The 72,089-nt window shown below is 47.0% G+C and overlaps 1 protein-coding gene across 3 annotated transcripts; it reads left to right on the forward strand.

The window, feature by feature from the left end:
- The first annotated feature begins 25,833 nt into the window (after positions 1-25,833).
- Positions 25,834-53,744, forward strand: LOC138503074 (gap junction beta-4 protein-like). 3 transcript variants are annotated; one of them, XM_069622562.1, is made up of 2 exons: positions 25,834-26,258; positions 52,372-53,744. In XM_069622562.1, the coding sequence occupies exon 2, from the start codon at positions 52,385-52,387 to the stop codon at positions 53,210-53,212; it is 828 nt and encodes a 275-aa protein (XP_069478663.1). In that variant the 5' UTR covers positions 25,834-26,258; positions 52,372-52,384; the 3' UTR covers positions 53,213-53,744. The 3 variants fall into 3 exon arrangements, with proteins under 3 accessions (XP_069478663.1, XP_069478660.1, XP_069478661.1); XM_069622559.1 differs by having other exon boundaries at positions 25,837-26,258; positions 52,367-53,744; XM_069622560.1 differs by lacking the exon at positions 25,834-26,258 and adding an exon at positions 30,265-30,489 and having other exon boundaries at positions 52,367-53,744.
- The last annotated feature ends 18,345 nt before the right edge of the window (positions 53,745-72,089 follow it).

The raw sequence follows: 72,089 nt of genomic DNA on the forward strand, positions 1-72,089 counted from the left end.
TTTGGAGGCAGTCACCAGGATGGGTTTGAACCAGGGGATTTTCTTGCTGTTGGTTCTGGGATGAGATGGTGGGCGGCGGTAGCTCAGTCTTGTAAGAGGATTCAATTCAGCACTACAGCTAAGTCAACGCTGATCAGTTACCTCCTGAGCTGTGTCCCTATTGGCCTGCTCCTTTCTTGCCAGAGCATCCTCCACCCTCCTGGTGTGTTCTAACAAGTTCTGGTGTTCTTTTTGGAGGTCACCCAGCCCCTGGAGGGCCAAGTGATTTTCTTCTGTTTTTCTTTTTAAATGGCAGACTTCCTGGCCTAAAGCGTCTCTTTCCTGACTAAGAGCCTGCATTTGTGCCGCCAGGTCGCCCCTCTGCCTTTGAAAGGCACCAGCTTTCTGGCGTTCTTCATCAAACTCTGCCTGGGTGTCCAGGTCTTTCAAAATCAGCTTGTTGCTCTCTGCCTTCACTCTATCTAGATTACTTTGCAGGGTGGCTACCTGCTCCGTGCATGCCCTGTTAAAGTCTAATTGTTGCTCCAGCTTTTTCTGGCTCTGCAGTAAGGAGTCCAAACTGTCTTGGTGCTCCTTCTGCAGGGCCAGAAATCTAGTATCCTGGTCAGCCTTTTCCTGTTGCAGTATATCCATGTCCTCTTTTATTTTAATGATATACTGCCTACTATCATTTTCTGACTCCTGGCTCCTCTGCCGCCTCTGCTCAGAAGAGTCCAGATCAGATTGGGCCTTCTGTAATGCCAGCAGTTGCCTATTCGCCAAATCTTGGCCTTCAGCACATTTGTCCTGCATGGCTCCCATATGTAAATATAAATATGCCGCTACCCTGGCAATCTTGTTGTGCTCATCCTTGGCCTTAAAGGACATATATAGTTCACTCAGGGCCACATGTAAGGGACCCTGATCTCTCCATATATCTGACCCTGTTTCCGTGACCTGTTGTGTGATGGCCTGCAACCAGACTGTTTGGTCCTGGTGAGTCCACTCACCTCTCACAAATAACTTATGTAAGAAGTGCTCTCTGGCTATTTTCATGTCTACTAAGGTCGTCATTCTAGAGATTGGTCTCTGTCCTGACTTACAGAAGTTTGTATTTTATTCTTGCAAAACAGGCCGTTTCCTTGGAGCGTTCCTTTGAGGAGTGCTTTACAGCGTAACACAGCGTGGTGATCCGACCGGATATGTGTATCTGGTCAGCTGGCACACTGTATTAATCAGCACAAGTGATAGATCTAACCCAAACCTCCGATCCCGGACGAGCCCCCAATTTGTAAGAGGATTCAATTCAACACTACAGCTAAGTCAACGCCTAGTCTAGAATACTGAATGAAAACCCTTATTGATATATCTTTATGTCCAGTTCATGCGTTCTGGATGACTACCCCTATATAACACCCCTCTGTTGGAATCCCCCTGACCCCACTGAGTCAAGAAGTAGTTCTGTTTTGCAAGTTTAAAAGGTTTATTTGATAATTTAAAATATATATATATATATCACACTTTATAATAAATTAATAATTGAATATCACACTTAATCTGAGATGATAAAGATTAACGACGGAGAATCTGGCACTAGCACACTTCTTTATAATCACTAAGGGGTTGACATGAAATGGATAAGATAGCAACAATACTTTTATGGTTTCAAATGGATGCAATGTGGAATGAGATGCAGTACAGAAAATAACTTGATAGGATTTCAGCAAAAGACAATGTAATCACTTTCTTGGACAATTCACCCACCCCTTTTATGCAATGCAAGGAAATGGAAGGAAAAGCACACAGTTCAGGTATACAATCACAATGTAATTCAGTTCACCCCAGCAAGCTTAGACTACAGAAGTTTGAAACACAGGCCCAAAATGCTTCTATATGTGCTGGCAATGAAGTGAAAAATATATGCTAAAATGCTTTTAATTCCCTCTAGAGGATCAGGGTGAGTGGTATCTAGTTAATATTAGTCCAGGCTCACTCTTGCAATGATTCAGAGATGATTAGCAGGTTAAACGAATTTCTGGCAAATGAAAGCACGGAAGCTGCTGTTTTCACACGTGGAGGAATTTGCAAATCCCGGTAAAATTACAAGGGCTAGCAATATCGATTTGGGGTCCTAGGACAGCCTAGGATCTCAGCTTCCAGATGAAAGTTACTGCAAGTCTCTAAGACAGACGGTCGCGGAGATATGAGCAATTTTGTGAAGGTTGTTTTTCGGATTTGCAACTTTAAAAGTTACTCAATTTGACAAGTGAAGCTTTGAAAATGACATGTGTCAGTTGTGCAGCTGCAGAATTAACAAATGACAGGGTGCAGCTTGCAAAAGACAGTTCTACTTAGATTAAAATAGCTTGGATTAGATTATTTTAACTAAGAGATTGGTTCTGAACAGTTCTGCTAGGTACTCACAATCTATTTAGAAATATGCCTCGCCACGGATCTGGTCAGGTTTTGGACTGGACTCCGGTTCAGCTCTCTGGTTCTGCTAACAGCGGTCTGGGTCAGCTCTACTCTGCTGGTCTGGTCTGGGTCTCTGAAGGTGGATAGATAGAAGTCTCTATGTTGGCTTTCTGGAGGTTGATGGAGGTAGAGTATGGATTTTTCCGGCAGAGCGTCCCGCAGCAGATGGAAATGAATGTCCCTATCTGTCCTGTCTGTCTGCTTTTATCTGTTTTTAAAATGGGTGTGTGTGCAGCATCACTAGACCCTACCCCTCTCCACTTGCCATTGGCCACTTCCTCCCCTCTCCCATGATTGGGGAAGGAACTGTGAGTCAGAGCGATGTCATTTTATGGCTTGCAGAGAGGACACTCCCCTGTCAAATTGCACACAATCTATATTTGATAAAAAAAGACATATTTGCACAGGTACACATTTGTTTAAAATTACATGCACCCATCACATATCACAGGAGGTATACCCTGTCCAAATCTGCTCTTCCTGGGGGCTTGCATTCAGAAATGGCAATATTTTGGGCTTTTTAGTGGTTTTGCAACATCAGATTTTTCTCCAGATTTGTACACATGTACACGGCCTGTCCATACATACTCCAGTAAATTAACATGTCCCTAGCGTAAACACAGAGTCTGTAGTATACATAAATAGCAGGGTTTTGCCCCAGAACATCACACAAATTGGAGTTTGGGCTTGAATCGAAGGTACATTTTTTAAATGAAGGCTCTCAAAGTTATACATTCCTGTCATTTGATTACAAAGAGTTATCAGTGTTTCTGTAAATATATATTTTGCTTTCAAATCAGTTCTCAGAGTGTTGGAGTCCGCCTCCAAGACTTGGGTGGGTCAGTCACATGTCTTCTGGCTGGCAGGCCTTTGTTGACAGTAAACAGTCAAAATCAACATATTCCTTTCAGAGGAAAGGGGCCATTGTGTGGTCTCTGGGAAGCTGAGATCAGGAGGCCAGGGAGCCACTTTGCATTTAATTAACAGAACCCTGTGATTTCCTGGCTTCTTGTGTTGAGTTCTGAAGTGTCAAGAGTTCTAAGGACAGGCAACCCCTTTGAACTTATAATAAAATAAGACCCCTTTCTTTGCACTAGACAGTTTTGCAAGACAGCTCTCCTGTCAGAGTTTAGACCGCTAGCGCCACCCTCAGGATTTTGTGGTTACTGCATCCATCCTTGGGATTTTTTTTAGATTGATTCATTTCAGCTAGTGATATTACATGGAGTATATTGTCCATGTTCAGGACATGGCATTGGTGTCTTTCTGCAGTAAAGTAATTCTGTGCCCATGATTTTGCCATATTTGACATTCAAGAAAAATGAATTCCCAACAGTTATGGATTTGCTTTTGGCAATCAGCATTGCCTCTCTGTGCTCACAAAATAGGCAAAATCTGATTTTCCTGTGCATTTTCTGGGGAGCTCTGGCCATCATGATGTTTTCAATGCCAGTAATGCACAGTTTTTGTGGTAGGGCTTGGATGCATGGATAAAAACATCCCACAATACAATATAGAGTACTTATTGTATTTCAAACGATATAATGATGTGGGTGCATCCCTGGCACTGGGGGGGAGTGACAATGGCACTCCTTTCACAGTCAATTCACAGTATAATTTAATAATGGTTTATTTGCCAATGGCGTAATGACCACCACCGACACAGTATCTCGAGCTAGTCCTTTGAAGACGTTCCAAAGAAAGGATGTAAGTCGTTGGTCATGCAGTCCGCAAGCAAACTGTCTCCTCACATCATTTTTGCACCGTCTCCAGTTTCAAAGTGTAGACTCGGTGTAGCACAGTCACTTTATTCCCTTCCCCTACAGACACTATCACAATCATCGAGCCGATGGCTCATACAGTATGCGCCAACATTTCACAGATACATTGCTGGATCCTGGGCTATAAAGTTGACTTGACCGAATCCCAAAAAAGAGTATACATCGGGCCTCGTTCTAAGTCTAGCGGTCCACAAATAAAGGTGCTGGTAGTAATGTACTGGCACCCTTTCGGGACCGCCAGACTCTGAGAATGCCTGCAGGGGCACCTGCCGGGAGTACCGACCGCTGCAGGCATGTTTCTCACAGAAGCACTGGCACCTTTAGCAAAGTTACTAGTTGCTTCTGTGCCTCCATTCCCATGGAGTCCTATTGGACTCCACAGTAATGGGGACTTATATTTCCTGCCGCCTGACATCCTGGGCCACCATGACTTGTAATGTTCCGGGGGCACCAGGGTATCAGGTGGTAGGAATGGTGTTACGAGGTTGGCGGCAACGCCCGGTAGCACCGGTGGTTACCGCGGACCCCATAATGAGGCCGATTGTCTTTAATTCTGAATCACTCCTACCACTATAACCATACAGATATTTCCAGTCTTTGTTCATGTTGTTTTGATAGTCTCTGTGACTTATTTTAATCTTTGTAATCCTTTTTAGCTCCTACCAAAATATTTCTGAAAAGATTTTTAATATTTTATTGTTTTTATATTTATTATTAAATTAATTACTTTCGTGCAGTGTCTTAGTGTGGCAATAAGACCCGAGGCGGCGGGCCAATACCGCCCCAAGTAATGCCCGGGGCCGTTGTTATAGGCCTGAGCGTAGCGAGGGCCTTAACGAAGCCCCGGGCATTACCGTGGGCGGTATTGGGCCGCCGCCTAGGGTCTTATTGCCATTAGTACCCCGGCCCGTTAGACCGGGGTACTAATAGCTTCTTTTTTTTTCTGTTCCGAAACGTTTCGAAAAAAAAAAAAAAAAAAAAAGACCAAGAAAATGGTCGCCGCCCTGGAAAGGGACCCTTTCCATGGCAGCCATCGGGAGCGGATGCGCTGGGAACACATGTGTTTCCAGCGCGTCCGCTCCCGAAAAAGGATTGAAAAAAAAGGTTAGTGGGGTTGGGAGGGCGGGAGAGGGGGAAAAAAAAAAACGTACCTGCGTCCCCAGCGGGCGACGAGGGAAGCCCCCAGCCGTGTGGAGGCGCAGAGCGGGGATGGCCCCGCTCCGAGTCTCCACCCGGCTGGAGGCTTCCCTCGTCCCCCTTTGGGGACGCAGGAACAAGAAGGTAAGTGGAGGGGGGCGGTGGGAGGGAGGGGAATAAAAAAAAAGACTTACCCGATTCCCCGGCGGGGGGCGAAGGCAGCCTCTCAGCCGCGGGGAGGCTCGGCGCGGGGATGGCCCCGTTTCGAGCCTCCTCATTGGCTGAGGGGCTGCCACGCCCCTCGCCAGGAACAGAGTAGCCGGCACGCACGGCGTAACTGGGAATACCGTGTGGTATGGCTCGCAAATGAGCCAATCACCACACAGTATTCCCTTTGCGCCGCGCGTGCCGGGTACTAATGTCAATTAATTTCCTTTTTTTTCAGAACCTAGTTTTTCAAATAAGATGCCTTCTTGTATTGTGATGGGAAAACACAACATTTTTTTCAAAAGGCCCGTAGTTGATATGATAATGGCTGCTCAGTTGGTGAGCGGGTGCAAGTGGATCTACGTCACATGACCTAAACCCCAACCACTTGTAAATCACTGATAATCTTTTGATGCTTTCTTGTAAGTCTGCCTTTTTCTTCCCTATTTAAGCATCCTTCTAGCCTCTTTCCTTTTGCAGTTGGTGTGCTGGAGCTAGTGGTTATGGGGCATGTGAACCAAACCCCACCCACCTGTCAATCACTGCTAATCTTTGGGTGCCTTCTTTTTTTCCTGCCCTTTTTTGACCAGCCCTCCAGCCTCTTTTATTTTGCAGTTGGTGAGCCGGTGCAAGTGGATCTAGGTTACGTGACCCAAACCCCACCGCTTGCCTGCCTCATCCTGTCCCTTCTTAGCTGTTAGTTCACAGGGTGTTCCTCACCCTGGCATCCGAAGTAAAGTGCAGTCAAAGAAAAGGGCAACACCTGTTTGGTCCTGTTATGCCCTGGAAAGGGCCAAGGGTCATTTACTCTGCTTGTGCTACACCAGGTGAATATCACTCTGTGTCACCACTCACCACAACCCACTCCCATCCACTACAGGGGTTGCATAGCCAAACGCCCAAAGCAGCCCTGTACAGCTACCCTGGCAAATCACATCAATGTACCCCCTAGGGCCCGAAAACATGCGGCTTCCATTCACGTCCACCCAGTTATGATGGTTAGTGCTCGCTCAGCGGTTGCACACGTTACTGATATCACACACCTCATAACCAACAATGATCTTGATACCCTTTCCATTACTGAAAAGTGGCTTACACCATCCTCCCACTACATTGTTGATGTCCGCCTACCCCATATACTGACCACAAAGGAAATGCTGGAGGTGGGGTGGTGGTTATTCATAAGATCGACTGGCCCTGCATGGTAATCCTAACCGTAGAGCACAGCTTCTTTGAGTCCCTGCCATGCCGGTTCTCCAACTCAAACAATGACTCAGGTACATTCCATCTTCTTTACAGGTCACCTCAAGGGAGTGGCAATTTCATAGATGACCTTTCAAGCTTTCTCTCCTCGCCAAGAGTTTCCTATTCTAATACTCCTTTGTAGATTTCACCATCACCGAGTCCCAAATCGGCAAAACACCTATGCAACTCCTTATGCACTCTAACCAACTGCATGGCCCTTAAGCAGGTCGAACTCTCTCCCATGTATGTCAACGATCACATGTTCGACCTATTCATCACTGCTGACGAGTTAGTCACTGCCGTGAACACAGTAAGTTATTGTTTGTAAACAGTAGGAATATGTTAAGGATAGGGGCTATGTAACCTTTTAGAGTATGTGCGTTAACACAAGACCGATTTTGTTGTTTCAAAGGTCAGATTACTGATGTTGGGTCTGTGTTTCTTTTTCTTTTTCTCACTTAGAGGGCACTTTTTCGGCGCTGAGCAGGATAGGTGGGTGAGAAGAGATTTTGACAAACAGAATGTCGTACCAGTGGACCAGGCGGCATTTCCAAGATTGGATGTTATAACGCTTGTGATAAGTTGACACGGTATGAGACATATGCGGCACTGAGCACATGTGATGTGTGATTTAAACAGTTTTTTCTAGTGAAAGGGGACTATGCTGAAGGTAGTGAGGACTAATATTTAAGGCATATGTAGGTTGTTTGCATTATTGTAGGTTTAAATGAATGGAGAGTGTACTGTAGAAGTGAAAGTTATGTCCAATAGAAGTAATTGTGAATTTAGGCTGTGCATATGGATTTATTGTAAATAAATGTGTGTGAGTGATTGACACAAAACGTTTTTTGTAACACACATGTTTTTTGCGGACTCCCTGACCGTAAGTCATGTGTCCCATTAGGCTGTGGTCTATTTGGGAAGACACCCACACGGTACCGGTTAATGAAGTATTCATTTTAAAAATACCGGTAAGCACTTCCCGGGTTTATTCAAAGACCTATGTGGTAAGGATATGTGTTATAGCAGTATTAATGACGGCTATATATCTGTGTTTTCTCCTATAGGGTCTGGACGTATAAGCTGCAATAGTGGTGGTGGTTTTCGCTACTTCAAAATGGAGCGCTGATTAACCAAATGCTGGTGATCCCCTGAAGAAGCTGTATAATTAAATACAGAACGAAACATGTTGGGCTGAAAGGACGCTGTATTGATTAAGAGTAGATTGAATTTATTATTAAGTGGTGTGAGAACCCTGATGGCATGTAGGGATTCATTTAATTGATCTCTGTTATGGGGAGATAAAGAGACTAGAAACACCTTGTTCACTTTATCTGCCAGACAACATTGGCTGAGGTCTATTGCACTATAGAGGTTATAGCAATTTGTCAAAGTAGTTTTATGCATAATGTGTGTTTTTAGGCAGTTTGTGACATTTTGTAATGTGTTTTAAATGATAATTGTGATATGAATTGATGTTATGTATTTTTACGTGTTTTATTGAATTGTGCACATTGTGTTGAATTAAACTGTAATAAAATGTAATAGAATTTGACATTATATGGATACTGGACAGATCCTTACTTGTTCAATGCACTGTTTGTTTCATGTCTAGCCTGTAAGGAGAACATACAGAGACTAGAGAGTTCTGTAGATTGTCTATGGAGTTCTCTTAGGGGATACACTCTTGGGTCATTAATCTCCCCTAGTGTCTTTGTGTGTTGTTCGACCTAGTCATCATTTCACTCCTTGCACAATCCACTCATGCTCAAACCCACTCACCTGCAACAGGGCCAACCATGCTGCAATCCCCTTCCCATATTACACACAAGGCTGCCCCACAAAGGTCAGGCCAAACGGCCTGTTGTTTAGCATTAGTGGATGCCCAGACAGTTCTAAAGTCTAGTCTCACCAAAGTCAAAGCGCCTTCACCCTGGTACACACCCAAGCTCGCTGAAAACAAGCGCTCTAGAGACGGGAGGCTAGCTCAGGGGGCTGGGAGGATAGCTCATGGGCAACGCTCTCGCCTTGGAAGCAAGACAATGCAGTTCAACGCAGGTTCAATCCCCGGGTCCGCACTTAGAAACCTGTGGATATTAAGCGCATTATAAATAACCAATTATAATGATAAAATACCTTGAAAAGACGTGGTGGAAGCATGGCAGCCTAGAGAATCTTTCTTCCTCAAAACCCGGCAAACCCAACGTAGACACGTCATCTCTGACGGCCAGTCGACTTACTAAACTTTCACCACTGAGGCACCGACTGAGCCAAGCCTTATTTAAAGTAGTCATGCACTGCTCCAAGCCCACAGCTGTCCCACAAGGTTCCTGTTTCACAATAGAAATTCAACTGAATAAATACTGTCTTCATTAACAAAATCGATCAAATCAGAGGTCACATCAATGCTTCAAAACCACACAGAGGCCTACTATCCATACCCCAAGGCACTGCCCTCCTGGACAGACTTCTCCCTCCTCCATCCTAAAATCTCTCAGACACACTCGCTTCATTCAGACCCACGACTTCCTCCCAGCCTCCCTCACTAAACAACTCATTGTCCCAGCACTTAACTCACTTCTGTGAACACCACCCACAGGTATTGTGATGCAATTGTGATGAATCCTGTGGCATCCTCACAGGGACCCAACCAAAGGTCTCCTCCCATGTGACCAGGGGAAAGCAACCCCTACCGGCTCCTAACCCCGGGGGTGGTATTAGCTCTGTGGACCACATGGGAGGAGAAGTCCTTCAAGAGAATGTGAGGACTCCGTATACGCAGCATTCATCCTCTTCTGAGGAGGAGGGTTCCCTAATGCCTGAATATCTGATGGCATGGTGTCATAGAAAGGCTTCCTCTCCCAGACTTACCCAAGATACAAAGTTTAAGATTCCTTTTGGTAAATAGGAAAACAAAATATATAGGGAACAGTGAGATCATGTACATGGAATAAGTGTGGAACCTTTTTCTGTGGTATACAGTGGTGTCTGCTTCGCTATGACTGTTGGTAATATCCTCCGATTCGGGGACCGGTTTGGAATTGTCATATGTTGTAGTATATTTCGAGGGGCAGGTGCCCTCCTAGGTCAGATATTTCCTGGCCTCCAGCCAGATTGGGGCATTTTGATGCTTTCCCAGTTTCCTTTTAAATTGGTGTGGTCCCACTTGGAGTGGTGTCTGCCTTGCTGTGATTGCTGTGATGTGCCTCTGTTTAAAGTTTGGGTTTGAGGTTTATGGGTCTATTTTTATGTGGTGATAGAATCTCTGTCTCAGAGTCTTGTGGGGCCTGTCACTGAGGGTTTAGTAGTTGTGTGGGGTTCGCAGTTGCAAATGCCTCTCTGTGGTGGTTGTATTCATGGGGTTTCTTTTGTTATTGCTCTTCAGCCTCATGTGTTGATTGGTGACTTAGATATGATTTGCTCTCCAGCTGGCTAGGTCTTTCGTTGTGTTGAAGAGTGGCTTAGATTGGGTTTGTTCTCCCCTTGGATTGGTCTTTCCCAATGGGTTCCTGTATGGTTTTTCTTACGCTGGGGCGTAGTTGTGTCTGAGGTGGTTGTGTCTCAGTCGTGTAGTCTTGTTGGGTTTGGGCTCCTTGGTACACTGGGGTTTTAGTGTTGAAGCCTCTCCTCTGGTGGGTATATTTCCATTTCAGAGTTTCTTTCTTATGTGTCTTGATCCCTCTTGTGTTGATGAGTGACTTAGGTTGGTTATATCCTCCCGATGGTTTTGCTCTAACCTTGTGGGGTCTTGTGTAGTTATCTGATTCACAGTGGTGAAGGCCTCTCTGTGGTGGTTGGATTTTGAGGTTGTATCAGGTTCACAGTGGAAAACGCCTCCCTGTGGTGGCCCAGTACTAATGTTGTAAAATGTAAACAGCCTTACGTCCGAGATACGCTGTGGGGGGGAGCATACAATGTGGTATAACTCGGTGCAACAGACATGTGAAAGCCATGCCAGATACCATGGTTATTGTGGAAGGAGAGTGTGCTGTGGGAGGAATACAATGTTATCTAGATTCAATATGCAACCTTTGCTCTATGGTAAAAGTAACTTACCTGTGTGTCGATGCAGACAGCTATCTATATGCTTTGCGGGGATGGACCCATGGCAGGCTTTTGAGTGGTGGATAACCCTGGATGGTATCTGGATTCAGCACAATGTCTAACTTTACAGAGCAGCAAAATGTGGGTGCGTGTCACAGTGTCTAGCTTCCGAGCGAGACTAGGATTAAGGAAACGGCAATCACAGTGCGGTGAGATTTGAAGTGGGGGGTCAGGATATTGGGCACCTGGGTTCTACTTCCTGCCTGACTTTGAAGAGCAGCACGATTTGGAGCGGTGGCAATCGCAATGTCCAAGTTCAGAGCCCTGTGACTAGTTTCAGAGAGTAACAAGATTTAGGGCGTGTATCTATCGTGAGTGGACACCTGGAGTCAACTCAATATAATAGCAAACCTCAGAGCTCATCGGATGTATTCAGTGTCGGAGTTCCTATGTGGAAGGATTCAATACAGTAGCAAGACTGCATGTCGCAGCAGGGATTAAACAATGGGAGGAATTAGACACAAGTATAACTTCCGGGCACAGCAAGGTTTAAATCAGTGCCAGACTTACTATGTGGCAGGGTTCAACACAATAGCAAGATCTTTAGAGCTGAGCAAGAGTTCAAACAGTGGCAAGGATTCAATGCAGAAGCAAAGCCTTGGAGTCGGGCAAGATTAAAACAGGGCCAGGGTTCAAAACAGTAGCAAAACCTCTCAGTGCAGCAAGATGTCAAACGATGGCAGGGTTCAGCACAGTAGCAAAGCCCCAGAGCACAACAAGATTAAGACAGTGGCAGACTTCCTATGTGGCAGGAGTCAACACAATAGCAAGATCTTCAGAGCTCAGCAAGATTTAAAACAGTGTCAGGGATTCAACACAGTAGCAAAATCTCAAATCTCAGCAAGATTTCAACATTGGCAGGCCTCTCATGTGGCAGGAATAAACACAATAGCAGGATATTTATATCACAGCAAGATCTAAAACAGCGGCAGGGGTTCAATAAAGTAGCAAAACCTCAGAGCGCAACAATATTTAAGACTGTGGCAGTGTGAAGCACAGTAGCAGAGCTTCAGAGCGCAGCAAGATTTAAGACAGTGGCAAGCTTCCAATGTAGCATAATTATTCACTCTCCGTGCTCGATCGAAATAAGCGTTGAGAGCGCAGTGTAGCCCATAGAGGTCTGAGCCTCCGCTGAAGTTAAGGCATGTGCTCTTGAGGTGCAATCAGGGCAGTTTCCTTACCAGAGATTATCTGCGCTCCGTGCTCGATCTATATGAGTGGTGAGAGCTTGGTGTAGGGGGTAGAGGCCTTGGAGCATCTGCTGAAATTCCGGTCACATGCTCTTGGGCACGGACCAATCAGGGTATTAATGGGCAGGCTGGGGAGATGGGAATGACAGCCTATTCGGGTGCAGTGCGCACCGATGCTGGATTCTAGATGGTCACTGGCCACCAAACAAAATACAATTAAGGCAGTTCCCTTACTTTGAGTTCAGCTCTCCGTGCTTGATCAAAATGAGCGACAAGAGCTCGGTGTATCCTGTAGAGGGCTTAGAGTATTGGCTCAAATTCCGGTCATGTGCTCTTGGTCATAGACCAATCAAGGTCTTGGTGGATGAGATGGGGAGCGGGGAAGGCCGGCTTATTCAGGTGCAGTGAGCACCGATGCTGGTGTCGAGGTGGTCACGGGCCACCAAATAAAATGCAATTAAGGCAGTGTTTCTACCAGGGGTCATCCACTCTCTGTGCTCAATCGAAAAGATTGTCACTGTCCTAATGTTGCATGAGACTGTCTGGATTACACAGGACCTGTTACTGTTGCTGTTACTGTTGCCCAGCCCATCAAAATTAAACAAGTTTGGCTTTATAGGATTAATGAAGATATAAAACTGGAGTTCATTGTCTCTTTTGCATATGATGTGTTCAAAATCAAGAGAAGTATTAGGACGTTTATAGTTAGCACTGGCCCACCATTATAACATATTCTTTTGTTTCCCATGAAATTGAGGCCTAGGAAAAAGAAGAACAGAAAAACTCAGGCCGCAACTCAAACTAGGGATGCTGGAACTCAAACGATGGTGACTTGGGAAGAACTGTTGTTGCAGATTCCTGAACCTTGACCCAATGTTGTCAACAGGGGAGTTGCTAGGTCTGGAAAAGACCCGGGGCTACGCTGATGTTGGAACTGTCGGGACTGGGGGCTAGCTAGTCTTTTGGCTGTAGCTCCTGAGATTCTATCCGGGGCTACAACCAAAAGATCAGGGGCTATAGCCCCCTTAGACCCCCCTTAGCAACGCCCCTGGTTGTCAAGTTGGATGTTATTGAGCAGTTGAGGGAATTTGAGTTGTACACCACTGAAGAGCTGTTGAAATTAATGAAGAATCATTGCTTCTCCACACTATGTCCTCCTGACCTGCCACTGTCAGAAGAAGATACAACGGCAGTCCGTGTGGATCAAGTCTCGCAATCAACACCACTGAAAAGCTTAGTGCAAGATTCTGAGGTTGCTTTCCCTGTTTCACCAATTGAATTACAGCCACCTAATTTATCCATTTTAGAAAGCACTGATGCAACCTGAGAATTATCTGTGAAAGACAAGGACCCTGACTACAGCATGTCACATGTGGAGGAAATAACCACCAACTTTTAAGCAGCAGAAACTAAATTGCCAGACAAGGTGTCTTTGTGTGAACCAAACTACATAGTATTTGACTGTTGCCTTCTTAACTTTTTTAAGATGCTGAACATCATCACATTGACATGAAATAATAGTTATGACAAACCTTTGATACATTGTAAAAGGCAAATAGTTAGAATGAACATGATCATTCAAGGGAGCTGTGAAAACAAACATGTTTGCCTTTCTTGTTCTCCTCAACCAATCCTTGGGAATGTTCCAGCAAGACAATTACTAAATTCTTGCTCAGTGTTGTTTATTGGCTCCATGTTTCCTAAAATCCTGATTTTTTGTACACTTTTTTGGACTGTAATTCCTTAACAAAACCTCTTAATATGAATAACAGCACAATTACTTATTCCCTGCAATAGGTGATGTGTGGAATAAGCAGCAGGTAGCAACAGGCGATGTCCTCGCTGGCAAAAGGCTAAGGCTGACAGGTGATGGACAGTGTGACAGTCGTGGATTTTCTACACGTATTGCACTCATCACTTTCAGGACATGGACACTAAAAAACAGTAAGCTCTGTGCTGGCCCAGGTGACGGATTCTACTTCCCCAGTTGCCACAGAAAGCATGTTTTTCTCAAACGCCTTGAGCTTCTTCAGTTATAGCCACAAACAGACATGGGGGCATTGCCAAAGTCATGCAAGAAAGGGCCCATAGACCAGACATCAATTTGATGTTTGGCATGCCGGTTTCCAAGAAAATAAGTGATGCATGGGGAAAAAAAGCCAGTGAAGTACTACTGAAACGGCCGCAGTCCATATGTCATCATCTCCAGTGGAGTAGTACAAACTGTGACATTTATGTTGATACAATGATGGAAAATGGGAATCACTAATCCACCAAGCTGCTAAGAAACAGTCACAGGGGACAAACACACATTATCATGCGTACACACATCTACCTCTGAGAGAGAAGGAGAAGCAGAGGAAAAGTATTTGCAGTCCGAATTGCCTGCTCACACAGCCCTTCTAAAAACAGTGTGCAATAAAAGACTTGCCAGAGATATGAAGGGCCTCTCAGAATTGTGCCACACAGAGGATTTGAAGTTTTTTCACCAGACATGTCTCAAGTACAGGACCAAACAGTTGCATTTCAGCATAGACGGTATGGAAGCTTGTACATGGCTAGCTGTGCTTGATAACAGTGGGAACATTGATATCGAACAGGCTGAAACTGCTGGTGTTGCAGTCCAATTGCATCACATACTGGCCTTCACAAAAAGAAAAAAGGAGGGAATGCAAGCCTGTCTTTGAATGAATTAAATGTCCTTCTAAAGGTGTCAAGATTCAGTGTTCTCCAGACCTGCTAGCTCTGAAAGCATTGACTTCAAGAAAAGTTACCCTTGGCTGGAGCATGACTGATATGGTGAAAATGGGGGTAACCACTTCAAAGAGCCTGATAAAAAAAAAACTCTGGGTACAGGCTGACCCAGTTAAAACAAATTGTCGGAAGGCAGGAGTAAGGGCCATTTGTCCCACATGAAGATTCACCATTAATTTAAAAAGACTATTATCATTTAGGACTTTTTGTCAGAAACCAAAAGGCAATTTGATTTAATTTTTATATCATGTTTTATGTCATTTGCAGGTGAAATTGGGCATATAAATTGATCTACCTGTGACTATGGGAAGTTCAACTAGGTTTCTGGAAGATCTGAACATTTTTCAAATGTGAGAGTTGGTGAGCAGGTGGAAAATGAAATTAGGGATATGCTTAATAGCTTACATATTCATTAATGTTGTTCTTTTTATGGAAATGGCAGAAAAGTGCCACACGGCCATGCTACATGGTACGGATTTGGTGGCCGGCTTATCTAATTCTCCATGATGAGCTGAATCAGAAAATATGTTTAGTATGGCAGTTGCTAGTAAAATTATGAAGTTGAGATGCATAACTAGTTTTTGCCAAAAAGTTGAAAGAAGAACAAAGGGTGATTACAAATGAGAATTGCCCTAAACCCCTAAACTAATCCTGACTTGGAGGCTGGGTTTGGGAGGAGAAAGAAGGATAACTGTCCAATCCGAGTGGCAGGAATTATTGCAGGGTACTTCCCGAAGATTGTAAAATTGGTGGTTTCATCGCTGCTATAAAAGGGGGACTGCACTAGGACAGAAACAAACAAGACAGACAGGACCAGACGGATAAGAGACAGGCCATCAGGAAGGCTGCTGAAACTTACAATCTGACAGATCTAAGGAGACACCAAAGGAGATTGCTGAGAGTGCATCTGGGTGGAGCTGTCTATTTCTAGGAAAGCATCAAAACTGACTGGGTCCAATAGTGGAGAGCGGGAGTCCATCTTTGAGAGTGGAATGACCAGACCCCTGCCCTTTCTTTCCGGAATGGTCTGAGATGCAGCTGGCTTTCCTGATCCTTAAACAGAAGCTTGCTAGGTAAGTAGAACTGAGCCCTCAGAAACCAAAATGTGGGGGAGCCTGCTTGCCTTGAATTTGATCCCTTTATAGTGGGTGGGGGGGGGCAAAACTGTGTAGACCCTTAGCTTATGTAACCAAAAATATTGATTTAATAAATTCCCCATTTGGCAGAACACAACGGTTGAATTTTTTTAAAATTCGAAATTAACAAAGCTCACATCCCACTGTGCGCTGAAAACTATAGCCTATACATTAAATGGGTAATCTTGGTTGTCCAGCTGACCCGACTTCTTTAAGGAAGAGGGGTGTCTTGGTTCTCAAACCTTTCCAACCTTTTTATCCAGTTTCACCAACATAGGCCTTTCAATAAGGGGGGTCTGAAATCCAAAATTCACAAAATCATTTAAATGTTTCTGTCTGACTGTCCAACATAGACCAAAGCAAAACGGGAGTGGGGAGGGGGGAGGTCTGAAAAACAAACCAATAAATCACTGTGCATTTATTTTAAACCAAAAGTGTGGGCGAAATCATCATTACCAATTCTGAAATCCTACCGCTAGCCTTTTAAGCCTGCAGGAAAATCAAAATTGCACATTACATGATAAGTGCTTTTGTTATTGATCAGTGTTTGTGTTTGTGTTCTTTTTAACTCACTTTTGTGATTTATTTATGCTGACAGAAGTTGATTGTGTTGTGCCACGGATAATGTGGTGTTTGACATTTTCGTGCTAATTTCTATTATCTTTAATTCAAATAAATACCAATATATTTCCTGTACAACCGGCCTGGTTCTTGGCTCATTGTTAGCTCAGGGACGAGGGATACAAGGGGTATGATATGCGTCTGAAATAGGGCTAAATAAAAGAATCTGTTAAACAGTTTGTTGCATAACCACATCAGTGGGGAGGGAAGGAATTCTCCCGTGTTGAGGGTGGCTTCTCAATAAACAGTTACAAATTCTTCTGGCGTCAATAGTATTTTCCCACAACAGGTGCAGTGTTCGGGCACCTAGGAATGTCAGCTATAAGCACAAGAGATCAGAGAGGCGGGCATTGGTACCCAGAAGTGCCACTTTGCTGACTCAATGCCAATGAACACAGATTATGCCTCCAGAGCTCATTAAGGCAAGGCTCGGTGCAGAAGAGTTCACGTTAACGCCTGTCGCTTCAGCGAGACGGGTTTGCCGATCTGAAGCGTGCCAGGGCATGTGAGTGCTGAAGAATGAGTGGCAAGTGGCAGACACCTGGCAGGACTATTCAACTGTTGATCTAGGGAGGGACTCAAAGTGGGCTGGGGAGATGGCATGGGATCTTGCCCTTTCATATCTAGCACATGGGTATTAGAAAGTCAGGTTTGGTGGGCACCTTGAGTGAATAAAACAGGGGCCTGAGGTTTGCTCAAGAGTGAAACCAGGGCCAGGTCGGTCTGGTGGAGAGTGCAAGGTGATCATGAGGAATTCTATAGGCCAAAGGCTGGCCTCTTGCCCTGGTTTTAGGAGCGCCAGAGACACGAATCCAGGAGGGTGGTGGGCTTAAGGTGGAATACACATGAAAGGGAGGGACTCGTGTAGTTTCAGGCTTTCGGAGAATACACATCCAATCTTGAAAGGGGCACTTCGGGAGGTCTATGTCACACCCTGGTGTCATGGCGTCCATTCCTGGGGATGCTCCTGTGGGTGGGAGGTCTTCAGACTGCACAGAGACCTGGGATGTGCAAGGGCTTTTCCTTGGACCAGGTCCCAACTTTCGCACTAGATGCCAACGTTTTCTTTGACTCCTCTGGGTTGTCTTGAGGCTTACGTGCTGCTAGGTTGTGCGGGCTGAATCAGTCCCGGATGCAACAACGCAAATGCAACTAGTCACGCTGCACACATGGGGCACCCCTACCACTGGTGCCGTGCCTCGGTTGACTGTGGAAACAAATCCCCCACAGCATGCACATGTTTGCACCCTCATATCTGCACATGCGCACCCTCACATCCTAGATTCACTATTGCCCCACGGTCTGCATCAGGTTAATTGGCACCTCAATGTATGAATTGTTCCCCCTGGTCTAATTGCTGGACCTATTTTAAATGGTCTCCCATTGCATTTTGTTTCTAACCACCCAAGATATTGTGCCCACGGTATGAATTGTGTGCCCCAGGCTACTATGCAAATCTATGCAAAAATGGCACTTAAGGGGTTAATGCTCCATTCTTTGCACCCAAACACACTATCCACAGACCAACTATGCCACTCACACTCAGCATCTTAAATTCTTCCCTACAGACATTCAACAACATTACACCTTTTCAACCAACATACATACATAGCCCTGTCCCGGCCAATGCACCCTAGTACCGGGGTGCACTGGGCTCCCATCTGGAAGCAATTGCCCCAACACCTGCAAAAAGTTACTGGTTGCTCCCCAACTGCATACACCAACACAACAGAATGTTTCCTCTGTCCCCACTAGGCGAACACCCTCATCATAATGATTCAGGGCGCTTCATAACCATTCAAATGGCAGACATGTGATATGATATGATATGATAGGTTATTTATAACGCGCTTAATACCCAGAGGTTTCTAAGCGCAGACCCGGGAATCAAACCTGTGTTGCTCCGTGTCGTTTTGCTTCCAAGGCGAGCACGTTGCCGCTGAGCTATCCTCTCGAGACTGTGTCATCTAAATCCCAGTTATTTAACAACATACCTCTTTCCCTACACCTAATGCAGCCAGACCACCTTCCCACCCATTGGCAGTCTATCCTGAGCTTCCTATCCTGCTCTGAAAATATTCCAGCCTCTTTTTCACCTCTTCCCTTTTAAATATTGTATACAGTGCTCTAAAAACCTCTGGGTAGGGCCAGAGAAGGATAATAATAAAAAAATATAATAATTAAATAAACTGCTACCAATACCAAGGCATGTGCATCTCTTCAAAAGCGCCAGCACATGACGCGGCCTACTGGGATGAGGGAAATTGAGGGCAGGGCATGCAGTAAATGTGGGACTACGCACCACGCCATATATTGTGGAGGTATACTGGTGGCTTCTCTGGTCAGGCTTTATTTTGCCCATATAATTAGGGTGACAATTAAGGGTTAGCGAAATGTAAGCCCGCGTAAAATCTGCTTCTGCCCGCTCTGTGAAATCGGCGTTACGGTTCTGCGCCACTGATATTTCACTCGGTTTTGTGCGGTTTCACACGAAGCGTGGTGTTTTTCGTTTACATGCTAGTTTTGTGCAGCGGCACGAGAAACTCTGTGTGGTCTTTTTTTATCTGTGCTAGTTTTGTGGCCTGAGAAACTTTGCGTGGGTCTTTTTCGATCTGTGGTAATGTCGCACAGCGACATGAGAAACGTCATGCATTTTTTTCGATCCGTGGTCATTTCGCCCACTGATACGAAAAACTTTGCGCTGGCTTATTTTCGATTCAGAATCCTTTTCGAATTACGGCAAAAGAAACTTTGCATGGCTTTTTCGAACCGTGCGAGGTTCGCCCTGCACCATGAGAAACGTCATACAGTTTTTGTTCGATTCGTGCTAGGTTTGCGCAGCCGCACAAGAACGTTAAGATTCGCATTGGGTTCACGCAACCACACAAGACACTTTGCCCCAGGCCCCGGGCGGCATGAAATGCGGGCCGATGGAGGGCCTGGGAGTTTGGGCGCGGGGTGGGGGGAAACGGCGCAAAAGCAGTAGGGAGGGGCGTCCGAATGGCGCCACAAGAAACAAAAGCCCAGGAGAGGGCAGGAAACAGCACCTGGGAAAGGTGCAAAATATAACAGCGGGGGCCCGGGGGAAAACCCGGCCCCCAGGAAGGAACAAAAGGTCTGCGGGGTATAAGTAAGCCAGGAAAGGAGAGGCAGTACAAACCAAGTAAAGAGCTCACCTCTCTCGGGTAAGCTCTTAGTGCCTGGACAAGGAGAAGGAAAAACGTTTGCTCTTGCAGGCTCACGACTTTTCCATACTATCTCTTGCAAAAGCGTTTGCTCTTGCGACGCACGGTTCGTTCATACAAACATTGGCTCTTGCGGGCTCATGGTTTTTGCATACTGTCGCTAAGTGCAGCGGCTACGAGTTCGCCTACCCGTGCCAGAGCAGGGCGAAGAGGACCACCAGGAGCACGGAAAGCAAATTAGGAGCGGCGTGGAAGTACCAGCTGGCGTGCAGAGAAGGAGACGTGTCAGTACGCCGCACCGCGAGGACACAACTGAACAGAGCTCCATCGTCGGGTGCAGGCGAGGCAAGAGTCGGGAAAAAGATCGGTAAAAGAAGATCAGGAGAAGCAGAGGGCACATGTTTGTTTGTTTGTTTGTTTGTTTATTATTTGTAGCGCGCGCCAGACCCGAGGGTAACCGGGCGCGTTGTTCAAGGATACTTTAAACTTTAAGGTTACACATGTTTACAAGTAGTGGTTATACATAGTAGAAATTACATAATGCAGGCCATAATATATACATATAACATAATATATACAGGAAATATGCAGTAGGAAGATAGAGAGTATATAATTATGTACATAGTACGTCTGAAGAACAGTGGTTATGTTGGTAACCACATGGCGTGCAGGAGCAGGAAGGCGTGGCTGACAGCTCGCTGGCGGAGAACGAAGAAGCGGTTGGAGGAGCAGCCAGGGTCAACCCTGCAGAAAGAAGGAATTCAGACGAGAAGGATGGCGGAAGGAAGAGCAAAAAGGGCCCAAGAATTCGCCGAATGGGCAAAAAAGGCGGAAAAGGAATATGTGGCACAATGGGTGCTGGAGATAATGCAGAAGGAAGAAAGGGCAAAGGCAATGTCACCCTTGCTGTTCATAGAGCCTAGCAGCAGCGAAGGAGAAGAAGGGGTGCCGCAAGGACAGAAGAGGGGGAGAGAGGAGCCAAGGAGATCGGAGGAACAGACAGAGGCACCTACCAAGAAGAAGAAAAGAAAAGAGAAAAACAAAAGCTACTGTGAATAACGATGTGGGGAATAAAATTGTACACATTTTTAAAAATTGCGTCACGGTTTAGGGTAAGTCGCCCAGAACCATTGGCAAGAAGAGCAGAAGTAATAAGGGACCCAGGGAGGAGCAGCAGTGGAATTCGTCAACTGAGGGAGAAAGCAGTGATGACGAAGAAAGGGATCACTTGAGGGCTTGGGTAAAATGGAGAGGGGTGGTGAGCAGGGAGAAGCAGAGAGGGACGGGGGGTAGGGGCAGAACCCAGGGAAACCCCAGTCCCGGCGCCACAGGGGGCACCAGTAGAGCCAAACACAGGAGGGGCACCGCAAGGGCCCAACCCACAACCAGCGACTCCAATAGGGACACCAGCGGCACCAGTGGCGGGGGACCCGCCGCAGGGGGCGGTACCACCAGTGGCAGCAACGGAGGTAGGGGGACCAATCATGACGAAGTGTGGCAGACCAACCATGGGCAAAGATGCACAGGGCAGGTCAATGAAGGCAATGGCTTGGTATATAAATGACAAAGTAAAGGAGAAAATATGGAGAAAGGAATTAATTGATATTTACACATTGCTAGATTGTCAAAAGAGAGGGATGAATGTGGCACTGGAGGACACAAAGGAGGATGAGAAAAGCATACTAAAAAGGGGGCCAGTAGTAAGGAATTTTGACAACTGGATGGCGGCCTTTAATATAATGTCCACAATTATATTACAGACATTCCCGGAAGACGGGGTAGCATCAGTTGCGTATCAACAGAGGGTGCTGAAGGTACACACAGCATTCGGGGGAGACGCATGGCAGGAGTATGATGACGAGTTCAGAAAGGAGATGGACTGCTTTCCGGATATGGGATGGGATGAGGAGAATTTTAATCTCTACATATTTAATGTGCTGAAGGAGAAATGGGATTCCAAGGAGTGAAGCGCAGGAGGGCAGCAGAGAAGGCAGTATTGGCAGAATGAGTACAAAGCTGATTATAGATACAATAACAGGAGATCTGGACACAGCTATGACAGAAAGAGAGACCAACATTTTCGGAGCAGGAACTATGGGTAACAGAGAGGGTGGCTGAGCAGCCTGCCCCCAACCACGCAGGGGGGAGGCAGTGGGAGCACAGGGGAAACACGGGCAGAACCAGGGCAATGTCGGAATTTTGAGAAGTGAGTACCCTGTAGCTGGGGATGGAAGTGCAAGTTCAGCCACAAGTGCGAGAGATGTAAGGGGGACCACAGCAGCTCCAGGAGCACAAGGGCCCCAGCTCCAAGCGGCAGAAGCGATGAGAAGCAAAACTAAGAGATGGGACAAGAAGGGAGCCACACCAGTAAAAATTGAGAAGATGGAATGGTGGCTCCAGAAATACCCAGACCAAAAAGCAGCAGATTTGATCAGGCAAGGTTTTAGAGAAGGTTTTAACATACCGTTTACCGGGCAAGGAGCGCAGGACATTCCTAAAAACCTGAAGTCTGCCACTGAGAACAGGGATATAGTGACCAATAAAATCCGAAAAGAGGTAGAACTGGGTTGGGTTGAGGGACCTCTTACAGCATTACCATTCGAAGCATTTTTATGCTCTCCACTGGGGTTAGTGCCAAAAAAGGAAGAAGGGGAATACAGGCTAATCCACCACCTATCATACCCCCCCCCGGGGGCCTGGGTGAAGGACGGCATTGCCCAGAGCGATGCAACAGTATCATCCTCAGACTTCCAGGAGGCGGTAGAACTAGTCAGGAAGACAGGAAAAGGGGCATGGATGGCAAAAGCAGACATTAAATCAGCATTCCGGCTGTTGCCAGTCAACAGCAGATCTCAGAGGTGGTTCTGTATGCAGTGGGAGGGGGAATACTTCATCGACAAATGTCACCCTATAGGGTGCGCCATTTTGTGTGCATACTTTGAGAGGGTAAGTTCATTTTTACAATGGGCAGTCACAGAAGAGATGAGGGAGGCCAGGATAGTACATTACCTGGATGACTTTTTATTTGTAGGGCCCAAAGGTTCAAAGCTATGCAAGGCAACCCTGGATAAATTTGTGGAGATAACAAGCAAGTGGGGTTTTCCGCTGGCGGTGGAGAAACAATGGGCCCAACACAGATTATCCAATTCCTAGGGATAGAAATTGACTCAAGCCTGGGGGTGTGCCAGATCCCAGAGGACAAGGTAACAGATCTACTGAAGACAATAAAGGAGCTACAGGGAAGAAACAAAGTGACAGTGAGAGAATTACAAGCGCTGGCAGGAAAGCTGAACTTCGCAGGGAGAGCTATACCACAGGGGAAGGTGTTCCAGAGAAGCATTGATCTGAAAACAAGAGGGGCTACAATGGGGCACCACAGAGTCAGGTTAGGGGGAGGAATCAAGAGAGATCTGGAAGTGTGGGCGGAATTCCTGAGGTATTTCAATGGGTCAGTGATATGGCGCTTACCCATAAACGAGGAAGGGAAAAGGGTGTTGTTCACCGATGCAGCAGGTGGTATTGGTATTGGTTTTGGCGCAATATTGGGGAGACAGCGGTGTGCAGACAAATGGCCAAAAACATGGCAGGTGGTGGAATGGACAAAAAACATAACGCTGCTGGAACTCTTCCCAATCTGGGTCGCGTTGTGCGCATGGGGGGAAGAGCTAAGAAACAAGGAGTTGGCAGTATGGTCGGATAACATGGCGGTGGTGCACGTGTTAAATAAAGGAAGTGCGTCATGCCCAAAAGTGTTGGAATTGATGCAAGCAATCACCCTGGAAAGCCTAAAAATTAATACATGCATAAGGGGCGAGACATATCGCTGAAGAAGCAAACGTGGTGGCTGATGCAATCTCTCGTTTTCAGTGTGAGAGATTCAGGGAGTTGAGACCGACAGGGAAAGAACGCCCATGCCGCAGAAGGCATGGGTCCCGTTGAAAACACTGGAAAGAAAAGAACGGTTGGCTGCAAGGTCGACTCTAAAGAAGTGGGAGAAACATGGAGAACGGAACGGGTCATTGACAAACTGACCAGGAACGCCCTAACGTACAAAACGGGTAAGCAGTACGAAAAGCATGTAAAAGATGTGTTGGTGGAAGCAGGAGTGCAAGATGTGGGAAAAATTTCAACCGAAAAAATGTGTGCATTTCTGGAAGGGGCATTTGCCAAAGGGAGAAAAAAAAGCTGGGCGGCAGCACACCTGGCGGGGGTGGCATATACCACAAAAGTGGCGGGTATACCGGATCCAATCGACAGCGCTAGAATAAAATATGCTATGAGAGGATGGGCTAAATTAGAGGGGAAGAAACCAGACAGCAGAAGGTCATTGAACTTTGGGAAGCTAATAATTCTGTTAAAAGTGCTGCGAGATACATGCAGCAGCACGTACGAAACTGAGCTGTTCAGGGCAGCATTCGCAGCATATGGGGCTTTCAGGGTAGGGGAGCTGGTGGCCAGTAATACGGTGGCAGGAGATGGCCTGGCAAGGAGGGATATTAGTATGGGAAGCAAGGGGATGTCTATAATGTTAAGGAAATTTAAAACAGACCAAACGGGGAGGGGGAGAGCAATAGACCTCAATTGCATCAAAGAGAAGGACCACTGTCCCAGATGCATCACCCAATAATTCCTAGATCTCCGACCAGAGGTCGACGGGCAGCTATTAATACCTAGGGACGGCAGCGCACTCAGCAGGTACCAGTTTCAGGCGGTGTTAAAACAGGCGGAGGCCAAAGCAGGATGGGATCCTGCCGAATTTGGAACACACTCATTCAGGATAGGGGCGGCAACCTCTGCATGGGCGGGGGGCCTGGGAGCAAAAGGAGTGAAAAGGATTGGGGGGTGGATGTCGCAATGTTTTGAAAAATACATAAGGGAGGAACTGATATAAACGCTTATCTCCCCTGTTTCCATAGAGGCTGGACCCTACAAATCGGCATGGATAGTGGGGCACTCCTTCGTGACCCGGGCAGGCAGGTGGCTGGAGGAAGTGAAGCAAGGACTACATTTCAAAAACACAATTACATCCAGGTGGGGCCTCCCGGGAATGCACTGGGAGGAAATTCACGACAGGCTGTCGGACCTGATAGGTTTCAGGGACCCCCCCCCCCCCCCCGAGTACCTGGTTATACACCTCGGGGGGAACGACCTGGTGAGCACAAATAGGGGGAAGTTACAGAGAAACATTTGCGAGTCGCTACATAGCATAGCCCGCAGCTGGTGGAAAACCGAAATCTTCATGTCCGAGATAATACCAAGAAGGGTCTGGGATGGGGCACATAGGAGGCACGCAATCGAGATAGCCAGAAAGAAATTAAATAAATCAGTGGAAAAGTACTGCACGAACACAGGGCTCCACTTCATAAAACATGGCCTACACCAGAACAATCTGGATATGTTTCACCAGGATGGGGTGCACCTATCAAGCAAGGGGATGGGGGGTTTTTCCGACAACATTTTTAGGGCACTCCAGGAGCGGGGTTGTAGGTAGGGTGCTTTTGGGGGGACCTGAACGGGCGTGAATAGCACCCGCTTTGGTGTGGCGGCATGTGCCCAGGAACGAAGGCCCAGGGGTAACAAGGACTCGGGAGGAGCCTTGGGCAACTTCGGGACTGGACACAAGGTGCCCAAAAGCATATGGCAGTGTATTGATTTTTGTTGTTATGTATTTTCTGTAAGAAAATAAAATGCCTACGGCCTACAATTTTTCCATAAACATAATTGGTCTGTGATGTTATTTAGGTAGGGGTCTGGTAATAAGAGCAACGCGAGCCCACACTACTCAGCCTATGCGCCCTTCTGTTTGACCCACAGCGGTGGCCGAGGGGCAGATTGGGGTGAAACCGATCAAAATCTTACAGATTTCGCTTCCGCGGCCGGCGGAACAGAATTCAACAATTGTGCCCAGCCCTAGTCACAACAACGCAAACACCCGGCGCTGTCTGTCTTGTCTGTACAAGGAAACACCTTTGAAACAAGAAGCCAGACATTTTTTTTTTGAATGCAGATCACACACCCAGCCACTCTCCCTGCGTGCGCTCACGATCCTCAGGTTAAGGCGCTGGTGCCTGGCCGGTTCTTCTCGTCCCTGCGTTTGCTCAAGCACTGGGATTGTTTGGGGGCGATGTGGAGCCCGGAGGCGCCGTTCTGACCTCACCCTCCCCGGGGGCAGCGGCAGATCCTGTTTCCAGGTGCGCAGCCCGTGCGAGTCCTGGGATCGGCGGGAGGCCCGTGCACAGCCTTCTGAGAAAGGAAGGGGGGAGAGACACACCCCGTGCCTCCACTCCCTGGTGCGCCTTTCACAGAAGCCGTCCCAGCCGCAGAGGAGAGAGGGGCAGGCGGGCTCTGCCCATCAGTGAAAGGAGCCGGCGCCATGGAGTGGGAACAAGAGAAGGTCCGGTAGAGCCCCCCAGGGACCGTCCCCGCCGCCCTTCCTGCTCTCAGGTAAGGAGTGACTCCCCTCCACCGGCATCGGGTGACGCTGTGGCTGTGACTTCCACATACCAGCACAGGGCACTGGGCATCCGCGGAGCACAGTCAGTAGATGTGGTGGCATCGGGTGGCACTGTGGCTGTGACGTCCACATACCAGCGCTGGGCACTGGGCCTCTGCGGAGCACAGTCAGTAGATGTGGTGGCATCGGGTGGCACTGTGGCTGTGACGTCCACATACCAAAACAGGGCACTGGGCATCCGCAGAGCACAGTCGGTAGATGTGGTGGCATCTGGTGGCATTGTGGCTGTGACTAGCACATACCAGCGCAGGGCACTGGGCCTCTGCGGAGCACAGTCAGTAGATGTGCGGTATCGGGTGGCACTGTGACTATACCACATCCCAGCACAACCACTTTGTTCTGGCATCGGGTGGCACTGTGCCTCTGCCCGTGACTGCCACATCCCAGCAGCGGCAGAGGCTTGGCTGCTGCCATGCCACCGCATTGCTGAGCTGAAAGATGTGGTTGAGTTTGTGGTTTCAGCCGGGCACATCATGGGCACGTTTCCATGCTGCCCGTGGCATTTTAGGTGGCAGTGGCGTCCAAGCATTTAGTAAGAGCTTGTGTTTGCTTTGAACCTATCCCCGTGTTTCTAACTAGTGACCAGAAAGTTCCATGCTCCCGTAGAACCCACTACAACACCCACCTCCCCCCCGCCCTTGCCACCCACCAACCCCCGTCCCCACACCCACGTGTGTGCAGTGATGCCCAGAGGCGTTCCTTCTGCCAGGGATGGAAAACAAACTTCAATCACGTGTCAATATTGGAAAAACATCCCGTGCACGCTGTTTATCCGTGCACGCTATAAATTGTGATTCAATAATTCAACTTGTGACATTACAGTTGTTCTCTCTGCCTGATTGGTTTAAATAAACATGTGATGTTGTTATGATTCATTTGGATTCCCAGTGGAAAGACAATAGTTTTTGACATGATAACTAAGGCGCAGCCCCCCATTTTGAAGACCACTTTCTTAGGGATATTTCAGGTAGACAGATTCGCGGACCTGTGTGCCACCATCGCGGAACCCCCATTGGCTGCTTCTTGCTTCTAGATTGATCCGCATATAAGAACGGCAGCAACACATGACTTGATTTGTTGTTTGAAAGAAAGCAATTCTGATTGGCCAGAAATGAACTGAACATTTTTGAGTCAGGCACCATCTTGGTGCGTGGACTCGGACAGTGGCCTGGGCCAGCCCAGTGTGGGCATGTTGGGTGTCTTTGAGTTGCTAAAGGCCGGGCCCAGTGGGCACTTTGGTTCTCTTTGATGTGACCACAGCGTATGCGTACTGGGCTCTGGAGCGATTGGGGCTTGGAAATCGTTTCCACTGGGCAAACCTGGCAGCAGGATCTGCCCAGTAAACACATGCTGCCGTTATGTTGCCAGGCCTATGGAAATAGTTTTCAAAGTGGCCCCATGTTACACATGTTCAGCAAGCCCAACCCACCTACGAGATGGCGAGTCAGCAGGGAGCTGAAACACTGAATGCCCGCTGAATAGCTATGCATCCTTCCTTGCAAACAAGTAGTTGATGTGTGTGGAGGAACCAGTGTTGAAAGGCAGCTAGGTGATAACACTTCTGTTTTCCCCAATGGAAGTGATGGCCGGACAGGCTACTGCAAACGCAGCTTGTAAGGGGAGCGCAGCAAGGCGCACACTTTAAGCTCCAGAACGTAAGGCATTTATAAAGGAATATGTTGCTGTCTTATTAGGCTGCTGACTGGCAATATGGGGGCAGTTGCTGGAATTGCCGGTGGATACCCTGAGGCCCTTCCTTTGAAAAAGTCAAAAGGCCATGACGCCGTCACTGACATTGGTTCCCATGGTGACTAGAGCTCGGCCACTGCCATGCGCTGTTCGTGACATTGCCGATGGCATGTAAATACCCATATTTCCCACAAGCTATTGGGAAGAAAGACAGCGAAGGAAATACTGTAGTACCCACTTAAAGTAATACCTTGTTTTAGTTCATTTAGGGGGGTTTCATAGTGCTCATGCGGCCTAATGGGTGCTTCGAGGCGCTAGGCCTGTCAGGAGAGAGATGTGGTTTCCAGATGTACTCATGAGTGCCCGCTGACTTTACACTCTGACCCCTTTGTCCGGGCATTGCCCTCTTGCAGGGCCCAGCTCTTTTTGAAATCATTTAAGAAAGGTCCGAATATTTAAGATTACTTTGCAACATCACAATCTATCACTGATTGCTTTTGATCAACTCTGAACTGCCCACCTTACACAAAGAGAAGCAATATTGGATGGCACTCATCAACACACTGTGAGCATTTTAGCTCTTCTATATAGTGTATAGTACTCATTGGGGAAATATTTTCCCACTGTATACTTTTTTGGCTGATTTTGAGCTTGTTAATGTAAGCGGAAGGTCGAATTTCAGCAATTGCTTTTCCTCGACACAAGAAAGCCCTGAGGAAGACCTGCTGTTAAGGGGTCAAAACACGTGTTGGCTACTCATGCTACTTATTACAAAGAACACTAGTACTAACTAGTTATGACTTATTGATGAATTTCCCAATTTCAATTGTATATGAAAGAACCTGTGCATTGCTTATGTAATCGTTATGTTGTAAAAACCTTGAGATAATAGGGGATAGCACTCTGGTCACACAACCTGGTGTGTTTAGTTTCATTATGTGACTTGTGGCCTGGTGCGACCACAGCAGGCTCAGCACCCCTTGCTTAAATTAGATCAGGTATTATAATTGGAACAGATCAACGTTATAGCGTGTCCTTACCTCGAAGAAGAAGCCCACACACGTGTTGGCATTTATAACGCACCTATACACAAGTGTTTCTAGGTGCCACAAGACAAGGGAGGGAAAACATAGGGAGGACAAGACAAACAATCCTACTAGGCCTTGTGTCATTCAAATCGTGCACGTGCGTCAATAGAAGTGCAAGGGGAAGGAGAGGGGGAGTGCAAGTGGGAGGAAAGGGAGAAGTACGATGAGGACAGCATGGCTCGGAGTAAGTACAGCCAGGGCAGCTTGATTCTAGGTAAGTGCTGGAGGCAGGGAGGCTGTAAGGGTTACAGTTACAGCCCCTAAGTGTGCGGTATGCCAGGAGGCAGTGCACGGAAGACTGGTCAGGAAGGAGCCTGGTACCCAGTGAGACTCTGAGAGAACCACGCAACCAGTCAGTGCAGCAGACAGGTAAGTTAGCAAGGGAGTGAGAGAAAGAGGGCAGAAGAGAAAAGGAAGGTCTTGAGCTGCTTCCAGAACTTCAGGTGGTCCGGCTCAAGCCTGAGAGGGCACAGGGGCTGTTCCATAGGGAGGCACATGTAGAAGAGAGAGATCTTCCCACCAATCTCTGCCTGGAGAAGCGTCTGTCCCTCAGAGAGTTGGTGGTAGCTTAGCGAGGGTTCTAGAAGAAAGGTATTTCAATAGAGAGAGTTGGATGTAGTGCAGGCTCTGGCCCCAGAAATACTTGTGGACAATGCAGAGGTCTTTGCAGCCACCGGGAGCATGTGGAGAGATTTGAGGGCTGGGAGATACAGTCCCTGGGATTGAGGCCAAGGATAAGTCTTGCAGTTCTGTTCTGGATTAGTTGCAGGGGGCAAAGAGTAGAGGAAGGCAGAATGAGAAAGAAACAGTTGCAATAGTCCAGCCTGGAGAGAACCAGGGCTCTGGCGACGGTTTGCTTTTGGGGGCAAGTGACGAGAGATAGAATACCCCTGAGTAAGTGCAGCTGGAACTGGGCTTTTTTGGCAAGGTTTGTGATGTGAGCAGAGAAGGAGAGGGTGGAGTCAAAGATGACGCCCAGGTTTTTTGCCTCATAGGAAGATGGGTAGAGGGCCCACGAAGGGCAGCCAGAGCGAGAGAGGTGAAGCGGGAGCAGGGGTCCCAATGAGAAGGATCTCTGTCTGACTGGCATTGAGGCAGAGATCACTGGAGGTGCACCAATCCTGAATCGTGCATAACCGTCAGGAATGGTTGGGAGCAGAGGAGGGTGTGAGAAGCCTGAAAGAGAGCTGAGAGTCATCTGCATAAAACTGAAACTTAGAAGAGAAGGTGGAGATCAAGTGAGCCAAATGGGCCAGATAGACATTTAAGAGCCAGGGTGAGAGCATAGAGCCCTGGGGGACACCATATGGGTAGAGAGGATAAATGGCGGATCTGGCCACCGGCACTCCAACCTGTGTATGCAGGTTTCACACAAGAGCCAGAGGTGAGCGCTTAACTCAATGTGCTATCGCACTGACCGTACGTTACCATATTCATTCATGCAGCAGCGTGAGCTAGTGGCTTTGCTGTGTCTGAGCGGGTACAGACAGGGGAAAGAAGCACAATGCCATGTTATAGAACTGCAAATAGTGGAAAGTGCATCTCGCAAACACGCGCAGCGGTTTCACCACCCGCCACTTGGCACGGGGTCAAGGTTGAAGGGGCAGTGCGTACACGTGGTAGCACTTCCACTCCAGCTTGACTGTGATAAGCCGGAATCCGGTTAGCGGCGGAAGAGTTCCAGACCGTGTTTATATTTGATCTGCACTTAAACGCATATTTGTTTAAAATACAAACTAAAATGATCACTTACCAAGCGATTAAAGCTATGTGGCAAAAAAGGTTTACTCCACAGAATCCGTGGAAAGTGTAAAATAAATACAGCCGAGCACAAAGTCTTATGCGTCTTAGAGACTTGCAACATGATGTTTAAAAGAGTGTAGTTTTGAGTGTCGTCCACAAACGTTCAGCCTGACGCTCTGCGCGTTGAACATTCCTTTTATCTGTGGGGTGGGGAGGGGGCGTGGGGGTGCAGGAAGTTGGTGGGAGCATTATCTAGAACACAGGCAGTCGGAAGGTGCAGGTGCCTTGGGAATTGTTTCTGCCCTTTTGTAACCACCTATTCATATGGATGGGACACGGGCTACCCCTCCCTTCTACACCTGCAGATGTGTGATACACGCCACAATGACAGGTCGCTAAGTTGGTCTGCATTCTCCATATAGCAGATCATCACTTCTTGTTAATACAAAAACACAATTGTATTTGTCATCGTACACTGTAAAAAAGCCTGTTCTCAGGCTCTACATTCTAACACAAACACACTTGTTATGTACATAGACTATCTTTCCCTGAGCACCTTCAAACACCATATTCACATCCATATAGTGCTCTTTGTAAGGTGCTTTTTGACATGCGGTGAAAGAAAGGGCTTAGTAAACAGTGACTCAGTGTGCTGTTCTTATTCCAATACACATTTCAAGTCAACTTTCGTAACCGCCGTCAGATTGGCAAGAAAACAATCAGAACACGGCCATAAGGCAGTGTCATTTAAAACGAGACTGCCACCCACCCACAGCCGTGACTCAGCGATGCTCTACGATCACAGACGAGTTCAGCCTCTTTGACCACATACATCATTTGAGTGCGGGAGTGGGAAAGGCAGAGACCGCCCGGCTGCACAGACCTCTTTATAAGATGGTCTGTAAAAGTCCCACTTACCCAGAGGTTCTGGAGCCGGATCAAACCGGACACAATAATAGAAATAGACAAACTGTAAGGCATAACCCAGCTTTATTACCACCCAAATAAAGCAGGGACAGCATACAAGCATAACATGTCTTGGCTCTCTGGCCGTGCTTATCAAAAACAGTTTAAATATCCAATATTCGTCATGCCTGACATCATACTGTAATCGTAGTTACCAAAAGCTACGGGGTACAGGGATTTGCTAATAGTGGGTACTACATATACATTCTATTGGGGTTACGTTTGTGATTGGATAACGCTTATCCGATGGCTCCTTCTGAGACGACCTCCAAATTGATAACAATCATCTCTGCAATAAACTATTGGTTAACTTAATACATGACTGACAGCCTAACATCAGGGGTTCTGATTGGTTAGCTTCTACTGACCAACCTTGGACAGCTGACAGGTCTTCGAGACATGAGCCAGACAGGAGTAGGGGGAGACAAGTCCGTGGTCTGCTTTCCTTTCAATTAAAGAAGATACCATCACTCATTCCTAGGCCATGAGCCAGGGTGATCCCTTTGTATATGGCCTTATGTGGTGTCTCGTGTCTGGGGATATCTGTAAGGAGTATAGCAGGTATCCTATCTGTGTCCCCTACTACTGAACACTGTTCGTAAAGTATGGCTCACGTGTGATGGGACCGTGTTTGGAATGACTTCACCCTGCATTCATTAGGATTTTAGCTAATACTGGTGTGAATGTTATGGTCATTTTTTCCACTGGGGAAATTCTCGAGCTATTCCGCAAGGAGTCTGTGGGCTTATAATTGTCTTGCACCTGGCTTACAAAGATTGGTTGTTCGCTTATAAAAATGGTAATTAACTGGGAGTATCCTTCTTGTGTCCTGCGAATTGCTATCTCGTGCATTCACTGCACTGTTCAGACCCACCCTTAATTCGCGGTAACCTTGTCTGTAGTTATCAACTCCTGACTGAGCTCTGCACGGATCTGTATTTTATAATTTCAGAATTTTGAGTCCTCGTGAAGCCTTGAGGCCTTTCATTTAATCAGAAGTGTGTTGCGGCTTCCATTTTGGAAAAGATGGCTGCTCATTGCTGTTGGTCCATCTCTTGATCTACCTGCCTTGTAAAAGGGCAGTACGGTTGTCTTAGTGAGTAACATTTCTCACCTGTGCAATATTGACCTTGGGGAGATATTGATGACTTATTCATTTGCCTCTTAACACTTCACTGCTCTTTCTGAATGCAATGTCAGAGCATCAAGGACCAAAGTCTTACCACCAGTGCATGAAAGAGCCCACCCTGTTATTGACAACTACACAACAAAACCTGCAGACTACAAAACAGAACTCATATGACCTCCTAACCAGCAGCAGCTATCATAAGCCAAGGTGTGGAGTCGTATGGCCACACCCCGCTGGAGGTACATGTCACTGTGTGGCCTCATTGATCTTTTACTGCCATGTAGCAAGGCCAGGCCTCCTGCTGAACAGCAACCAGCAGCATAGGCCCAGGTGTCTCCTCACATAACATATACCCCCATATACCCTGGTAAAACTTCATGACCGGTGTGTCCATAGTGGAGTAACCAATGTTAAAAGGCAATGAGGCGATAACACTTCTGTATACCCTGAGAGAAGTGTCGACTGGAAGGGCTCCAGCAAACTCAGCTTGTAAGGCAGGCACTCCAAATGGCGTATTTAAAGCCCCAGAATGAAAGTAATATATAAAGGAATACATTGCCGTGATATAAGACTGCTGACTGGCAACATGAAGGCAGTTTCTGGGGTTCTCCTGAGGCTCGGGCCCCTTTCAACTTAAATGGTTGAAAGGCCCTGGTGCCGTCCCTGCAAGAAGGGCATGCTCAGGACTGCCAATTCCTTGATGTGGGCAGTGTGGTCAATCCTGCAATCCTAGGGCCAAAATATCTTTATAGGCCAGTGATGCCCTGAGAGCAATCCATGCGTGGGGGTCACAAGTAGAGACCCACTGCCAATTGATGCCTATACTGAGCAACCTCTCTAACAAGACTAGTGGCTGCAAGAACAGGGCATAGGGCACAGCTTAGGCCTATGCACTCCTTGCAATGTGTTGGTCACCAGACCCCATGGTCTCTCCAGGTGACTTACCCACATAGTTGAGTTTTCTAGTTGCGTGTTATATTGAGCACAGAGTACACAGCTCAATATCAAATAGAGCACAGACCTCAAGTGCTCTACATAGAAGCAACAACAAAAGACTGCTGTATGGAAGAACCTTAGCCACTAAAAATAGAACCGATGTCCTTGACCTGTCTTTGAGCTTGGCTACTCATTATGTGGCTATCCAGATGACTCCCATGATCCTTCACCCCTGACTGTTCTGGCTAGAGAGATGGGATTGAAGTGCGCAACCTCCGGAGGGCATAGCATGTATACCCATGCTCCAGACAACCCCTGACCAGTTCCTGTCCATTGGTTTGCTCCCTAGTTGCACTTGGACCCCATTGCAAATACAAAAGTAACAAGCATTGGCAAAACCAATAGTTTTGGAGTTTACTGCTGTTCTTTGCATTTTGCATTTATAGGCACCAGGGTGCAAGGAGGAGAGTGCAAAGTTTCGAAGGAGGATGCAATAAGGGTTGTGGGTGTGAAAGAGAAGGAGAATAGAGCCAGCGAGGAAGCGTTTGGAGAAGGTGCCTTCGATGATGAGCAAGAGGAAATATGAGCGAGAAAGGCTGACAGCGAGAGGGTAAGAAATAAACAGATAATGTGAGAGAAAGGATGAGAGGGGGTAGAGAGTGGGGTTAGGGTGGGTTGGTATGTAGAGAGAGTAGGGTCGGTGGGGATAGAGAGATTTGGGGTAGGGTAGGTGGGTTGAGGTTGAGAGAGTGGGATTAGCCTTGGTGGGCTTAAAAGAGTGGGGGTAGGGAGAGCAGGGGATGTGGAGAGAGTGGGGCTAGGGATGGTGGGCTGTGGTAGAGAGAGTGTGGTAGGGTTGGTGGAATTAGAGAAGGAGTGAGGTTAGGGTATTGTGGATGGGGCTAGAGAGAGAGTAGGGTAGGTGGCTGACGGTATGGTGGGGGTAGAGAGAGTGGGTGTAGGGTGGATGGGTGAGGGTAGAGAGAGTGGGGGTAGGGTGGGTTGGTGGGGGTAGAGAGAGTGGGGGTAGGGTAGGTGGGTGGGGGTAGAGAGAGTGGGGGTAGGGTGGGTGGGTGTAGAGCGAGTGGGGGTAGGGTGGGTGGGTGGGTGTAGAGCGAGTGGGGGTAGGGTGGGTGGGTGGGTGTAGAGTGAGTGGGGGTAGGGTGGGTGGGTGGGAGTAGAGCAATTGGGGCTAGGGTGGTGGGGGTAGAGAGAGTGGGGCTAGGGTGGGTGGCTCGGATAGAGAGAGTGGGGGTAGGGAGGGTGAATGGGGTAGAAAGAGTGGGGGTAGAGAGAGTGGGGGTAGGATGGGTGGGGGTAGAGAGAGTGGCGGTTGAGAGTGGGGGTAGGGTGGGTGGGGGTAGAGAGAGTGGTGGTTGAGAGTGGGGGTAAGGTGGGTGGGGGTACAGAGAGTGGGGTAGCGTGGGTGGGATACTGCAGAATATGCGTGCTAAAGAATTGCAAGACCATATGGAATCCTATTTCCAGCACAGCCCCTGCCCCTACCAACATCAGGAGTGAGGCCACTACATGCAACGCCTACAAAGCTAATATGAGAGGACAAGTGATCTCCACAATTGAGAAGGAAAGGCGGCTGAGTTGACATATCGAGGGCAGACTGCACTATGAGTGGACAGACTGTGGGTCCAGGAAAAGAAAAAGTGTTTCCTGTATCGTAAACCGAGCTCTATAACATGTAAATGCAAAGTTTCTGTTAATTACAAGGCTAGATTGCCGCATTCTGTATAGCGCAGTCTAGTGCTTTGGCCTAGCAGTTACCTGGGGAGCTTGCACCTGCCAGGTTGATCAGGGACTTCACTTGTACACAACCGTCACTTATCAGGGCAAACAGGTGCTTAATTCCACCTTTCGAGTACAAGCATTAATACACATATCCAGCATACTGACCAGTGCAGGTTGCGCTGCCGTGCTGCGCTAGTCTGCTGTGTGAGCTCGTCCAGCGGTTCTGCTCGTTATTGTTGGGGGCTTATCCGGGGCATAGGGCAGCCCCATACTCGGGTCGGGTGGCACCCGACAAAAGACACACTGATGCAGCACCCATGCCGCAGACTCACGGGTGGGGCTTCAGCCCTCCCGCTCCGGATCACCGGAGCTCCGCACACATGGCCGGGGGCACCTGACTCACCGCTGCCCCGGCTCTGGGGGCACCCAGGCCGGGGTCGCCTCCCCAACCCGCCTCACATGGTTGGGGGAACCATAGGGACGGCGTTGCCCGGCAGGGGCACCGTCCGGACGGCGTTGCCTGGCAGGGCACCGTCCTCAATCGGGGCCCCGTCCCTGGGCCCAGCATGGTGCATGAAGGGCAACACTGGAGCCGGATGGTGGTCGGACTGCCGAGCCAGGAAACGGCTCGTTCTCTTTATTAACTTGGTCACGTGGTTCCCCACGTGACCAAGACAACACACTGGGAGATACCATGCCTCCCAACAGGGGAGACATGCAACACTCCTCCTTTTTCATAACAATAAAACAAAACCCCCAAAGTCCCAACATAACCACCACTACTACTACTTGAGCCACTCTACTACTTTACACACCATTTGTTAACCTGGGTGAGTGGCTCTCATGTCCCTGAAAGGCACCACTGAGAGCTACTTGCACAACATAAAGCCCTCCAAGTCTACAGGTGTGCACCACACTACATTGCCCACCAACTGGGCTATTTTAATCAAATCCGTGTCTGCAGGCTCACAGTCTTCAGGGGAATGTCAATTATGATGTCCATCTTCCGCACTCGTGGAGTCGCCGGAAACCAGCTTGCATCCTCACCAGAGTTCGTTTAGGACAGTCACAGCACAGTCACACAAACCGGCAAAGCCGCACCTGGGGAGGCCCAGGCGCCACATCGGCCAGGACCACAATCTGGAGGGCCCGCCTCGTGGCAGGATGGTAGCGGTGGCCAGATGATTCCACTATCCGAGTCCGGGACGACCGCCCCTGGGGCCAGGGGCCGCTGCTGCCTCCTTTGAGGCTGGTGCATCGCTCATCACTGCTCGGTGCTGGTGGCGGGACTGCAAGCCACTCAAATCACCTCATCTTCCACTCCAGGGCTGCTGACCGGTAGACATTGGTGGCCGGTGTCTAGGGCCACCCATTCTCATGTTGCTGTGGGGGCCAGCACACTTCATTGCTTTGGGTGGGGGTCAGCATCAGTTCACGCGGTCGATACCACTTACCTATTTGTGCTTCTTTTGGCCCCGGTCTCCTGGGCCACGCCCCTTCCCTTTGTTTGTGTTGGGACCACTTCGGGCCTCCGTTACTTTACACTTGTACATTTTTAAAACTTTTTTTTTTTTCTGCCGCGGCATGCCCGTATTTTTGATGAGCTGCCGCGGGCTTCAGTGGCCTTCCATTTCTTTTCTTGCAGCTAACCTCGCTGCACTTCCCCGGGGTGGGGGAGGGGTCACAAGCTCACCTCTTTACTGCGGCCGCAGCCGCCACATCCCTTCTCGGGGGGGGGCACGTGGTTCCCCACGTGACCAAGACAACACACTGGGAGATACCATGCCTCCCAACAGGGGAGACATGCAACAGTTATCCCCGCTCCTTGTTGTGCAATGCGCGGTTTAATAACATATATTTTGCCATGTCCCTCTGCCAATCACAAACTGCCTTTAGAAGGCCGAGCACCGCTTTCATAATATCCACATGGGCTAGCCTTGAGCTGAACAAAAGGCCAACGCACCTTGGCAACCAAAGATGTTGCAAATCCTCGTAGGACTCCTGTAACAGGAGCGGTGCCGGGCTCTTCTGCGTCTGTGTACACATCATTGTGTTTGTGTTGAAGTTTGCGACCTAAGTCACGAATGACAGACAAAATCAAGGAACCTTCTGTAAGAAGTACAAACAGATCGTTTTGCAACAGAGAGCCTGAAGTCGCTCAGTGGGAGGTTAAGTCCCAGACTCCTCCCTCATCTACACTCTGCCTCATCCGAGTAACTTCAGAGCACCCATTTTGTAATGGCGACACTCTTACGTCTTGGTGAAGGAAACCCGTAAAAAACAAATTCAATACAGCAACTGTTTACAGCTTTCAGTGGGCGGGAAATGTTTTACGAATTTCTCCCGAGCCAGGCACTCGGGTGTTTGGCACTCGCCATGCCGAGCTGGGATGGAGTCACTTGAATGGAGTGGAGGAGTTTTTCCTATTACAATACTGATTTTGCAGGATAGGTTGGAGTAATACAGAGGCGGAAATCTGTAAAGGGCTTCCAGCCTGCTTAAAGAAACCAGATTCATAGAAAAACCAGCCACGTCGATGCCTGGAAGATTGGCTGATTTAGTGTAACAAAATGGCTGCTGTTTGGTAAAAAAGCAGACACTATCCAACCACTCCCATCATAGTGACATCACACTGCATATCCAATCAGGTACTGCTTCACCAGAAAACGCTACACACACATCCACAAGTACATGGACATGTTTACAGACATTTTTCAAAAAACGGATTTGTAATAGTAACTTGATTTAAAAAAAATACAAAATACATTACAATATGTAACATAAATGAAACGCTGCAGTAAATATTTTTAAAAGCATCAATTAAGTCAAATCACGTTTTAATAACGTTAAAACATGGTCGCTGCCATTTTGGATGGAAATCCACCACACAGTAGAAATTCAGCCAAAGATTTCAAAAAGAGGCGTGTCGCGGGAGGAGATAAGTGGGAATGGGAGGAAAAGCCCATTGATTTCACTTAGCAATGGGCGTTAAATGGGTGGGACACATAGTCAAACCATGTATCCATCCTCATATGCCAACATGCATTGAAAAGCATTACAACAAACCTGCATCCAACACCCTGTTTCAAGTTCTCATGTTATTGCTCTTATTTTAATGACAATAGTTTTGGCTTTATAGGTAGTGCGTTCAGCGCCACCTAATATTGTTATTGTTATTTGGCATTTATATAGCACCCTATATATCATTGGTATGATCTCAAAGCGCTTATGGGTTGAACTCCCTTGCATACTGCAGTCCAGGTCAGTCAAGAGAGTAGGGTAGTATAGGGTGTTTGGGTGCACTCAGGTGCACTCAGTATGTGTGATTGCCTGATGGTAACTGCATCCTAACGTTAGGTGGGGTGATAGTGAGAGATCAGTCGATTGTGTGCAGTCAGGCTTTTGATCTCCGAGGCTGCATTCTTGCGACATTAGGCCTGTGTAAAACGTTTATGTGTGCAGCCAACCTGATTCTTTCGTGAGGTATAGCTGCAGGTTAGCAGGATGTTGAGGGCTCATGGAGTATTCTTTGCATGCGTGCAGCTAGGCCAAAATTGATCCAGGGGTGTAGCTGCGCTCTATAGTGTGTTGTTGTAAAGTAAAGAGTGAGCATAGCGGTAGGAGAGGCGAGTGTCTGGAGTGGATGATTTATTCTTAAAAGCGTACTGTTCCTGGATTACGTTCTGGATCTGGACGAGCTGGGAGTGATAGCCCTTCGGTTTCACGGTAGCGTCACTCTGAGGAAGATTCACAGGTAAGACTGTGGTAAGTTATGTTTCGCTCGGTCAGATGGTCATTATTCATAGGTGTCACTCTGAGGTAGATTCAAGGGTAGGACCGTGGTAAGTTATGTTTTGCTCAGTCAGAGTGTCATTATTCATAGGCTCGGCACTATGAGTCTTTGGAGCCCATTTTTGGGTCTCTGGTTGTGGTTTATGGTGGGTTGCAAGCCAAAACTAGAAAGGTCTGGCTTTCCCACAGCGGGTCAAAGTATTTTGAGCTAGAGCAGGATCCACGGTTCTGCCACCGGATGTCAGCGCACCAGAGCAGATGTATTTAGGCATTCTAGCGAGCCACACAATGGCATGTTTAGGCTAGTGAACGACTGGACATGCTGAAGGCACAGCCTTTGGCCAGACTGTTTCCCTTTGATCCTCTGCCCCTCTCCGTATCCCACCCGCTGTATATCTGTTCTGTTGTTACCTCTGAAAAGCGCTCCGTTATACATCTGTGATGTTGTTCACCCCTGTAAAGAGCTCTGTTATGCATCTGTATCGGTGTATACCTCTGTAAAGCGCTCTGTTGCTTCTCGAAGCCAGATCTGCGCTCCATAAGTACCATCATAATAATAATAATAATAATAATAATAACCACCAGTTTCTTGATCAACACAAAATCATGTGTCCTCTGGCAACACACCATTTCTTTAAGAAAACCTGGAGCCGGGTCTTTTTTTGAATGGTCTTTTGGCACAGAACACACTGTATTAACCGGCAATAAACTGAGAGTGCGGTGGCATACTCTTGGCTCCCTGTGTTTTTGTGATATAAAGTTGTACCCAACTAGATCCAATGCTGTTGAGTTCATTTGGACCAGCTCTTGTGTTGGCCCCTCGTTCTCCCAAGGATATGCCACTTATTTTGCGCTGTAGGATTTTTGACTGTGGTCACGACAGCTCCAACCTCCCGAGTCTCAGAGTGCCTCAGAGTGCGCTTACGGTGACCAGCAGAGTCCCACTACCCCTTTATTTCCCATCCCCCGGCATCCTTCTTACCTCTTTATTTGGAACTGCTAGTTTCTTTGTTTGCATTCTCCTAAGCTATTTAACTTTTACACTTCTGTAATAGTCTTAAAATGCCCCAGAAGACACCCGGCTGAGCCATAGTTTCTGGCATTAAATTGAAAAAGCATGCTCTTTACAGCCAATTTTCTGTGAAAAAAGCTTTAGTTGTGTGTGTGAAATAAAACAAGAGAATAACCACAGAGAAGTAAAGCTTGGAATTTTATAAAGGATCGGCACGGGTTCCCTTGTAAGTACTTCATGGAAAGAGCATGATTGGCCTGTGTAATTGTGTGCTTGCAACAGAAAGAGCGCACTGGCTTATCCCAGTCCTGGGCTTTCAAACATTGCCCCTATTCAGGGCCCTGGTCCAGAAAAGCTTCCAATGGCAGCTCTCGCTCTGCAGCTCGTGTACTGAGCACTTGCAAACAAAAGGCCTCCAATCCCCAGTGGGTGACCTCGAGGCAGTGGGCTTTCAGACAGAGTTGAAAAGATTTAAAAAGAAAAGAACCCAAATAGTCACGACGCGTCAAATGAAGAAGCGAGCAGTGCCCACAGAATGAGGCCAACAAGTACGAGAAAGAGACTTTTAAGACCGGTTTATGGGGGCTTGGTCAGTGGTTAATATTCTCCTATTGGTTGAGTGCTTTGAAATTCAATAGAGAGGTTATCTATAATTAGGGTGACCAGATAAAAAAAAAAGAAAAACGGGACAGGCCATAGACATAGTAGTAGGACTAACGTAAATACAAATAAAACGGTAGTCCTACTTCTATGTCTCTGGCCTGTTGCTGGGGCGGGGAGGGGGTGTGCTCACAGGCACACTCCTCTCATTGGAGGAGAGCGCTGGGGAGGGGAAGTGGGAGTAAATGGGGGTGTGAAAAGCATTTCAGGTCCCCATTCACGCAGGAGGAGTCGCGATTTCGGGATTTCAAAATCAGGTCCCGGCAAAAACCAGGACCGTAGGCACCCAACCATGCAAACCCCGGACGGGGTTTCTAAAATGAAAAAACTCCCGGGACCCCGGTGGAGAGGGTGATTTCCCCGGACTGTCCCGGGAAAACCGGGACGTCTGGTCACCCTATCCATAATGCAAATGGCAAGCAAAGCGTACAAGCACCTGGGCTCTGCAACTGCAGATCTGTCTCCACGTTTCAAGCCCCACTTGAGGTCTACTGCCTCGACTCCCCCAGACAAATCCCTTTTGCCTCAAAACGGAGTTTCCAAATGGGTATGCAGTGATTCTGTGGAATCACAAAATAACGAATCCAATTACAACAAATCCAAAATAACTAATTTGGGAAAAAACAAAAAATGGGGTCGGCAGTGGGAATAGTGGGTTTGAGGGTGGGGGAAAACTATCAAGAACAAAACAAAAGGGGTGCTTTTGGGGGGAACCCCGCCAAAAACAACGAAAAAGAAATGTGTTGTAATTGGATACGTTATTTTGTGATTCCGCGTAATCACATTTAACCTTCTGCATGACGAGGGCCATCACTAGACGACGATGACCTCCTACTTCTGACGGCATCACCTGACAACTCAAAACACAGCTTTCCCGAGCCTTCCATGGGAAAAGGGTCACCCATAGTAGACTGGGGGTGGATGAGGGGCTCCACTTCTGAAAGAGGCTTTGGGTGGGGGGGCATTTCTACCCGTCTCCATCTTTAGCGGCGGATGGATCTTCTGCACCTGCATTATTTCTCCTGACTGGCGCGTGCTTCCAGGCTGTTCTTCACTGCTAGATAAGAAGGCCTCTTCCTTGGTAATTTTGAAAAAACGTAGCTTTTAGGAATCATTTAAAAACAGCTTTCAAAAAGAACATGTGAAAGAAGAGCGCTAGGATGCTATATGTCTAGGAAAAGGCCAACAGAACATTGAAGATCATGGTGTCCGGTCATTTGGTCGACTACAAACTGGTCGACTGCAATTTGGTCGACGCCATTTGGTCAAAAACCAAATGGTCGAAATTTGTTTATTTTATTTATATATGTGTTTTGTGGGTTTTCGTTTGAAAAAAAAAATAAAAAGAAATAAAAGGGGTAAAAATAAAAAATTAAAAAATGTGACCATATGGTTTTCGACCAAATTGATTCGACCAGTTGTCCAGTCGACCAATTGTTTTCGACCAAATTACCTGCAACCGAAGATCATTTGTCCTTTCGTGGTAGCGGTGGGAATGTTGTACTAAAGAGTTTAAATGTAAATGAAAGTTCTTATTTCCGTTCCTTTTCTTGTGCATGTTAACATAGTCGCATTTTAGTTTTGGCTTGCACGTGGTCTTGTAGCACCACCTGTAAGTGAAAACGACTGCATGAGAGTATAGATAGGAGAGAGCGGGAGGAGGAAGGCGTGCTTGTGGATGTTGTTTGGTGCTTCACCCACCTAACAACTACTCATGGCCATGTAACTCCCTCTGGACATTGCCGCTAACTACCCCTTCCCCCCCTCCACACCCAAAACACATCCTCCTGGGATCTATTTGTGCTAGCTTTCTCACACAGTAACATTAACCTGCGTTCTCAACGTACCTGTAAGTGTTTCTCAAAGTCTTCTGAGAGTTAGTGACTTAATTGCACCCATACATTTGCTACTGGTGTAATACAAAGATCCTAAACAAGTGTGCCTTCAGCCACTTGATATAAAAGCAATGTGTGTGTCCTCACATCTGTTACATGCACTGAATTACTATGAAAAGAAACCATTAGCAAAACCAGCTGTTTTGACTTGTGTATAGGTATTAGATAGGTATTTGTCATGGACTGATATCGTATGTCCAGGTACTTACATCATTTTACTGCTGTTGCAATTTTACGGGCAGATAGTACCATTGTGGCAGTGCCTTGCAAATGCCTATCCTATGTCTTATTTATTTACTTATTTATATATACAGGGAAGAGCAATGCCCTTTTGATCTCAAAAGTGAACTTCTTTCAATGGGGGGAGTTAGAGTGACGCTCTGCCCAGGTTGTGGTGGGAAGTAAATGGAACAGTCACCAAGGACAATAAATGGGTGGATTTACATCGATTAAGCACAATCAACATTAGACATTTTGAAGCGAAGATAGGCAGTACGGCCAGCTGTGTTAGGGATGTGACCAGGATGGATGAAGTGTTAGAGTGGACGCAGAGAAAGTGAGCGCCAGAGGCATTTTAGAGGTGAGGGAAACATGTTAGCTTAAAGGCAGATGACAGGTAGGTCAAGAGGATTACTTGGAGGCGAAGGGGTAGATTTTTAGTTTGGTTTTGAATTTATCAGCGTGGGCTGTTTATCAGATATCCAGTGGGAAGAGAATTCCATCCAAGTGGAACTACAAGAGAGAAAGAGCGGAAGCAAAAGGAAGCACGGGGAGGGGTGAGGAGCCTCTGGGGTAGTCGAGGAGGCAGAGCAGAGATTAGGAGAAGGCTTGAAGAGTTGTATAGCAGAGGATACACACAGTAGATAGATTTATGAACCAGGCAAAGACATTTAAATCCGGCCCTGTTTTGCATTGTCAGCTATCCAGCCTGGTGACGGTTCGAGTAGGTGGGAAGTGAGGGAGATAAAAAAAGAGTCCTGGTAGTGAAGTTAATCCTCTTGTCGAGAGGATAGAAAACATACTTGGGAGAACAAAGAGGATGCTGGCCCAGTATTCCAGTTTAGAGAAGACAGGAGTGGTTAAGAGATGCTTGCGGATGTTGAAATGAAGGAGGTGCCTGATTTTCCTAATATTGAGGAGGTTGGGGTGAGCCGCCATTGCAGTTTTGGAGATGAAAGTAGAGAAGGTGTGAGAAAGGGCATAGTTGAAACCGAAGTTTCTTTCTGATATGATATGAATGTGTTTCAAAGCACTTCAAGGCAAGGGAGGAAACAAGGGAAAATACAATCACATTCTTACAGGCTATGAACAGCAAGGATGTGAAATTAACTATCATACTCGGCCTGACGACATTTCAGATAGTGCAAGAGCTAAGACATAGATAAGGAAGGGAGGGGGAGAGTGGGAAGGAAATGGAAACAGACAGGTGAGTGTCAAGTGGAAACTGGATAGGAAGGGAAAGAGATGGCAGAAAGTATTTGGCAGGGAAGAAGAGCACCTCTGTTTTGGTAGAGTTTAACATTAGATAGTGGAAAGCCATACGATATTTAATGGCAGAGAGACAGTTTGAAATGTTGATAAAGTGATCAGGGGTGAAATTAGGACAAGAGAGGAAGATTTCAGTGTGCCGGCAACGGTATGTTAATCCCCATTCCATGGGGGGATTGCTGGTATTTGAACAAGATAAGTTCCTGATGGAGGAACTCCCGTCCCCTGCACACTTTCACAAGCTCATAGATAAGCTAAACATTTAAGATGATTTTTAGGAGTGAATTTCAAATTCATACATTCAAATATGTTTGTTGACATGCAAGCATATTGTATCTTCAAATAATTAATCTCATAGATGAGGATATTTCTTCAGAAGATGTTTTTATTGTTCAAAAGTTCATAGGTGGCCCAACGCGTTTCGAAATAAATATCTCTTCTTCAGGGGTATATTCAACATTGTGTAACACATCTATAGGAACATTTAAAAAAACATAATTATATTTATAGTAGAGTACTATTTGTATCTGTTTACATATGTAATCATAACATTATTGTGTTCATAAGGAAAATAAGTAGTTATAGCTTCATATTCAGTTGCTTTGTCATGCTAGAGATGAGAACTCATAAATACAACATTAACTTTGTTGATAGATATTGGAATCTACAATGCATTTTATTTTTTCAAGTTCAACACGGTCTACAGTAGACCCTTAGTCTAAAAACCATAATTAAAACAATAAACTCATGGCTGAGGGTGATCTGTTAGTGCTATTTTCAAAAAATAGATCCACAGAGTTTGTCCAGGGAGTATACACTTATATATTTATTGGGGCATGGTACCTTCAGTAAGTCATGAGGGCTTGCTGTTAGATATAGAATATTCTTAAAGCTACAAGTTTCCCAGAAAGTAATTAAATGTTGCGTTTAGATACCCTTGACTAAGTTAAGTCAGAGTGGATGAATATGGATACAGGTATTTATGTTGTGACTTAATAGGAAAGGTCTTACCCTAAGTAATGTTCCAAAAGTCGCCAAAACGCACGATGTGAACGAAATAGGAACTAAGTCTTTTGGTCGAAATGTCGGGTGAGTCTATACGATCTTTGGCATGCCGTTTAACTAAAGAAAAAAAGATTTGAAAAGGCAAAGGTAAGTAAAAGTATAAGGATTAGATAGGGTGGTGTCTACAGAGGTGAAAAGAAGCTTACCTCAAGGATAAAATCCAGGATTGTGGAGGTTCTTTTCGCATTCATTGCGTGATCTCAATGGGGATCAAAATGGCCGTTTATATTGTGGCGCTTAGTGATGACGTCACTACGTCATGGCGTGACGTGACGTCACCAATGTAAACAAAAAAATATATTAAGAAAATATAGAGAAAATATATTCCTTGCGGGATGTAGAGGAAGTTTAAAAGGATTAGGATTGATGTTGGCTGGGGTATAAAAGGCCCATAGTGTCCAAATTGTAAGTGTGACATAGTTATTCAAATCACGTGTTTAAAGCATTTCAGAATGCCGTTAGGGCGGCTAGCAAGGTAAAGATATCATGGCTAATAGGCCAAATGTAGCAAAAAGGTGATGGACAGATTGAGGCGTAAATGGTCGTGACTAAATCAAGGGGAAACAATATAGTGATCTAGTTGTAACATAGTGTTAATGGGGTCCGATGGATTTCAAGTGAAACCTGTAGGAGACTTACATTCTATATAATTTTTACAAGTATTGTATACAATCGAGTTGTCTTGGTTGATCCAGGTTAAAATAAATCGAACTTTCAAACTGGTAATCTGTCAGAGACTTACAATCTGTCAAGTAATTCAAATGTTATCCAAAATATGAAATGCAGAACTTGGTCATTGAAACTTTTATTCTATTAGGGATACCCCCTTAGTTTTATAGTTACATAACTAGTTACATAACTATCGTGGTATGCAGTATCATGCCTTCCAGATCATAAATATATATACTGGATGAGTTCTCTCCATGTCTGACGTACTGGGTAGTGTCTATTGCCATGAGCATTCTGGACAATGGGCATTCTCATTGTGGCTACCCCTAAGATGGTTGTAAGCAGGTTTGTGGTTCTATAGGTATGCGCACAAGTAGAAATCTTCATTGAGGCCTAATGGGGTCATTGCATCTAGCGTGTGGATCCAGTATAATTCTCTTTGTGCCAATCTTTTGGCCATGTCCCCTCCTCTGGGTGCTGGTCGGATTACTTCCAATACAACTACTCTGAGTTGAGAGATATTGTGTCCATTTTCTTTAAAATGTCTTGCCACTGGGGATTTAATATTCCACGTTCATATATTGGACTTATGTTCTGTCCATCTTTCTCATACCTTACGTATGGTCTTCCCCATGTAATACTTGCCACAGGGGCATCTCAGTCCATAAATTACATTTTTGCTTTCACAGGTTGCAAAGTCTTTCAGCATAATCTTCTTACCACTGTTGGGGTGTCTTATGTGGTCACCTTTGATTAGGTTAGAACAATGTTGGCAATTTAGGCAAGCATGGGTTCCTGTCCTTTGTTTGCTCAGTGTAGTTTGTGTAGTCTTTTTTGGTCTTTCTGCCCTAATCAAACTGTCTTTTAAATTCTTACCCCGTTTGTAGGCCAACATTGGCGGGGCAGGGAATAGTCTGTTTAAGTTAGGGTCTGATTTTATTAAGTCCCAGTTCTTGTTGATTATTCTTTTCACCTGATAGCTTTGGCTAGAATATTTTAGAGTGTGAATTAATCTGTTTTTTTGTTTTTTCGGTTTTTCTTGTAGTAGATCTTCTCTTGTTGTGGTACTTGTTCGTGTCAATGCTTCATTGATTGTTTCTTCTGGAAAACCTCTTTTTATGAATCTCTCTTTCATGGTTTTTTGTTCTGATTGTAGTGCCATGGGGTCCGATGTGATCTTTTTTAGGCAGAGAAATTGGTCATATGGAAGATTATTTTTTAGATGAAGTGGATGGAAACTTCCAAAGTGTAGGACACTGTTCACATCCGTGGGTTTTCTATAGATGTTCATACAGAATTCTGTATTTCTCATTTCAACTTGTACATCCAAAAAGTGGACACCTGGGTTTCCAATCTCAAGTGTGAAGGAAATGCCTTCCTGGCAGTTGTTAAGGTATATGAGGAATTTTTGAAGTTCTTGACATGTTCCTTCCCAGATTCCAAAGATATCGTCAATGAACCGCTTCCAGAATTTGATTTTGTTTTTCCAAGGTTCTTTATGTAGAATGTGGTGATGTTCAAAGTGGAACATGAATATATTCGCATATGCTGGTGCTACAGATGAGCCCATAGATGTGCCTGGTATTACCAGCACTGGTAATACTGGCTGGTTATTGTTGGTGGAGTGCCTTACTTACCTCCAGCTCTTGGCTGGAAGTAAATCAGGCCACCCCACTGGCAACCTTGTAGTTTGCTGGTCCGGAAACGTGCCGGTAAATGGGATTACCGGCACATTCATTCCGGCCTGGCAAACTTATAATGAGGCCCAGAGCCTTTTGGACACCAACAGTTTGAGGATAGGTTGGTGGTGCTTATAAGAGGGGGTGAAGTTGTAGACATTCATGAGAGCATTTTCAGTGAAGTGATAGTGGCGGAATCCGCTTCTCGGAGGTTTCGAAGGTTATAGATGTCTGAGAAATTGTCAAAACGGTTGAACACAACCCTTTCCAGCCCTTTAGAGTAGTGCAGAAGGAGAGACACATGGTGAAAGTTTGCTGCCAGGTTTGCGTTGACTCCTTGCTTTCTAGGTGAGGGATGGCCATTTTGAAATGAGAGGGAAAGTAAGTGGAGTCAAAGACAGGTTGAAGAGTTCAGTGAGGTGAGAGGAGCACAAGGGTCTGATGGGGCACAAAAGGGGTTAGTCTTCGTCAGTATTACTGTGACTGAACAGGAAGATAGAGACAAAAGAGTATGGTAGAGTAGGTGGAGGGCAGAATGTAGAAGGAGGGAGTGTGAGGAAGGTCAGGAGAGAGTCTCTAATTTAGGAAATGTTTGTTTGCAGCACATCATTCAGCGAGGTTATTAGCTGTGAGAAGGGAGTTGAATGTCATAGGTTTAGGAGGAGTGAGTTTAGTGTGCCCTATAGCCAACAAGGGTGGTTGGGAGAGAGTCCAGTATGGTGTATTCCCTTTTCGCTCTATCAAGAGAGGACTTGAGGGAGTTCAGGGTAGAGAGGTAGAGCTGCAGGTCCCCATGTGAGTTGGCCCACTTCCATTTGCACAGCTGCCGATGCACGTCTGTGTGGAGAGAGCGTATGCATAGGGTGACCAGTGGTTGAGGATGCTGCGACTTAGGGGTGGAAGAAAGCAGTCAGGAGTGAGAGGAGAATGAGTCATATAGTAGGGTTTGGCTGCTGGAGAATACAGTGTTAGTGAAAGAAGCATCAGGTGTGAAGGAGGAGAGAGAGTGAGAATTGTAGCTCCACCAGAAAGGGAAGAATGGCAGAAGGTTTACATTTCCTTTTAGCAATAGGTGAGGAAACCGATGATGAGAGGGCAGAGGGTGGAAGGGAGATGGTGGTGGAAACAATGGACTTATCAGATAAGGATTATGTGACAGTAGTATCAGTGGTTGAGAGAGGGGTGGAGATGAATAAGAGATCCACAGAGTTAACACCTCTGTGGGTGGGTAGGTTATGGATAGAGTGGAGACTGTGGTCACTAAGAAAAGACAGAAGTTTAGATTTCTGAGAAGGGTGGGACAGTGAAGGTTAAAGTCATCTAAGAGAATGAGTTAGGGTTTACTTGAAAGAGAATCAAGGAGTTGCCCAAGATCACAAAAGAATGGTCTGGTGGGACCAGGAGTGCGACAGATGGAGATGGTGTGAACCGAGTGATGCACAGCAACAGTGGAGATGGTGAATTCAAAAGTGGTAGCAGAGGATGTGGCATTGGAGATTTGGGAGGCACTGAAGTGGGAAGAGAGTGGGTGTCACACGCCTTCACCTCTGCCAGTCAGTCAAGGAGAGTGAATGAAGGATACTTTGGAGTCATGCAGGGCCGCCAGAGTGGCAGTTGCAGATGGAGAAATCCAGCTTTCAGTGATGGCAAGAAGGTATAGGGGAGGGGAGCTGGAGTGAGAGCAGTCAGTAATAAAGGAGGTTTTGTTACAACCAGACTGAACATTCCAGAGTGCAATGTTGAGCTGGTGAGGTAAGGTAGAGGTTTGAAGTTGTGTCGCAGAGGAAGAGAGGCGAGGTGGATAGTTTTTAGGGGAGGTGTCAGAATGGTTTGTTGGAAGTAAGCGGAGCAGCTGAGCGGAAGTGGCGGGCTTAGAGCACATCCTCTGACAAACTGGCTTGCCACCTGCTCCAAAGGCAATACAGACTTTCCGAAGAAGAGGGCCTATATCAAAGCCTGCATCTCTGGGGCCACTAGCAACACGGCTGAACTGGCCTCTCACCTCATTACTAAAACTCAGGACATCCCATCCTCACTCTCCTCTACACCCCTCCCTTCTCCCTCACCCACTCTCAGACCTCCCTTGGCCCCCCTACTCCCTTCCCTCTTACTCTCCTCTTTCTCTCCCATATCACCTGATAAAGTTTCTAGACAAGTCCGCTCTATGAAAGTCTCATGCAAACAGGTGTTCCCCTGCTCCTCCAGAACTAATGAGGACAATATTATCTTGCTTTATTCAGCCTCAACTGATTTCTGCAATCACTCTTTTGCCACTGGATCCTTCCCGTCACTCCTCAAGCACTCCGTTGTGCACCATCTCCTCAAAAAGCCTGCTGCTGACCCTTCATGTCTGGCTAACTACCACCATATCTCCATTACCACCTTCCTGGGAAACTCTTGGAGAAGCTGGCCAACTCCCAGTTTATTCCCCACACTGAATCTGTTGGTTGTTTCTACAACCACCAATCTGGCTTCAGAGCTGCCAGAGGCACAGAAACTGCACTCCTGAACACCCGTGAAGACTTGCTCTCTAATCTCGATTTCAACTCTTCTTCCGTTCTCATCCTTCTTGACCTTTCCACTGTCTTCGATACGGTCAATCATGCCACGCATATACATCAGCTCCATAATACCCTTGGCATCACGTACCTGGCTCTGGACTGGCTGACCTCCTTTCTCTCTGAACGACCTACCCTGGTTCATCTGGGCTCTTTTCTTCTTCCGTCTCACTCTCTACCTGTGGTGTCCCTCAGGGCTCTATTCTCTCACCTTGGCGTTTCAGCATCTACTTTGCCCCCCTAGTCCATTTGATCTCTGTCTTCTCTCCAAACTTCCAATGTGATACAGACGATGTGCAACTCTCCTTCAAGCTTACCTCCTCTTCCTCTCTCATTCCTGACTGTCTGTCTGCTTGCTATTCAGGCATGGTGCATTGCCAACAATCTCTGCCTTAATGCCAGTATGACTGTGATCCTTCTCATTGGGACTCCAGCTCCCTCCTTCCGCCTACACTCTGGCCACCCTCCATGGGCCCCCTCCCTTCACCCTCCTGTGAGGCAAAAAACCTTAGTGTACTCTTCGACTCCTCTCTCTCCTTCTCTCCTCACATCACGGACCTTGCCAAGAAAGCCCATTTTCAGCTGCTCCTCCTCAGAGGCATTCTCCCTTCCCTTAACTTCCCCCAGAAACTGAATGTCTCCAGAGCTCTGGTTCTCTCCAGGCTAGACTACTGCAACTGCCTCTTCCTCAACCTACCTAACTACTCCCTTTGCCCCCTTCAACTAATCCAGAATAGGACTGCAGGACTTATCCTTGGTCTCAAACCCAGGGACCACATCTTTCTAGCCCTAAAATCTCTCCACTCGCTCCCGGTCGCTGCGAGGATCAAGTTCAAAACCCTCTGCATCATCCACAAGGTTTTCTGGGGCCTGGGAGCCCACTACGTCCAACTCTCTTTAAATACCTCCCTGCTAGAACCCTTCTATCTTCTAGCGTCAAACTCTCTGCAGATCAGATGCTTCTCCAAGCAGAGAGTGGGGGGTAGATATCTCTCTACTGCAGGTGCCTTCCTCTGGAATGGACTCCCTGCTCCTCTCAGACTTTAGCCCATTCTTCTTAAGTTCTGGAAGCCTCTCAAGACCCTCATTTTCTCTTCCTCCTTCCCTCTCTCCCTCCCCTGCTAATATTCCCCCTCTGCCTCTTGACTAGCTGCCTGGTTCCTTCGGATTCTTACAGGGCACCAGACCCTCCCTGTCCAGACTACCCCCTGCACTTTATCTCCTCTGGCACCCCCCTACCTGCACCTGTCCTTCTAGGCTCCCTCCCCCTGTACTAGCCTGTCTGGGCCTTCACCCCCTTAGCCCTTCCAGCCCTGTTCCTTGCACCTAGCACGTGGACCTTTCTGCCCCTGCACTCTCTTCTCCCTGGGCTCTGTCCACCTGGCCTCCCCTGGCACTCACTTGACCCTCCGACACTTCCCTCTGTCCCCACTCTCCTGCACTTCTTGTTATTTCATTTCCACGATCTGAATGTCACAAGGCCTAGTAGGACTGTTGTTTATTTTGTCATCCCTCTCCCCCCTTGTCTTGTTGCGCCTTGAAACACAATGTGTATAGCGCATTATAAGAACCCAATAAATGAATACAAATAAATAAATAAGTCAGATGGAGTAGTGGGATTTTCGGGACATTGTAGCATGATTGGAGAAAGTGTAAGGAGAGGTGGGTAAGGCGCATATGCCTTATAGGTGAGTACTGCATTGTGGGGAGACAGCACAGTAATTAGCAAGCTAGGGGTACTCACAGGTGCAGCAGGTAGGAAGGCAAAAACAAGGCTCATAGGCGAAGAGGCAAATGACCCTTTGCCAACACAAACACCCAAAATGTTGCTTTTTCAATACTTGTTTTTTCTTACCAATATATATGTTCAATAAGATATTATTGTATGGTTTCAAGGAGCTAATATGATTTTCTTTCTATTTCAAGTGAAGCAGAGAAGCTGCCATGAACTGGGCATTTTTCTCCGGCCTGGTGAGCGGAGTCAATGAATTCTCGACCGCCTTCGGGCGCATCTGGCTATCGGTGGTCTTCATCTTCCGGTTGCTCGTTTACGTGGTTGCCGCAGAACGGGTCTGGGGGGACGAGCAAGGCGACTTTGACTGCAACACCCGGCAACCGGGCTGCCACAATGTGTGCTACGACTATTACTTTCCTGTCTCCCACATTCGACTGTGGGCCCTTCAGCTCATCTTCGTCACCTGTCCATCCCTCCTGGTCCTCATGCATGTGGCGTACAGGGAGGACAGAGAGAGGAAACGCCGGGACAGGCTAGGAGAAGACTGCGGCAAGCTCTACACACATATAGGCAAGAAAAGAGGTGGGCTCTGGTGGACCTATTTTCTGAGCCTCCTGGTCAAGGCGGCCGTGGACATTATCTTCCTCTATGTGTTCTTCAGAATCTACCCTAATTATACTCTCCCCAGAGTAGTCAAATGCTTCATCGACCCATGCCCCAATATCGTTGACTGTTACATTGCCAGGCCTACTGAGAAAAACCTCTTCACCCTCTTCATGATGGTCACGTCAGCGCTGTGTGTCCTCCTCAACCTGAGCGAAATGGCCTACCTGATTTGCAAGAGATGCAGGGAGTGCATCGTGCAATCTAAGAAGCAGAGGACCAACTCCATGCCCCTTATGGCCATAGCTAACAACATGCCCTTCAACACAAAAGACTGTGAAATCTACACTGCCAACAACAAGGACAACAATGCCACGCAGGGCCAAATACCTCAAATTAAGGTCACTCCAGTGGGCCCCTGGCACGCCATATAGTTTTGTTATGTTATTGTGTATTTGTGGAGCGCCATGTTTATCATTGGCAAGATCTCAAAGCGCTGTGGGTTGAACGCCCTTGGGGACCGTAGTCCAGGTCAGTGGAGAGAGTAGAGGTGGAACCTGCCTGGTGCACTATTGAGATTCTGACACAATTCTGTGTCTTTGGTATTGCCATAATCTTGGTGTCATAGCCAAATGTCATTTTCAATTTAACATATGTTTACGACTTTTGTTGGAAATAAATATTCCAAACCTTGCTTGTTGAAAGGTCGGATGATCCTGAAAGCACTTTCAGTAAGAGATCAAAGCACTGCCCATCACCTATTTAAGGATTTGACCATGCTGCCTGTTCTTGGAAACCAACTAGATCTATATTTTCATTGATGCTGTATGTAGAGGTGTCAAAATGCATAATCACTGTTAATTGTTTTAGCAGATTGCTGCATGGTACATGTTCTTGTACTGTCCATTTCTTGTCACGCAGAGATAGTGACCTGACCTGGAAATGTAAATATAAATAAAGTGCTTCTTTTTTATACAATTATAACAATATACAATTGACCTAATTTTTGGATAAATCTATGCCACCAGGTTTTACAAAGTGTGATTAGAAAGATGGGGAGAGAGGATTATTAGAAGAATATGGCAATAGTACGGAGAAGAGAAGACAAAGACATGGTGAAAATACCTCAAAAATCACAAGGTGGGATAATGGTGCATTGATGGGCTAAGGAAATTAGGGTGAGGGCGTGCATTAAATTGAATATGTGAAAATCTATATCATGCAAGTGACAGAATACTCCAGATGCAGGCAGAATAGAGTGGAGGATGAATGAGTGGGTGGATGGATGGATGGATGGATGGATGGATGGATGGGTTGGGTGGTTGGAAGGATGGGTGGATGGATGGATGGGTGGATGATGGGTGGATGGATGGGTTGGAGGGATAGATTGAAGGGTATATGGATGGAAAGATGGATGGATATAGGGGATAGATGAATGGATGTAGGGGATGGATGGTTAGATGGATGGATGGATGGATGGATGGATGGATGGATGGATGGATGGATGGATGGATGGATGGATGGATGGGTGGATGGATGGGTGGGTTGGTTGGGAGGATGGATGGATGGATGGATGGATGGGTGGATGGATGGGTGGATGGATGGGTGGATGGATGGGTTGGAGGGATGTATTGAGGGGTATATGGGTGGATAGATGGATGGATGTAGGGGACGGATGGATGGATGGATGTTGGGGATGGATGGCTATATGGATGGATGGATGGATGGATTAATGGATGGATGGATGGATGGATGGAGTCAATATGTTAAAGCTATATCATGGAAGAGGCACAATACTCCAGATGCAGGCAGAAAAGAGCCGAGGATGAATGAGTGAATCAAACTTTGGAGGGATGGAAGAGCTTATAGTGGAGTATGGGCAAAGGGGTTTCAATGCCTACTTGGTGGGTGGGATTCTTGGGGGTAAACTAAAGATGGACAGATAGATAAAATGCTGGAATGAGGAGACATGACACAGCAGATGGGCCAAAATTGTGAAATGCGGTGACCGTGTAAAGATGGATAGCCAGACTCTAAGAGTCAGGCCATTGATGGACCATCAATTGTCCATTTTGATGGCTAGATGAAAGGTCTGAGTCAATGCATGAGCAGACGTATGGATGGAAAGGTTAAGGGGTCAATGGATAGAGAGGGAGGCCTCGAGTATTAATGAAAGGACAGAGAATCAAGAGGCTGACTAGATGGATGGAAGGATGAAGAGATGAAAAGAAATAATGGATGGATGGGTAGGTGGGTGATTGGAAGGATGGATGATGGATGGATGGATGGATAGATGTATGTAGGGGATAGATGGCTGGATGGATGGATGGATGGATGGATGGATGGATGGATGGATGGATGGATGGATGGATGGATGGATGGATGGATGGATGGATGGATTGGAGGGATGGAATGATGGATGATGTAGAAAATGGATGAATGGATGTAGGGGATGGATGGATGGATGGATGTAGTGGATGGATGGATGGATGGATGGATGAATGGATGGATGGATGGAGGGGAGACAGGCAGACAGGTGGTATATGGATGACATTGTTAGCTTGATGAAGCGACCGGCAGACGGTAGGATTTATGTCTTGAGTCCTTTCTTACTGATCTGCAAAATATTTCTGGTCACTCACTTGTTTTGTCAAGTTTGGTGAGAATTCGTGAATTGAAGCACAATTATAATGGTTCAAAAGTCGACTTGAACTGACAAAGATTGATGTCCGGCTCAACTAGTGTAAGTGCCCTTCACAAGGATTCCATTTGAGATGGAGAACGCAAAGGACCCCGTTTGGTGACAATTGCTGGTTCCGTGGATTAGTAGTTCCTGGAAACAAGTCCTGTCCAGTGCACATGTGTTAATGTTCAATAATTTCAAAGTTGAGTTTTAAGAAGATATGAAAGCAGGAAGGATTCTGATCAATATACCTTGACCTCCGTGTAGGTGGAGCTGAGCTATCACAATACAGTTCAGACAATTACAAACATAGCACTTAAGAGGTTCATGGAGAAAGGATTACACTCATCTGTCACCTCAGCTCTGTTCTCTCCAATGGGCCCCCTCTCCCCAGTCCACCCATCACCGTTTTCTTGGGCCATGTCCCTTCACTCCAACTCCCGGTATCCTTGTACCTTATTTTGCTACTCACTTCTGGTGTTCCCATTGGCCCATGGCCTCCTGTTTCCATTGCAGCCCAGCAATGTGTGCCAATGTGAAGCATCTCAGAGTCCGTTTAAGGCAGTGGTCTTCAAACTGGAGGGATGGCCCCTTAGGTGGGGGGCCAAAAGGTGTCCAGTTGGTGCCCTAGACGCTTTAAAAAGGGATTATTATGACTATTCTTGATAGAAAATGTAAGCAGAAGACAATCTGCTTATATTTTAAAGCTCCTCGGGCCCCGTGGACATCCTTTGGGCCCCTGGGAGTGACCTCAGGGGAACAAACCCCAGGTTGTGGGGCCCAGAAACAATAGTTTTACTCCAGGGGGGGTCGGGGGGGGGGGTAGTATAAAAAGGTTTGAGTACCACTTGCTTAAGGGGATGGATGGTAAGTAAAGGGCTTCCCCATCAGCAATGCACATCAATAGTAGCCTCTTTAGCAGCATCTCCCAGCCAGAGGTTAGAAGTGAATCTGGGCCCCAAATATAAACAGGGTTCCCTTTGTGCATAATTAATTGGTGGGCATGCAGATACGTATCCAACGGGGAATCACGACTACCCCTCAAATCCCATCCCCTCACGGGCCTCACACTCTTCTCTTTCTCCCCATTTCCTTTTCCTCTCTATCCCTCTCTCTGTCTCCCCCGTCCTCCCCTTGAGCCCTCCACAGCTTTCTCGCCTTTTTCTTCCTCCTTCATCCTCTCTTCCTCATGCCCCTCTTCCCATCTCTTCTCTTCCAACACTGCCACCTACCTTCTCGGACATCCGGCCCATGAAGCGTGTGTCAGTTGAGGCTTTTGCCGCCACTTTCTCCCCCCCCCTCCACCTTTGGCTGTCTAACATCCTGATAGAGCCCTGTCTCTGCTCTACTCTTCAATTTCTGATACGCTTGATGCTCTTGCCCCTGTCATGAGGATCCGTTTGAAGTCCAAAGCCAAGTGCAATTCCTGGTATGACTCTGACCTAGCTACACTTAAACTTAAGTGTAGGGCAGCTGAGAGGAAATGGAGGACTTCCTGTTCATCCTCTGACAAACTGGCCTGTCGCCTGCTACAAATGCAATACCGACTCTCTGTCCTCACCAAGAAGAGAGTCCACATTCAAACCCGTGTCTCTGCGGCATCTAACAACTCGGCCGACCTCTTTAAAATCTGCAAGGAGCTGGCCAACCCTGCTGCAGTCTCTACCCCTCCTGTTGCCTCCCAGGTTCATTGCAATGCCCTTGCCTCTCACTTCATTTAAAAAACCCAGGACATCCTGTCCACCCTCTCCACCCACACTCCTCCTCTTCCCTCTCCATCTGTGCTTGCTGACCCTCCTTTAGCCACCCTCCCACCATCCTTCACGTCCTTTCCTCTTTTCACCCCTGACGAGGTTGCTAGACAAGTCCGATCCCTGAAAGCCTCTTCAAAACAGGTTCATCCCTGTTCCTCTAAAACCATCAAGGACAAACATTGACACCCTCGCTCCGGCCCTTGCTGATTTTTGCAACTACTCCTTTGCCTCTGGATCCTTCCCCTCCCCTCTGAAGCACTCCTTTGTGCATCCTCTTCTCAAGAAACCCACAGCTGATCCTTCTTGTCCAGCTAACTAATGCCCAATTTCCATTACTCCCTTTCTTGGCAAACTCCTTGAAAAGTTGGCCATCTCTCAGCTTAACCTTCATTCCAATTCTGTTGGCTGTCTCCATGACCACCAGTCTGGCTTCAGAGCTGCCAGAAGCACGGAAACTGCTCTCCTAAACATCCGTGAAGATCTGCTCACCAACCTTGACTCAAACATGCCCTCTGTCCTCATCCTCCTCGATCTCTCTTCTGCCTTCGACACGGTCAACCATACCATCCTGCTCAATCGTCGTTCTGAAAACCTGGGTATCACTGATCAGGCTCTGGCCTGGCTGATCTCTTTCCTCTCAGATCGACCCTCCCAGGTCCATCTTGGGTCCTTCCTTTCATCCATCTTCCTCTCTACCTGTGGTGTTCCCCAGGGGTCTAAGCTCTCGCCCTGGCTTTTCAACCAATACCTGGCAACTCTCGCCCACTGCATTGCCATTTTCTTCTTAAATTTCCAGTGCTACGCTGACGACACTCAACTCATTTTCAGGCTGCCCTCTGCCACCTCCTCTCCCTCTCTCATCTCTGATTGCCTAACTGCCATTCAAGATTGGTGTGCCGCCAATGATCTTTGTGTGAATGCCAGCAAGACGGAGATCCTCCTCATCGGCACACCTTCACCATCCTTTCCCCTCACTCTCTGGCCGGCCTCCCTTGGCCCTCATCCTACGCCCACCTGCGAGGCTAAGAACCTCGGGGTCATCTTTGACTCCACCCTTTCCTTCTCCGCCCACATCTCTGAGGTCTCTAAAAAGTCAAATTTCCGACTGCACCTCCTCAGAGGTACTCTGCCTTTCCTCTTCTTCCCCCAGAAGCTCATGGTATCTCAAGCTCTGGTTCTCTCTAGCATTGTAATGGCCTCATTCTAAATCTACCTGCCTCTACTCTCCGCCCTCTGCAACTAATCCAGAACAGGACTGCGAGACTTGTCCTTGGCCTCAAGCACTGGGATCATATCTCTCCAGCTCTGAAATCTCTTCACTGGCTCCCAGTGGATGCAAGGATTAAATTCAAAACCCTCTGCATTGTCCACAAGGCTTTCTGGGGCCTGGGTCCAAAATTCCTTCAGCTATCCCTCCGCAAATACCTCCCCTCTCGAGCTCTTCGCTCCTCTACCTCCGACTCACTCAGGGACAGTCGTTTTTCTAAGAAAAGAGCTGGGGGTAGATCTCTGTCTTCGGCTGGGGCCTCCCTCTGGAACAGCCTCCCTGCCACTCTAAAACTTGAGGAGAACCATCTCCGGTTCCGGAAGCACCTCAAGACCTTTCTCTTTTCTTCAGCCTTCGCTCCCCCTCTCCCCTGCTGATCTGTTCTCTCTTGGCACAGTGCACCTGGCCACCCTCTGTCTTTTGGGCCCAGTTACCTGCTCATCCTGTCACCCTCCTGCACTGCCTCCGGGCCACCCCTTGCACTGGGGTCTGTATCTGTACCCATACAGCCCCCCCTTTTTCTTCCTGCACTTATCGGACCTACCCTGTCTGCTGCCTTAAACCTAGCACTTGCAAATTGCTGGCTGCATTACCATTGTTTGTTGACTTTATTATTTATTTATTTTTATTTATCTCTTTCTCCTCTGCTTCGCACTTTCCACCTCTCCCCCCTTCCATGCACTTTTCCCCTCCCCCTCTCCCATGCACTTGCGCGTTCTCAATGTCATTGGGCCTAGTAAGATCGCTGTTTTGTTCTACCCTGTTCCCCTCCCTTGCTTTGTCGCGCTCTGAAACACTTGTGTACGAGCGCGATAGAAATAAAATATCAATCAATCAATCAATTCCTCACATGTTACTTTCTACCTCCATCATCCTATCGCCAATTCCCTTATTCTATAACCTCTCCACTTCCCCTCTCTATATCCCTCTCTTTTGCTGCCTGTCATCTTCTTCTCCATCCTCTTATGCCCATCTCTTCCTCTCCCTTTCATCTAATCTCCTCCTCAGTTCTTTTATGTCCACCTCATCCTCTGTCTTCCAACTCATCTCCTTCTCAGTCCTCTTATGCCCACATCTTCCTCTCTCTTCCACCTCATTTCCTTCTCAGACCTCTTATTCTCACCTTTTTCATTCTTTTCCACCACATCCCCTTCTCAGTCCTCTTATGCCCTCATCTTCATCTCTCTTCTACCTCACCCCCTTCTCAGTCCTATTATGCCCACATCTTCATCTCTCTTCAACCTCATTCCCCTCTCAGTCCTCTTATGCCCACCTCTTCCTCTCTCTTCCACCTCATCACTTCTCAGTCCTCTTATACCCACATCTTCCTCTCTCTTCTACCTCATCCCCTTCTCAGTCCTTTTATTCCCACCTCTTCCTCTCTCTTTCATCTAATCTCCTTCTCGGTCCTTTTAGGTCCACCTCTTCCTCTCACTTCCACCTCATCTCCTTCTCATTCCTTGTATTCCCTCCTCTTCCTCTCTCTTCTTCCTCATACCCTTCTCAGTCCTTTTATGCCCACCTCTTCCTCACTCTTCCAACTCATCTCCTTCTCAGTCCTTTTATGCAGACCTCTTTCTCTCTCATCCACCTCATCTCCTTGTCAGTCCTTTTATGCCCATCTCTTTCTCTCTCTTCCACCTCATTTCCTTCTCAGACCTCTTATTCCCACCCTTTTCATTCTCTTCCACCTCATCCCCTTCTCAGTATCTTATCCCCTCCTCTTCCTCTCTCTTCCACCTCGCCCCCTTCTCAGTACTCTTATGCCCACCTCTTCCTCTCCCTTCCACCTCATCACTTCTCAGTCCTCTTATGCCCACCTCTTTCTCTCTATTCCACCTAATTTCCTTCTCAGACCTCCTATTCCCACCCTTTTCATTCTCTTCCACCTCATCCCCTTCTCAGTCCTCGTATGCCCTCCTCTTCCTCTCTCGTCTACCTCATCCCCTTCTCAGTCCTCTTATGCCCACATTGTCCACTCTCTTCTACCCCATCCCCTTCTCAGTCCTCTTATGCCCACCTCTTGCTCTCTCTTCTACCGCATCCCCTTCTCAGTCCTCCTATGCCCACCTCTTCCTCTATCTTCTACCTCATACCCTTTTCAGTCCTCTTATGCCCTCCTCTTCCTCTCTCTTCTACCTCATCCCCTTCTCAGTCCTCTAATGCCCACATCTTCCTCTCTCTTCTACCTCATCCCCTTCTCAGTCCTCTTATGCCCACCTCTTCCACCTCATCACTTCTCAGTCCTTTTATGCCCACCTCTTTCTCTCTCTTCCACCTCATTTCCTTCTCAGACCTCTTATTCCCACCACCCTTTTCATTCTCTTCCACCTCACCCTCTTCTCAGTCCTCTTATGCCCTCCTCTTCCTCTCTCTTCTACCTCATCCCCTTCTCGGTCCTCTTATGCCCACATCTTCCTCTCTCTTCTACCTCATCCCCTTCTCAGTCCTCTTATGCCCACCTCTTTCTTTCTCTTCCACCTCATCACTTCTCAGTCCTCTTATGCCACCTCTTTTTTTCTCTTCCACCCCATTTACTTCTCAGACCTCTTATTCCGACCTTTTTCATTCTCTTCCACCTCACTGCCTTCTCGGTCCTCTTATGCCCACCTATTTCTCTCTCTTCCACTTCATTTCCTGCTCCATCCTCATCTTCTCTCATTCTCTAGCTCCCCCTTTAACTCTCCTCCATGATTCTCTTTTCAATCACTTATATATCTGTCGCCTACCTCCCCACTTTCATGTTCTTCCTCTTTTCTCCTGCACTCCCCTTTTCTCTGTCCACCACCTCCTTCCAACCACACTCTTTCCTTTCTCTCAGTCATATGCACACACTCCGACAAGGATATATGTGGAGTAGTCTTACACACATTCTACTCTCTTCTCTGACAGAAACCACAAAGATGAGTATACATACACTATCCCATGAAACCCATCTGGGAGAACCGATAGCCACTGAACCTCTGTCAGGGCAGCCAGCCTCTCAAAAACCCAGTCTGGAAAGAAATTGCGGTGGCGGGGGGGGGGGGGGGGGCATTAGGATTTACGCCCCCTACCAGGAGTATCCCATCACCCATCCCTTATATACACTCATTTACTAGTTTGCTATTGAAACTCCTCAAACAATTTACCCCTTAGGCCTACATCACGACATACAAAAATTAACTGGTTACCCCCGAACAGCCCCTTTCCCCATGCCCAATTTCTGGAATATCTCTGATCATACTAACAGATATCATAACACTCAAAAGCAGATGGGGATTCCTAGAGGCCCCCAAGCCCCATGCCACATTTAAAGAGTGAAATCCCTCTGACTCACACACTCACATTGACGTCACTTCAATGAACCCGAACTAGCAGTTGATGGGGCGCCTCAAGGCTTGCTACCACAATTTGGGACAGCCCTCTATAAACACCCAGCCTGGAAGATGCTGGGGAGGGCTATTGTTTTCTGAGGTCCACTAGGATGGCCTCCACACTTACTGCACAGAGAAAAATCATAATCTCCCACCAAAGATCAGGAATTTAGCAGCCAGACAAGGAAACATTGAACACAACTAGGAATTAGGAAGCACCACAGGTTACCCAGGTAACTGCCTAGACTCTCCGGCACAAGAATGTCTTCCAACCCGAATGATAAACTTCAAAAACATCTGCAAGTCCACCCAGCACACACCATCACACTCCCATGAAGCGCCATAGGCTGGAGGATGATCCAGAGTACTTAGGGTGTGTGCTTGTGTGGGCACTTTTCGAGGCTTATAAGTGGCATTGATTGACTTTACCCCATTATACTGGGTGACAATATGAATGCTTATGTGTACAGTGACAGGCGTGCATGAGCCACTGTAGTTGCGGTTTGGTGCTGAAAGGTGGACCGGCGTATTATCTATAGCTGCATCGCCATGTTAGCCACAATAGGAAGTGGAACGCTAGTGTGTTATTGTTGGCTCACGTGACCATGCAGGACGTATTTCCTGTACTATATGCGTGGCCTAGAACCATCACGTGGGGCACGCTAGTTGCGCAGCACACAACAATCTGAGCACTTGGGGCTTGGCGTCTATTAAAGTGTGGGCGGCTCTCAGTGTTTGTGGGGTGCTATTGCGCGCACTTTTGTAGTTGGAGTTATTCTCGGCGGTGAGAAATGTGCAGGTAAGGTCATTGGGTATAGTCCGGACCTCTAGAGATAGAGGATCTAAAGCAGAAAGACGTGTGGTTTTGGTTTTCGATACTGCAAAGTAAAGTGTCCAGCATGTGGCAGCGTTCGTTTATAGGTTACCACTATTGTTGTCCACTATTGTATAGACCATATGGAATGATGTTTGTTATGATTCATTGGAACCTGTCACACTAGGTGATTGGATCGTTGTTCCTCCAGTCGTTGGCGAGCTAGTTGACTGACCAAATGACGAGAGGTAAACAGGTAGATCCTCTGATTTGTTGGGGCAGGTGGTGCAGGCACTATGGTGAATTGATATCTGGTTGCACTGAGACGTGTGACTTTTTCGGGGTTGTTGCGTACCTTCACATGTTCCCCCCCATTCTCGCTAATGACTAGAAGGTGATGTTGGGTCCCGTTAGGTGCATGACACTGGTGTCTGATGCTGTAATGGATATTGAGAGTTTGACTAGTATTGTATGTTTAACGATATGTAGTATTGAAGTTATGCACTAAATGAGCTGGTTTCCTATCTTTATCAACAGAGAAATGGTTAAATGTGCAGAATCTAGATGGCCTTTGCGTTTTTAAGGCGACACATTCATGGTGTCAGCATATTTATAACATTGAGGACCTTCCTGACTATAGAATAACCACAGGTATGGCAGATGGGAAGAGGTGTGTGATAGGTTTCAGACATTAATTGTGATCAATAGGAACTTGTACCTATTGAGGTTTAGTAGTGCATCGTTGTAATTATGGATGTGTTGGTTTTATTTTTTTGTGGTTTTTATGAAAACATTGCAGAGGGTGAGAGCCTGTGAAGATGAACTGCTGTGGTCAATATGAACAATTCTAGTATATGGATCTAATTTAATTGAGGAGATACTTTTGAGTTTCAACAACCCTGAAGAATGTCAAGCATAGAGCGTTTTGACAGAAACATGTTGGTGCGCATTGTATCACGTTTAACAGTAATGATATCCAAATATCAAGTTTATCTCTGATGTTGACATATGTTTAGACAGAGGTATAGGTAATTAAATCATAATCCTATTTTTGATTGTAGGGTCTCCTTGTGTTGGTATTAGTTAGAAGTTTGGACACTTCTAAAAATTGTATATACATATGTATTTTATGATGTCTTAGACAAATGTGATTTTTTTTGTACTTGATGAATTTGTATATTATATAATAAAGTGCATGTTTTGTAACTGTGTTGTTTGTCCTAGCACTACTTAATGACAAATCACATTTTGCATTTATACTGTTTATACACTAGAAGTGGGCTTTGTCAGTAAAACTCATGAGTTTTCGGGTTACCCGATTTATTAAAATAAGGATGGGAATGGGGACCCATTCTGTGAATTAGACCCAGGGGGGGTATATGGCAGTATTCTCATGTCCCCCCAGTCCACCCCAAGCCTTTTGTGTTTTAGTGTTCTGTCGCTGATGACATACATGTGCCAATCATGAAAGATGAGCCATGTACAGATCAAAGAAACTTGACTGTGGACAGTTTGTGCATGAGTTTGTGGACCTGCCCATGTCTTCATTTGCTACAGTCTGTATTAAAGGTGATATTTCAGTGCCAGACAGGGGTACTCACCTACCACCTGCAAGAGTAAAGAAGGGGGGCGGTGGGGGCAGCTACATGGGAAATGACACAGGTATTCTAAGCCACAGATGCCCTGAACACACGACGTCACTGGGAACGGTAGGTGGCAATGATGCATTGCGTGTACCATCAGTCTAAGAGACTGTCCTATGATTAGCTAAAGAAAAGGAAGAACAAAAATAGCTCCTTCATAAACACAAGTAGTGGCAAATCCCTTGGTGCGGGCTGGACCTGGAAAACCTCGATCTGAAACACGTGACCAGTACGACAGGGATCTGCAAAAGGGTGGTGGGGCTTAAGCTACTCATTATGAAAAAACCAACATAACGAGAACTAGGTGATGTAACTACAGGGCATTCAGCCAAACTAGCTGCCCTGCAGAGCAGTGGGCAAAATGTCTCTGTACCAGTGTGCCAGTAACTAGGCGCTTGTGGGAAGGAAACACTGGATTGAGTGGAGTTCCTGGGAGGACCAATCCGATGGTAAGTTCTTGAACTCTGGGGAGGTGGCCAGCCTCCAAAGTATCTACTACAGAGTTTGTGAAGGCCATCATCCAATAGATATTGTGTGAAGGTTGCCTTTCCCACCAGCTGCAGGGTGTCTCGTGTTCTCTACTCAATAGTGCTGACCAATGGCAGTGTATTAAAGTTCCGGTGGTCAGCACAAATGTTACTTCATTAATAAAAAGTTGTTCTGGGGTGGGGTGTGAATAAATGTGGGATGACTGTATTAACTCAATTTTGTGAGGCGATGCTGAATTTGGGTTTACAGAAATGTGTATGTGAACCATCTCATGCCCTGGGTGGCATACTGGATTTGATTTTTGCTCCCGCTGTTAGTGTAGCCAATGTCCGGGGAAACCGGGTGTTATGGTCTGATCACTATCTTATCTCATTCAGGAAATTGGGGCCAGTAGTAGCGGCCAAACCTCCTACAGTCACTTTCTGAAGCTGTAATTGGCTTACGGTGGACCATCAGCTGGTCTCATCCAAGATTCAGGATAAATGTAGGGAGGCCGGTGTGATTGACCTGTCCTCTATTTCCTCTATTTTTGGGGAAGTGGCCAATCAGGTATCTCCCCTAAAACTCACTTTGCCCTGGAGACGTCCCTCCAAGCCGTGGTATACTAACCAACTAAAAGCCACTTGCCTTAAAGTGAGGTAGGCTGAGTGTAAATGGCAATGCTCCTATAGCATTCTAGAGAAAAAATATTTTAGCAGCTCATGACAGTTTATCATCAAGATATTCGACTCGCCAAACACATTTCTTTCACTCACAAAGTCGAAAGGGTTCTCAGTCAAAAGCACTCTTTTCTGTGGTTAAGTCGATTTCCTCTACGACTTGTTTCCCCCCAGTTGTCCCCCTTCTCAGGTCCGATGTGACTCTCTTTCTGAATTTTTCTATGCTAAGGTGGCTGATATTCAGAAAAGTATATCGCGACCAGCAAAGGATGCAGGATCACTTCCCCTCCCCCAGGAGCTATAGAATCACCCCATAACGCCTTGACGCAGTTTCCCGCATTCTCTGAGGGTGAAGTCCTAAAGGTAGTTGACCGGCTAAAGTCATCAGCTCCTTCGGACCCTATCCCGTTCACCATCCTTAAAGCAGTTATGCCTAGCATGAGCCCCTGGTTCACCAAAGCGGTGAATGTGTCTTGTCTGACAGGCTTGATTCCAGCCGAATTGAAGCAGGCAATTGTTATCCCACTCCTGAAGAAACCCTCCCTGGATCCTTTGGTGCTGGCTAATGTTGGAGAGTTCACTTGTTCTATGTTTCCCAGGGATTTCATTGGTTCATGGACATCACCTCCTCAAAGTTTAGGTTGATTAGTGAAGCATAATTGAAGCTAAAGGTTTTACAGTTACACATTACACATGTGTTGTTATGTTATAAGTTTTTGTATTGCGCTCTTTCACCCTTCACCCGGAGGCATCCTGGAGCGACAATATCAAGGGAACGAATTCCCCACAGGCAGATTAAAAAAGAAGGGTTTTCAGGGTATGTCTAAACTGAAGATGGTTAACCGTCCCTCTCAGATCCAACGGAAGACCATTCCACAGCTTACCAGCCGCGAATGAAAAAACCTGTCCTCCCAATCGGGAGAAATGTTTTCAGCAATTGTCACCAAGTTGGCATTACCAGAGCAAAATAATCATCCTGGGACATAAGGGCAACATTTTACCTGTACATATTCGGCTCATTGGCGATAGTAAGCCCGATGAACTAAACACATAGATTTAAATTTGATCCTCTGAGACACAGGAAGTGAATGCAGGGCAAGGAGCACAAGGCTAATATGGGCTCCATATGGAGCATCAGTAGCCACCCGGGCCACTAGATTCTGAAGCAACTGCAAGCGGTGTATGGAGCCAACAGGTTGGGCCAGATAGAGCCCATTACAATAATCAATATGACTAGTAAACAGCGATGCTACCACCATCGGTCGCAATTGATTAGGCAGAAATGGAAGAACTTTTTGCAGAACTCTAAGCAGGAAATGCCCAGTTTTACATACTGTGCTCACCTGCGGAGTCGACAGTGAAGAGGACAAGAGAATCCCTAAATTCCTGACTACCCTCACTGCGATGGGAAGATCACCCAAGGTAGCAGGACAGAAGTAAGGTGTCCAGCAGCGCTCCATAGAGTCATTGAATATGGAAACGAGAATGATGGTGAACTAGCAATTGTGTCACTAGACGCAATAAAGGCCTTTGACTCGGTCAAATGGCCATGGTTGCTGGCGGCCCTTGCTGGCTATGGGATGGGTCCTGGATACTTACAGTGGGCCAAAATGTTATACAGTGAACCGCTAGCCAGAGTTAAAACAGGAGCAGTGATATCGGAAAGGTGGCAACTCCGTAGGGCACCAGACAAGGTTGCCCATGGTACCCTATGCTCTATATATTGGCTCTGGAACCCTTAGCGATCTACCTGAGGCAACAGTATGACACGATAGGCATCGTGATAGGGAGTGAACGACACCTGATATCCTTATATGCAGACGATGTGCTGTTGTATCCGCGATACCCGGAGGAAAACCTCCAATATATCTTGGAGGTTATGGTAAGATATGCGGGGATGTCAGGTATAGCAGTGAACCCTCAGAAGTCCAGCATGTTCCCATTAGGCGGATATAAAGGGATCCCCTTGAAACAACTGCCGGTGTTACAGATCCCATGGGTGGTTGGCATATTTCGCTATCTAGGGATAGATATATACCACACGGTGGATGAAAGGCACAGGTGCAACACTGACGTAGCCATTAAGAAAATCGAAAATTACATGAGGTTTTGGGTAAAGCTGCCTTTAGCAATGATGGGGCATGGGGCGATGTTGAAGATGGAGGTCCTGCCTAGGCTTCTACACTACTTTGGGAACATCCCGTATTGGATACCAAAGAAGTTCTTCACTAGATTGGATAGCATGTGTAGGGACTTCCTGTGGCACGGAAAACAGAACAGAGTGGCTCTCTGGAAGCTACAGAATTTTTATGAGAGAGGGGGTATCAAACTGCCTAATTATGAAGTCTACTATGTAGCAGGCCAGCTGCAATACTTGGCCAAATGGCTCTCTGAGGAGAGCACCTCGGAATTCAGGTTGTTTAGTCAGGATTGCGCCCCATTTTTCCTAAGAGAAATTATGTGGCTGCCCAGGGCAGAGGTGGAGGGGCGTCCCAAGATGATGGTGCTTAGATGGAGGATGTGGCATAGGGCCTGCCAAATGATGGAGAGCCCATCCCCGTGTTCCACTCAAGTACCATTGTAGCACTAGCGGGTGGAGAGAAGCAATTACGGGTGATAATCAGAAACCATTGGGAACCGGTTAGGATAGCGACCATGGGAGATATATGGCAAGAGGGGACCATAATATATTTCAAGACGTTGAGGGAGGAAACCGGGTTACATACAGGCCAGTATATCACGTACCATAGACTGGTGCAGAGAATTAAGATAACTTGGCCCAAATTGGTAATGGAGGAAGAACCAGATGCTACTATAGACTTAATATATGACATAGCAGAGGGGGGGCACGAGATATCTAGAATATACGAGATGGTGATGTCCAAAGTGGGGAAGGAGGTAGTACAATTGAGACAAGAGTGGGAAGGAGAAGTGAGGAGCCCCGATGGATGATGGGATGTGGGAACGACGACAGGGGTATCATAGGAAGGTGTCGAGGAATGCTAGACTAAAGCAGATACAGCTGTATATCACGCATAGAGCGTATATGACACCCCAAAGGATATCTAGGTTTAAAAATGCAGGACGGCAAGCATGCCCGAAGTGTGATGAAGAGAATGTGGGTATGGTGCATATGTTTTGATCATGCCCGGGTATTGAGTGCTTCTGGAGCGAAGTGGCACACAATCTAGCAGAAAGATGTATTAAGATTGTGGTGGATACTGTATGGGCCTGCTTGTTAGGGGGGTTCCCTAGGCCAAAGAAACGTAAGCATGTGAGCAAACTAAAGGCCCTGGCATATGCACTTGCAAAGAGAAGGATTACTATGGGATGGAAGACATGCCACAAACCACGAGTGGAGGTATGGTGGAATGATTTCCAGAAATGGGCGGAGGCAGAAACTATGGTATGGCAGGAAGCTAGCAATGTAGACGGGGAGGAGGAGACTGAGACCCTGATGGCATGGAAATCATTAATAGCAGAATTATTTGGGTCAATGCTAGACCCAATAGAACCTATGGCAGAGAACACCCTGGCACAAGATGCGGGACCAGAGCATTAGGGGAAATGGGCTTGTAACGGGGGTGGGATATGGGAAGCAGTGAACAAAATCAGGTGATGTATAATTGAAATGTTACTGTATGCACTACTGCAAGTTTGGTTTGTATTGTTTGTTAAATAACTAATAATCATTTAAAAAAAAAAAAAAAGGTGTCCAGCAGCGCCAGAAGAGGCACCCACCACCAGGATCTCCGTATTGTCCCTGTTCAGCTTAAGCCAGTTGGTACTCATCCACGACTCCACTGTCAACAGACACTCACAAAATCGAGAGGATGCCGTGGCCTGGTCAAGATCTAGTCGAACCAGGATCTGAGTGTCGTCAGTGTAGGAATAGTAACTAAAGCCACACCAGCGGATGAGGTGGACCAGCGGCTGGACATAGATGTTAAACAACATAGGGGACAAGGCGGAACCCTGAGGAACAGAACAGGATAGTGCACAAGGACAAGAGAGAAAATGAGGTAGAGAAAGTGGTTGACTCCTCTCAGTAAGTGCCATGATTCCTGCCCCTCATGTCCCCAGCCTCCAAGATGTCAGGCTGGAGCCGGGCCACGATCACCTACATGGCCCTCAAGGGCCTCTCCATCCCTCCAAAGACTCACTTGGAGTCAGACTTGGCGCTTGTGGCACCAGACTCACTCACTCCCATAGGATAACATTGGGGATTGGACTTGTAGTGCATTGATGGGGGCAAGATGGATGCCCCCACATATTTCAGTTCCCAGAACTGCATGTGCGGTCTAGTCTTTTGGGTGTGGTGCAGCCCAGACACACCTGGGATACCCAGAGACTATTTAAGCCACACCCAGGCTGAGAAACATGCTTTGCATTTTCTGCACCTGCAACGTGACCCTCACCGTGTTCGGATCGGTCTCCAGTAGGCCTGCATCTTTCTTCTGCGCTCAGCTCCTGCAAGAACAAGAACTCCGTTAGGAACAGCCTTACCTTGCGGCACTGCTGCCCATCATTCATCGCTCCTTCTGTTCTGCGGGCATCTTTGGCGGTGTCATTCCCATCCCGGAACGACGCTTCCTAAGGAAAAGGGAAAAGGACAGAAAAAAGGCATTAGTAAGCATTCTGCAAATCTTCACTTATTTTTAAATACTGTACGAGCTTCAAACGCTTACCTGAATCCCAGCCGCTCTGGGGGAACTCTGTCTCCGGAACTTCTCATCCATCTGCAAGAGGGAAAAGACAATCCAGGTTAGCGTGGAAACATCTAGAGGCGCTGCATACCGCGCTTACCCACCGCATTTGTTCTTCATAACCGGCATCCACGCTAAAAACGTTGCGGCACCTAAAAGACACAGAAAAAGAACTCAATGCAAATATGAAAGGGGTTCATAGTGCATCGCGCTCTCACTCACCTTCAGCGCTACTCATCTCAGCAGCACGCAAAAATCTCCGGACGCCGGACATCATCTAAGGAAGGAAAAAAACGAAGTTAGAGAACTTTTCAAAAGACTCATTATACTTACCTGTCGAACACTTGCCAGTGAAGTAACTAGGCAGCAACGAGCCTGCATCAATCAACACGCCCCTGCGCTAAAAGCAGGACGGAGAGCACACTATCCAAGAAAACAAGGTGAGCTGTGGATCAAAGGGAAGGGTTGGACCCCGGGGAAGAAGGGGTTCAAGCACACAGAGACAATAGGGAGTTAAACTCTACCAATCCTGAGTTTCAGGCCCAGTCTCCAGTCAAATAGCCACCAGGGAAGGGTTCAAGGTCATAAGAGGTCAGAACAGGCTGAGTGACGTCCCTGTGGAAACCAGGTGAAGGTTACAGTAAGGAATTAAGTAAACCAGTCCAGGACGTGCCCTGAGTGTACAGCTGCTACTAGACAGGAGAGCAGGATTGAGTGGTTGACCGTGTTGAATGCCGCCGACATATCCTACAGGATCAAGACCCCAACTCCACCCTGGTCCACCAACATGGTCAGATCATCGACCACCGACACAAGGACACTCTCTGTGCCTCGCCCCAGCCGATAACCAGACTGAAAGGGATGAAAGAATGTTGACATTTCCAGAAACAAAGAGAGATGCAGAGCAAATAAAGATTCAAGATGTTTCATGAAAAAAGGCACGTTTTTTGATGGATTTCAATCCATTGTATTTCTTGGTATAAAACTACTGTTCGTATTCCATTCAGATGTCAGTCTTTCGATCAGAGCATCGCCACTGTTCTGTTTGATTTGCTTCTTGTCCACGGTTTGCTGCACTTTTTGAGTACATGTTTTATTATTATGCTATAATTGGTGGACCCCGACTGCATTTTTGAAGGCCCCAGTGAGACCACTGAGGGTATTCAGACCACCCTCCCTGAGGGCGCAGGTCTGCCAACCACAGACATGTTCACTGCACATCACTGAGGAGGCTCTACAAATGCCGAGTTTGCAAAGGTCTGCCAGGTCCCGAGCGCTGTCGCGCTCTCAGTGGAAGGGGGAGCCCGTGGTGGTGGCTCAGTACAGAGGGGACTCGAGAGTATCCAGAATGTAAGTATAACAGTGCAAGAAGACGCTGAATAATAGTGCATACCTACGGAGGGCTATTCCTCTTCTTAAGAAGCCCTCACTCGACCCCACGGTTCCAGCTAATTTTCGCCCTATCTCTCTGCTCCCTTTTTGTCCAAACTATTGGAATCTCTTATCACCCCCCTCTTATCCTCTTTCCTGGAATCCTCAAAGATCTTTAATCCTGCACAGGCAGGCTTTAGACCAGGGAGAGGCACTGAAAGTGTGCTGGTTTCCGTGCAGGATGACATGTCCAGGCTAGTTGACTCGGGTGGGGTTGGTGCTCTGATCCTGTTAGATCTGTCGGCCACATTTGACACGGTCGACCACCCCATCCTGCTGTCACACCTGGCTCAGATCGGAATTTCCAGCAAAGTCCTTGCTTGGTTCACTTCTTTCCTATCAGACCGCACACAAACTCTCGCCATGCCCCCTTTCCTTTCTTCGTCCTGTCCTCTCACCTGTGGTGTCCTGCAGGGTTCCTCACTTTCCCCGATCCTGTTTAACATCTACATTTGGTCGCTGGTCTGCCTCATCCGTGCCCATAGCCTCAACTGTTACTCTTATGCCAA

Source organism: Ambystoma mexicanum, chromosome 11 (assembly GCF_040938575.1).
Source record: "Ambystoma mexicanum isolate Mex_15411 chromosome 11, UKY_AmexF1_1, whole genome shotgun sequence".
Classification (NCBI taxonomy): Eukaryota; Metazoa; Chordata; class Amphibia; order Caudata; family Ambystomatidae; genus Ambystoma; species Ambystoma mexicanum.

Coding starts and splice junctions, on each gene's coding strand:
- LOC138503074 (XM_069622562.1), top strand. CDS start 52,385: ATGAACTGGGCATTTTTCTCCGGCCTGGTGAGCGGAGTCAATGAATTC.